Here is a 72,089-nt window from a genome sequence, read left to right as displayed (position 1 = left end):
TGAGATACCATAGACACGTATACAATGTTTCGACCTATCATGTCGACACATCTATATATATTTCGGAACAACCATAGACACTCTATATGTGAATGTCGGAGTTAGCTATACAGGGTTGAGGTTGATTCCAAAATATATATAGTTTCAGTTGTGATCAATACTGAGATACGTATACACTGGGTCGTGGATTGATTCAAGATAATATTTATTGATTTATTTCTGTACATATAACTGTGGACAACTAGTTGTAGGTTACTAACAAGGACAGCTGACTTAATAAACTTAAAACATCAAAATATATTAAAAGTGTCGTAAATATATTTTGAACATACTTTAATATAAATGTATATATTGTTATAGGTTCGTGAATCAACAGTGGCCAAGTCTTACTTCTCGACGAAGTAAAAATCTGTGAAAGTGAGTTATAGTCCCACTTTTAAAATCTAATATTTTTGGGATGAGAATACATGCAGGTTTTATAAATGATTTACAAAATAGACACAAGTACGTGAAACTACATTCTATGGTTGAATTATCGAAATCGAATATGCCCCTTTTTATTAAGTCTGGTAATCTAAGAATTAGGGAACAGACACCCTAATTGACGCGAATCCTAAAGATAGATCTATTGGGCTTAACAAACCCCATCCAAAGTACCGGATGCTTTAGTACTTCGAAATTTATATCATATCCGAAGGGTGTCCCGGAATGATGGGGATATTCTTATATATGCATCTTGTAAATGTCGGTTACCAGGTGTTCACCATATGAATGATTTTTATCTCTATGTATGGGATATGTATTGAAATATGAAATCTTGTGGTCTATTATTATGATTTGATATATATAGGTTAAACCTATAACTCACCAACATTTTTGTTGACGTTTTAAAGCATGTTTATTCTCAGGTGATTATTAAGAGCTTCCGCTGTCGCATACTTAAATAAGGACGAGATTTGGAGTCCATGCTTGTATGATATTGTGTAAAAACTGCATTCAAGAAACTTATTTTGTTGTAACATATTTGTATTGTAAACCATTATGTAATGGTCGTGTGTAAACAGGATATTTTAGATTATCATTATTTGATAATCTACGTAAAACTTTTAAACCTTTATTGATGAAATAAAGGTTATGGTTTGTTTTAAAATGAATGCAGTCTTTGAAAAACGTCTCATATAGAGGTCAAAACCTCGCAACGAAATCAATTAATATGGAACGTTTTTAATCAATAAGAACGGGACATTTCAGTTGGTATCAGAGCGTTGGTCTTAGAGAACCAGAATTTTGCATTAGTGTGTCTTATGTAGTTTGTTAGGATGCATTAGTGAGTCTGGACTTCGACCGTGTTTACTTGAAAAATGATTGCTTAACAAATTTTGTTGGAAACTATATATTTTTAACATGTGAATATTATGTGATATATTAATCTCTTAACGCGTTTGATATTATGTGATAGATGTCTACCTCTAGAACAAGTCCCATTGACTCACCTAATAATAATGAAGAGTCAAATGTAAATTGGAATGATTCGTGGACTGATTCACAAGTTCCCGAAGAGGAACCGGAAGAAGAGTCGGAACCAGAAGAAGAATCGGAACCGGAAGAAGAATCGGAACCGGATGAAGAAATAGAACCGGTGGGGGAAATAATAAAACGGTTAAGTAAAAGAAAATCCTCAACCAACCGACCAAGGTTAATTATGGTCAATGGTGTTTCCGATAAGGAAGCAAAATATTGGGAGGATTACCAATTCTCCGATGAATCGGATTCCGACGAGAATTCCGATGATGTTATAGAAATTACCCCAACTGAATTTAAAAAGGCAAAAGAAAATAATAAGGGAAAGGGCATAAAAATAGAGAAATCTAATTCCAACCCCGTTGAACTTTATATGTATCGTCAACCCCGGAAGTCCTTAAGTTGTAACAATGACCCGGGAACCTCTAAACCACCAGGTTTTTCTAAACCAATGTGGAAAATAACGGCTCGTATTAGGGGAACATCATATATCCCTAGAAACTTGGGAAAACGAACCAAAACCAAAGAAGAAGAAACAAGCGAGTCGGAATAAGATAGTTGTATTCGTGTGGTGTAATATATGTAATATAGTGTGCTTATGCTTTATGATATATGTAAAAATTGCTTGTATTAATAAGTATTTTTTTTATGAATCTAACTCTTGTCTATTTTACAGTATAAAAACACAAAATGGATAGACAACCCAATATTTTAAGAGACCTACCCGGAGACATGATTGATGAAATCTTGTCTAGAGTCGGTCAGAATTCCTCGGCACAACTATTTAAGGCGAGATCAGTTTGTAAGACATTCGAAGAACGTTCCAAGAATGATTTGGTTTATAAAAGGCTTTCGTTCGGAAGATGGGGGATATCACATTGGGAAATCCATAAGTTACGATGTGTTTACTTTGACGCATATATTGCGGGGAACCCAAATGCTATTTTACGCAACGGGTTAAGAAATTATTTTGACTCAGTATATCCAAATATAGGACTTCGTGATTTAGAAAAAGCGGCTAACATGCAACATAAAGAAGCATGTTATGCTTACGGGTTAGTAATGTTCGCTTCTCACCAAAGTGAGAACAAGAACATCGGGCTACAACTATTAAACAAAACGTTCCCTCAAGTGACGGAGTCGGTAATTGGGGTAAGAAATGAGGTTTTTAGGTTATTACGAGACTGTTGGTCATTACGTAACCCTCGTCCCTTTGACGACGTTACAACACGCTGTCTTATCAACGGCCATAACGGTTATGTTCCACAAGACCATGGATAGGAAGTAATCCTAGTAAAACCAGAATGCATGACTTGTTTCTGGACGTATGAATTACGTGTCTTTATTGCCTTTGCTGAACGACTTGTGTACTAGCTAGAATTATCTTCACAACCATCTTGTATCAAATTTGTTGTGTGCTATATTTCATGCTATATGTAAAATAAGCGGTATTGTAAGTTTGTAAAATATTGTGTAAAAGTTTGAACGCGAAATATTATTATAATCAGTTTTTCATATAGAATTGTAGTAGTTGAATTGTATATTAGCTACTAAGTATGAACTTAACGGGTAGGTACTACCCGAATTTAAACTTATAAAACGCTGATATGAAGAAAAAGCTTTTATAAATGAGTTCATATTATGCTACGAAATACTATTAACTACTCTTAATATTCTGTATGATTAACTTGTTCCATTTAACTATTTTGAAGGAAATGGCACCGACTACTCGACACACCGTGAATATGAATGAAGAGGAATTCCGTACTTTTCTAGCTTCAAACATAGCCGCAGTACAGGCTGCGCTACATACCAACAATAACCTTGGATCTAGCAGTACAGGAAATCGTGTAGGATGCACCTACAAAGAATTCACTGCCTGCAAACCTTTGGAATTTGATGGAACCGAAGGACCGATCGAATTGAAACGGTGGACCGAGAAGGTCGAATCGGTGTTTGCCATAAGTAAGTGTACTGAAGAGGACAAAGTAAAGTACGCTACGCATACCTTCACAGGTTCTGCGTTAACATGGTGGAATACCTATCTAGAGCAAGTGGGACAAGACGATGCGTACGCACTACCGTGGTCAGCATTCAAGCACTTGATGAACGAGAAGTACCGTCCCAGAACCGAGGTCAATAAGCTCAAGATAGAACTTAGAGGGTTACGAACCCAAGGATTTGATATTACCACGTACGAAAGACGATTCACAGAATTGTGCCTATTATGTCCGGGAGCATTCGAAGATGAGGAAGAGAAGATCGACGCGTTTGTGAAAGGATTACCGGAAAGAATCCAAGAAGATATAAGTTCACACGAGCCCGCCTCCATACAACAGGCATGTAGAATGGCTCACAAACTAGTGAACCAGATTGAAGAAAGAATTAAAGAACAGACTGCTGAAGAGGCCAATGTGAAACAAGTCAAAAGAAAGTGGGAGGAAAACGGTGATAAGAATCACCAATACAACAACAACAGCAATTACAACAATAATCGCAACAATTATCCCAACAATCGCAACATCAATCGCAACTACAACAAACGGCCCAACAACAACAACAACAACAACAACAGTAACCACAACAATCATCTTAACAACAATAATAACCGCAACAACAACAACAATCAGAAGCAGCTATGCCAAAGGTGTGAAAAGTATCACTCGGGGTTCTGCACCAAATTTTGCAACAAGTGTAAAAGAAATGGTCATAGCGCGGCGAAGTGTGATGTCTACGGACCAGGGGTTAACAGAACGAAAGGAACAAATGGTGTTGGAACAAGTAATGGCGGAGCAAGTAGTATCGGAGCAAGTTATGCCAATGTAGTTTGTTATAAATGTGGAAAACCGGGCCACATTATTAGAAATTGCCCGAACCAGGAGAACACGAATGGACAAGGCCGCGGAAGAGTTTTCAATATTAATGCGGCAGAGGCACAGGAAGACCCGGAGCTTGTTACGGGTACGTTTCTTATTGACAATAAATCTGCTTACGTTTTATTTGATTCGGGTGCGGATAGAAGCTATATGAGTAGAGATTTTTGTGCTAAAATAAGTTGTCCATTGACGCCTTTGGATAGTAAATTTTTACTCGAATTAGCAAATGGTAAATTAATTTCAGCAGATAATATATGTCGGAATCGAGAAATTAAACTGGTTAGCGAAACATTTAAGATTGATTTGATACCAGTAGAGTTAGGGAGTTTTGATGTGATAATCGGTATGGACTGGTTGAAAGAAGTGAAAGCGAAGATCGTTTGTTACAAAAATGCAATTCGCATTATACGAGAAAAAGGAAAACCCTTAATGGTGTACGGAGAAAAGGGCAACACGAAGCTACATCTTATTAGTAATTTGAAGGCACAAAAACTAATAAGAAAAGGTTGCTATGCTGTTCTAGCACACGTCGAGAAAGTACAAACTGAAGAAAAGAGCATCAATGATGTTCCCATTGCAAAAGAATTTCCCGATGTATTTCCGAAAGAATTACCGGGATTACCCCCACAGCGATCCGTTGAATTTCAAATAGATCTTGTACCAGGAGCTGCACCAATAGCTCGTGCTCCTTACAGACTCGCACCCAGCGAGATGAAAGAACTGCAAAGCCAATTACAAGAACTTTTAGAGCGTGGTTTCATTCGACCAAGCACATCACCGTGGGGAGCTCCTGTTTTGTTTGTCAAGAAGAAAGATGGTACATTCAGGTTGTGTATCGACTACCGAGAGTTGAACAAACTTACCATCAAGAACCGCTACCCACTACCGAGAATCGACGACTTATTTGATCAACTACAAGGCTCGTCTGTTTATTCAAAGATTGACTTACGTTCCGGGTATCATCAAATGCGGGTGAAAGAAGATGATATTCCAAAGACTGCTTTCAGAACACGTTACGGTCATTACGAGTTTATGGTCATGCCGTTTGGTTTAACTAATGCACCAGCTGTGTTCATGGACCTTATGAACCGAGTGTGTGGACCATACCTTGACAAGTTTGTCATTGTTTTCATTGATGACATACTTATTTACTCAAAGAATGACCAAGAACACGGTGAACATTTGAGAAAGGTGTTAGAAGTATTGAGGAAGGAAGAATTGTACGCTAAGTTTTCAAAGTGTGCATTTTGGTTGGAAGAAGTTCATTTCCTCGGTCACATAGTGAACAAAGAAGGTATTAAGGTGGATCCGGCAAAGATAGAAACTGTTGAAAAGTGGGAAACCCCGAAAACTCCGAAACACATACGCCAGTTTTTAGGACTAGCTGGTTACTACAGAAGGTTCATCCAAGACTTTTCCAGAATAGCAAAACCCTTGACTGCATTAACGCATAAAGGGAAGAAATTTGAATGGAATGATGAACAAGAGAAAGCGTTTCAATTATTGAAGAAAAAGCTAACTACGGCACCTATATTGTCATTGCCTGAAGGGAATGATGATTTTGTGATTTATTGTGACGCTTCAAAGCAAGGTCTCGGTTGTGTATTAATGCAACGAACGAAGGTGATTGCTTATGCGTCTAGACAATTGAAGATTCACGAACAAAATTATACGATGCATGATTTGGAATTAGGCGCGGTTGTTTTTGCATTAAAGACTTGGAGGCACTACTTATATGGGGTCAAAAGTATTATATATACTGACCACAAAAGTCTTCAACACATATTTAATCAGAAACAACTGAATATGAGGCAGCGTAGGTGGATTGAATTATTGAATGATTACGACTTTGAGATTCGTTACCACCCGGGAAAGGCAAATGTGGTAGCCGATGCCTTGAGCAGGAAGGACAGAGAACCCATTCGAGTAAAATCTATGAATATAATGATTCATAATAACCTTACTACTCAAATAAAGGAGGCGCAACAAGGAGTTTTAAAAGAAGGAAATTTAAAGGATGAAATACCCAAAGGATCGGAGAAGCATCTTAATATTCGGGAAGACGGAACCCGGTATAGGGCTGAAAGGATTTGGGTACCAAAATTTGGAGATATGAGAGAAATGGTACTTAGAGAAGCTCATAAAACCATATACTCAATACATCCTGGAACGGGGAAGATGTACAAGGATCTCAAGAAACATTTTTGGTGGCCGGGTATGAAAGCCGATGTTGCTAAATATGTAGGAGAATGGATGACGTGTTCTAAGGTCAAAGCTGAGCATCAGAAACCATCAGGTCTACTTCAACAACCCGAAATCCCGGAATGGAAATGGGAAAACATTACCATGGATTTCATCACTAAATTGCCAAGGACTGCAAGTGGTTTTGATACTATTTGGGTAATAGTTGATCGTCTCACCAAATCAGCACACTTCCTACCAATAAGAGAAGATGACAAGATGGAGAAGTTAGCACGACTGTATTTGAAGGAAGTCGTCTCCAGACATGGAATACCAATCTCTATTATCTCTGATAGGGATGGCAGATTTATTTCAAGATTCTGGCAGACATTACAGCAAGCATTAGGAACTCGTCTAGACATGAGTACTGCCTATCATCCACAAACTGATGGGCAGAGCGAAAGGACGATACAAACGCTTGAAGACATGCTACGAGCATGTGTTATTGATTTCGGAAACAGTTGGGATCGACATCTACCGTTAGCAGAATTTTCCTACAACAACAGCTACCATTCAAGCATTGAGATGGCGCCGTTTGAAGCACTTTATGGTAGAAAGTGCAGGTCTCCGATTTGTTGGAGTGAAGTGGGGGATAGACAGATTACGGGTCCGGAGATTATACAAGAAACTACCGAGAAGATCATCCAAATTCAACAACGGTTGAAAACCGCCCAAAGTCGACAAAAGAGCTATGCTGACATTAAAAGAAAAGATATAGAATTTGAAATTGGAGAGATGGTCATGCTTAAAGTTGCACCTTGGAAAGGCGTTGTTCGATTTGGTAAACGAGGGAAATTAAATCCAAGGTATATTGGACCATTCAAGATTATTGATCGTGTCGGACCAGTAGCTTACCGACTTGAGTTACCTCAACAACTCGCGGCTGTACATAACACTTTCCACGTCTCGAATTTGAAGAAATGTTTTGCTAAAGAAGATCTCACTATTCCGTTAGATGAAATCCAAGTCAATGAAAAACTCCAATTCATCGAAGAACCCGTCGAAATAATGGATCGTGAGGTTAAAAGACTTAAGCAAAACAAGATACCAATTGTTAAGGTTCGATGGAATGCTCGTAGAGGACCCGAGTTCACCTGGGAGCGTGAAGATCAGATGAAGAAGAAATACCCGCATCTATTTCCAGAAGATTCGTCAACACCTTCAACAGCTTAAAATTTCGGGACGAAATTTATTTAACGGGTAGGTACTGTAGTGACCCGAACTTTTCCATGTTTATATATATTAATTGAGATTGATATTTACATGATTAAATGTTTCCAACATGTTAAGCAATCAAACTTGTTAAGACTTGATTAATTGAAATATGTTTCATATAGACAATTGACCACCCAAGTTGACCGGCGATTCACGAACGTTAAAACTTGTAAAAATGACATGATGATATATATATGGATATACATATGGTTAACATGAGATTATGATAAGTAAGTATCTCCATAAGTATATTAACAATGAGTTATATACATATAAACAAGACTACTAACTTAAGGATTTCGAAACGAGACATATATGTAACGATTATCGTTGTAACGACATTTAAATGTATATATATCATATTAAGATATATTAATATATCATAATATCATGATAATATAATAATTTAACATCTCATTAGATATAATAAACAATGGGTTAACAATATTAATTGAGATCGTTAACTTAAAGGTTTCAAAACAACACTTACATGTAACGACTAACGATGACTTAACGACTCCGTTAAAATGTATATACATGTAGTGTATTTAGATGTATTAAAATACTTTTGGAAGACTTCAAGACATATATCAAAACACTCATACTTAACGAAAATGATTACAGTTACTTTCCCATTCTTTTCTTCATCAAGAATTCTAGTCGTATTCTTACCCGTATTATACACAGCTTCAAAACGTACTTACTATGGGTATATACCAATAGGAACTAGCATGGGATTCCACTCTTGATTATGTCATGTATGACTAATCAATTTTAACTTCTACCATGAGCTAGTCAACTAACTAGAACTCCTTTTAACCCCACTCACCACTCACCAATTAACACTCATCATTCACTCCATTTTACTTCCAAATCTCTTTCTAATTCTCTCTCAACACACCCACACTATTATGAACGTATTTTTCCAGTAGTTAATCATCATCTTCATCAAAAATCACTTCAAGAATCAAGCTATAATCATCATAGGAATAACACTTCAAGAATACTTCAAAAATCCCTTCAAGTTTACTAATTTACTTCCAAGCTTTCTAATCCATTCCAAGTAATCATCTAAGATCAAGAAACCTTTGTTATATACAGTAGGTTATCTTTCTTATTCAAGGTAATATTCATATTCAAACTTTGATTCAATTTCTATAACTATAAACTATCTTAATTCGAGCAAAAATCTTACTTGAACTTGTTTTTGTGTCATGATCCTACTTCAAGAACTTTCAAGCCATCCAAGATCCTTTGAAGCTAGATCATTTCTTGTCACTTCCAGTAGGTTTACCTACTAAACTTGAGGTAGTAATGATGTTCATAACATCATTCGATTCATATATATAAAACTATCTTATTCGAAGGTTTAAACTCGTAATCACTAGAACATAGTTTAGTTAATTCTAAACTTGTTCGCAAATAAAAGTTAATCCTTCTAACTTGACTTTTAAAATTAACTAAACACATGTTCTATATCTATATGATATGCTAACTTAATGATTTAAAACCTGGAAACACGAAAAACACCGTAAAACCGGATTTACGCCGTCGTAGTAACACCGCGGGCTGTTTTGGGTTAGTTAATTAAAAACTATGATAAACTTTGATTTAAAAGTTGTTATTCTGAGAAAATGATTTTTATTATGAACATGAAACCATATCCAAAAATTATGGTTAAACTCAAAGTGGAAGTATGTTTTCTAAAATGGTCATCTAGACGTCGTTCTTTCGACTGAAATGACTACCTTTACAAAAACGACTTGTAACTTATTTTTCCGACTATAAACCTATACTTTTTCTGTTTAGATTCATAAAATACAGTTCAATATGAAACCATAGCAATTTGATTCATTCAAAACGGATTTAAAATGAAGAAGTTATGGGTAAAACAAGATTGGATAATTTTTCTCATTTTAGCTACGTGAAAATTGGTAACAAATCTATTCCAACCATAACTTAATCAACTTGTATTGTATATTATGTAATCTTGAGATACCATAGACACGTATACAATGTTTCGACCTATCATGTCGACACATCTATATATATTTCGGAACAACCATAGACACTCTATATGTGAATGTCGGAGTTAGCTATACAGGGTTGAGGTTGATTCCAAAATATATATAGTTTGAGTTGTGATCAATACTGAGATACGTATACACGGGGTCGTGGATTGATTCAAGATAATATTTATTGATTTATTTCTGTACATCTAACTGTGGATAACTAGTTGTAGGTTACTAACAAGGACAGCTGACTTAATAAACTTAAAACATCAAAATATATTAAAAGTGTCGTAAATATATTTTGAACATACTTTAATATATATGTATATATTGTTATAGGTTCGTGAATCAACAGTGGCCAAGTCTTACTTCTCGACGAAGTAAAAATCTGTGAAAGTGAGTTATAGTCCCACTTTTAAAATCTAATATTTTTGGGATGAGAATACATGCAGGTTTTATAAATGATTTACAAAATAGACACAAGTACGTGAAACTACATTCTATGGTTGAATTATCGAAATCGAATATGCCCCTTTTTATTAAGTCTGGTAATCTAAGAATTAGGGAACAGACACCCTAATTGACGCGAATCCTAAAGATAGATCTATTGGGCTTAACAAACCCCATCCAAAGTACCGGATGCTTTAGTACTTCGAAATTTATATCATATCCGAAGGGTGTCCCGGAATGATGGGGATATTCTTATATATGCATCTTGTAAATGTCGGTTACCAGGTGTTCACCATATGAATGATTTTTATCTCTATGTATGGGATATGTATTGAAATATGAAATCTTGTGGTCTATTATTATGATTTGATATATATAGGTTAAACCTATAACTCACCAACATTTTTGTTGACGTTTTAAAGCATGTTTATTCTCAGGTGATTATTAAGAGCTTCCGCTGTCGCATACTTAAATAAGGACGAGATTTGGAGTCCATGCTTGTATGATATTGTGTAAAAACTGCATTCAAGAAACTTATTTTGTTGTAACATATTTGTATTGTAAACCATTATGTAATGGTCGTGTGTAAACAGGATATTTTAGATTATCATTATTTGATAATCTACGTAAAACTTTTAAACCTTTATTGATGAAATAAAGGTTATGGTTTGTTTTAAAATGAATGCAGTCTTTGAAAAACGTCTCATATAGAGGTCAAAACCTCGCAACGAAATCAATTAATATGGAACGTTTTTAATCAATAAGAACGGGACATTTCACCTTGGACTTAATTTCCCTCGTTTACCAAATCGAACAACGCCTTTCCAAGGCGCAACTTTAAGCATGACCATCTCTCCAATTTCAAATTCTATATCTTTTCTTTTAATGTCAGCGTAGCTCTTTTGTCGACTTTGGGCGGTTTTCAACCGTTGTTGAATTTGGATGATCTTCTCGGTAGTTTCTTGTATAATCTCCGGACCCGTAATCTGTCTATCCCCCACTTCACTCCAACAAATCGGAGACCTGCACTTTCTACCATAAAGTGCTTCAAACGGCGCCATCTCAATGCTTGAATGGTAGCTATTGTTGTAGGAAAATTCTGCTAACGGTAGATGTCGATACCAACTGTTTCCAAAATCAATAACACATGCTCGTAGCATGTCTTCAAGCATTTGTATCGTCCTTCCACTCTGTCCATCAGTTTGTGGATGATAGGCAGTACTCATGTCTAGACGAGTTCCTAATGCTTGCTGTAATGTCTGCCAGAATCTTGAAATAAATCTGCCATCCCTATCAGAGATAATAGAGATTGGTATTCCATGTCTGGAGACGACTTCCTTCAAATACAGTCGTGCTAACTTCTCCATCTTGTCATCTTCTCTTATTGGCAGGAAGTGTGCTGATTTGGTGAGACGATCAACTATTACCCAAATAGTATCAAAACCACTTGCAGTCCTTGGCAATTTAGTGATGAAATCCATGGTAATGTTTTCCCATTTCCATTCCGGGATTTCGGGTTGTTGAAGTAGACCTGATGGTTTCTGATGCTCAGCTTTGACCTTAGAACACGTCAAACATTCTCCTACGTATTTAGCAACATCGGCTTTCATACCCGGCCACCAAAAATGTTTCTTGAGATCCTTGTACATCTTCCCCGTTCTAGGATGTATTGAGTATCTGGTTTTATGAGCTTCTCTAAGTACCATTTCTCTCATATCTCCAAATTTTGGTACCCAAATCCTTTCAGCCCTATATCGGGTTCCGTCTTCCCGAATATTAAGATGCTTATCCGATCCTTTGGGTATTTCATCCTTTAAATTTCCCTCTTTTAAAACTCCTTGTTGCGCCTCCTTTATTTGAGTAGTAAGGTTATTATGAATCATTATATTCATATATTTTACTCGAATGGGTTCTCTGTCCTTTCTGCTCAAGGCATCGGCTACCACATTTGCCTTCCCCGGGTGGTAACAAATCTCAAAGTCGTAATCATTCAATAATTCAATCCACCTACGCTGCCTCATATTCAGTTGTTTCTGATTAAATATGTGTTGAAGACTTTTGTGGTCGGTATATATAATACTTTTGACCCCATATAAGTAGTGCCTCCAAGTCTTTAATGCAAAAACAACCGCGCCTAATTCCAAATCATGCGTCGTATAATTTTGTTCGTGAATCTTCAATTGCCTAGACGCATAAGCAATCACGTTCGTTAGTTGCATTAATACACAACCGAGACCTTTCTTTGATGCGTCACAATAAATCACAAAATCATCATTCCCTTCAGGCAATGACAATATAGGTGCCGTAGTTAGCTTTTTCTTCAATAACCGAAACGCTTTCTCTTGTTCATCATTCCATTCAAATTTCTTCCCTTTATGCGTTAATGTAGTCAAGGGTTTTGCTATTCTGGAAAAGTCTTGGATGAACCTTCTGTAGTAACCAGCTAGTCCTAAAAACTGGCGTATGTATTTCGGAGTTTTCGGGGTTTTCCACTTTTCAACAGTTTCTATCTTTGCCGGATCCACCTTAATACCTTCTTTGTTCACTATGTGACCGAGGAATTGAACTTCTTCCAACCAAAATGCACACTTTGAAAACTTAGCATACAATTCTTCCTTCCTCAATACTTCTAACACCTTTATCAAATGTTCACTGTGTTCTTGGTCATTCTTTGAGTAAATAAGTATGTCATCAATGAAAACAATGACAAACTTGTCAAGGTATGGTCCACACAGTCGGTTCATAAGGTCCATGAACACAGCTGGTGCATTAGTTAAACCAAACGGCATGAACATAAACTCGTAATGACCGTAACGTGTTCTGAAAGCAGTCTTTGGAATATCATGTTATTTCACCCGCATTTGATGATACCCGGAACGTAAGTCAATCTTTGAATAAACAGACGAGCCTTGTAGTTGATCAAATAAGTCGTCGATTCTCGGTAGTGGGTAGCGGTTCTTGATGGTAAGTTTGTTCAACTCTCGGTAGTCGATACACAACCTGAATGTACCATCTTTCTTCTTGACAAACAAAACAGGAGCTCCCCACGGTGATGTGCTTGGTCGAATGAAACCACGCTCTAAAAGTTCTTGTAATTGGCTTTGCAGTTCTTTCATCTCGTTGGGTGCGAGTCTGTAAGGAGCACGAGCTATTGGTGCAGCTCCTGGTATAAGATCTATTTGAAATTCAACAGATCGATGTGGGGGTAATCCCGGTAATTCTTTCGGAAATACATCGGGAAATTCTTTTGCAATGGGAACATCATTGATGCTCTTTTCTTCAGTTTGTACTTTTTCGACGTGTGCTAGAACAGCATAGCAACCTTTTCTTATTAGTTTTTATGCCTTCAAATTACTAATAAGATGTAGCTTCGTGTTGCCCTTTTCTTCTGTACACCATTAAGGGTTTTCCTTTTTCTCGTATAATACGAATTGCATTTTTGTAACAAACGATCTCTGCTTTCACTTCTTTCAACCAGTCCATACCGATTATCACATCAAAACTCCCTAACTCTACTGGTATCAAATCAATCTTAAATGTTTCGCTAACCAGTTTAATTTCTCGATTCCGACATATATTATCTGCTGAAATTAATTTACCATTCGCTAATTCGAGTAAAAATTTACTATCCAAAGGTGTTAATGGACAACTTAATTTAGCACAAAAATCTCTACTCATATAGCTTCTATCCGCACCCGAATCAAATAAAACGTAAGAAGATTTATTGTCAATAAGAAACGTACCCGTAACAAGCTCCGGGTCTTCCTGTGCCTCTGCCACATTAATATTGAAAACTCTTCCGCGGCCTTGTCCATTCGTGTTCTCCTGGTTCGGGCAATTTCTAATAATGTGGCCCGGTTTTCCACATTTATAACAAACTACATTGGCATAACTTGCTCCGACACTACTTGCTCCGCCATTACTCATTCCGACACCATTTGTTCCTTTCGTTCTATTAACCCCTGGTGCGTAGACCTCACACTTCGCCGCTCTATGACCATTTCTTTTACACTTGTTGCAAAATTTGGTGCAGAACCCCGAGTGATACTTTTCACACCTTTGGCATAGCTGCTTCTGATTGTTGTTGTTGTTGCGGTTATTATTGTTGTTGGGATGATTGTTGTAGTTGCTGTTGTTGTTGTTGTTGTTGTTGGGCCGTTTGTTGTCGTTGCGATTGATGTTGCGATTGTTGGGATAATTGTTGTGATTATTGTTTTAATTGCGGTTGTTGTTGTATTGGTGATTCTTATCACCGTTTTCCTCCCACTTTCTTTTGACTTGCTTCAAATTGGCCTCTTCAGCAGTCTGTTCTTTAATTCTTTCTTCAATCTGGTTCACTAGTTTGTCAGCCATTCTACATGCCTGTTATATGGAGGCGGGCTCGTGTGAACTTATATCTTCTTGGATTCTTTCCGGTAATCCTTTCACAAACGCGTCGATCTTCTCTTCCTCATCTTCGAATGCTCCCGGACACAATAGGCACAATTCTGTGAATCGTCTTTCGTACGTGGTAATATCAAATCCTTGGGTTCGTAACCCTCTAAGTTCTGTCTTGAGCTTATTGACCTCGGTTCTGGGACGGTACTTCTCGTTCATCAAGTGCTTGAATGCTGACCACGGTAGTGCGTAAGCATCGTCTTGTCCCACTTGCTCTAGATAGGTATTCCACCATGTTAACGCAGAACCTGTGAAGGTATGCGTAGCGTACTTTACTTTGTCCTCTTCAGTACACTTCCTTATGGCAAACACCGATTCGACCTTCTCGGTCCACCGTTTCAATCCGATCGGTCCTTCGGTTCCATCAAATTCCAAAGGTTTGCAGGCAGTGAATTCTTTTTAGGTGCATCCTACACGATTTCCTGTACTGCTAGATCCAAGGTTATTGTTGGTATGTAGCGCAGCCTGTACTGCGGCTATGTTTGAAGCTAGAAAAGTACGGAATTCCTCTTCATTCATATTCACGGTGTGTCGAGTAGTCGGTGCCATTTCCTTCAAAATAGTCAAATGGAACAAGTTAATCATACAGAATATTAAGAGTAGTTAATAGTATTTCGTAGCATAATATGAACTCATTTATAAAAGCTTTTTCTTCATATTAGCGTTTTATAAGTTTAAATTCGGGTAGTACCTACCCGTTAAGCTCATACTTAGTAGCTAATATACAATTCAACTACTACAATTCTATATGAAAAACTGATTATAATAATATTTCGCGTTCAAACTTTTATACAATATTTTACAAACTTACAATACCGCTTATTTTACATAAAGCATGAAATATAGCACACAATAACTTTGATACAAGATAGTTGTGAAGATAATTCTAGCTAGTACACAAGTCGTTCAGCAAAGGCAATAAAGACACGTAATTCATACGTCCAGAAACAAGTCATGCATTCTGGTTTTACTAGGATTACTTCCCATCCTTGGTCTTGTGGAACATAACCGTTATGGCCGTTGATAAGACAGCGTGTTGTAACGTCGTCAAAGGGACGAGGGTTACGTAATGTCCAACAGTCCCGTAACAATCTAAAAACCTCATTTCTTACCCCAATTACCGACTCCGTCACTTGTGGGAACGTTTTGTTTAATAGTTATAGCCCGATGTTCTTGTTCTCACTTTGGTGAGAAGCGAACATTACTAATCCATAAGCATAACATGCTTCTTTATGTTGCATGTTAGCCGCTTTTTCTAAATCACGAAGTCCAATATTCGGATATATTGAGTCAAAATAATTTCTTAACCCATTGCGTAAAATAGCATTTAGGTTCCCCGCAATATATGCGTCAAAGTAAACACACCGTAACTTATGGATTTCCCAATGTGATATCCCCCATCTTTCGAACGAAAGCCTTTTATAAACCAAGGCATTCTTGGAACGTTCTTCGAATGTCTTACAAACTGATCTCGCCTTAAATAGTTGTGCTGAAGAATTCTGACCGACTCTAGACAAGATTTCATCAATCATGTCTCCGGGTAGGTCTCTTAAAATATTGGGTTGTCTATCCATTTTGTGTTTTTATACTGTAAAATAGACAAGAGTTAGATTCATAAAAAAAATACTTATTAATACAAGCAATTTTTACATATATCATAAAGCATAAGCACACTATATTACATATATTACACCACACGAATACAACTATCTTATTCCGACTCGCTTGTTTCTTCTTCTTCGGTTTTGGTTCGTTTTGCCAAGTTTCTAGGGATATATGATGTTCCCCTAATACGAGTCGTCGTTTTCCTCATTGGTTTAGAAAAACCTGGTGGTTCAGAGGTTCCCGGGTCATTGTTACAACTTAAGGACTTCGGGGGTTGACGATACATATAAAGTTCATCGGGGTTGGAATTAGATTTCTCTATTTTTATGCCCTTTCCCTTATTATTTTCTTTTGCCTTTTTAAATTCAGTTGGGGTAATTTCTATAACATCATCGGAATTCTCGTCGGAATCCAATTCATCGGAGAATTGGTAATCCTCCCAATATTTTGCTTCCTTGGCGGAAACATCATTGACCATAATTAACCTTGGTCGGTTGGTTGAGGATTTTCTTTTACTTAACCGTTTTATTATTTCCCCCACCGGTTCTATTTCTTCATCCGGTTCCGATTCTTCTTCCGGTTCCGATTCTTCTTCCGGTTCCGACTCTTCTTCCGGTTCCTCTTCGGGAACTTGTGAATCAGTCCACGAATCATTCCAATTTACATTTGACTCTTCATTATTATTAGGTGAGTCAATGGGACTTGTTCTAGAGGTAGACATCTATCACATAATATCAAACGCGTTAAGAGATTAATATATCACATAATATTCACATGTTAAAAAATATATAGTTTTCAACAAAATTTGTTAAGCAATCATTTTTCAAGTAAACACGGTCGAAGTCCAGACTCACTAATGCATCCTAACAAACTCGATAAGACACACTAATGCAAAATTATGGTTCTCTAAGACCAACGCTCGGATACCAACTGAAATGTCCCGTTCTTATTGATTAAAAACGTTCCATATTAATTGATTTCGTTGCGAGGTTTTGACCTCTATATGAGACGTTTTTCAAAGACTGCATTCATTTTTTAAACAACCCATAACCTTTATTTCATCAATAAAGGTTTAAAAAGCTTTACATAGATTATCAAATAATGATAATCTAAAATATCCTGTTTACACACGACCATTACATAATGGTTTACAATACAAATATGTTACAACAAAATAAGTTTCTTGAATGCAGTTTTTACACAATATCATACAAGCATGGACTCCAAATCTCATCCTTATTTAAGTATGCGACAGCGGAAGCTCTTAATAATCACCTGAGAATAAACATGCTTAAAACGTCAACAAAAATGTTGGTGAGTTATAGGTTTAACCTATATATATCAAATCATAATAATAGACCACAAGATTTCATATTTCAATACACATCCCATACATAGAGATAAAAATCATTCATATGGTGAACACCTGGTAACCGACATTAACAAGATGCATATATAAGAATATCCCCATCATTCCGGGACACCCTTCGGATATGATATAAATTTCGAAGTACTAAAGCATCCGGTACTTTGGATGGGGTTTGTTAGGCCCAATAGGTCTATCTTTAGGATTCGCGTCAATTAGGGTGTCTTTTCCCTAATTCTTAGATTACCAGACTTAATAAAAAGGGGCATATTCGATTTCGATAATTCAACCATAGAATGTAGTTTTACTGTAACGACCCGCACTTTTTCGATCGTTCTATACTTATGAGATTAATATTTACATAAATTAAACCTTACCAACATGATAAGCAATCCAAATTGTTGAGACTTATGTTTTTGAAAAGAGTTTTACACAACGTTTGACCGTCTAGTTTGACCGATGATATCACGAACTATACAATATATGATAATTATACATACATATTTAACATGATCTAAGGATGTTTTAATATCTCATTTTGTATTAATAACAAAAAGTCATAAGTATATTTTGAAACTACTAACTTAAGTTTTCAAAACAATAACCATACGTAACGTTATTTGACATAAATACTGATGATTTATAATGTTTATACATATATCGTATAAGTAATGTATTTAATCATTTTTAAAGGGCTTTTATACATAAAACAATATAAGTATATTTACAAAAGATAGTTATATTTGAATTCTCGTTCCGTTTCCTCAATAATCCTATACGTATATCTAGGGTACTATACACAGCTTCTAGAAGTATTTACTATTGGTATATACCAATAGAAATCTTCAATTATTGGAATAATATGTCATTCATGACATAATAAATTTTAACTTATCTTAGATATTTTCACTAAAAACCAAATTTTCAAGCCTATAAATAAGCACCATTTCTAACTCATTTTTACACATTCATTTTCCAAATTTTACTTCCAATTTTCACACACACTTGCAAGAACTCTCTCAACTTTTATTTTACTACTTCTTTCCAGCAACTTTACATTTTAAACTTGAGGTAAAAACTCTACTTCAACTCTTTTTCAATTCATATATTTATAGCTATATATATAAGAGTTTATAAACTAGAACATAGTTTGAATGATTTCAAACTTGTTCGCAAACTAAATAGATCCTTCTAACTTAACTTTTAAAATACTTCAAGGCCTGTAATATAACTTAAAAATATGCTAATTTAACAAGGTATAACTTGGTTTTTCAAAAAACACCTTAAAAACTGTTTTTATGACGTCGGAGTGCAACCGGGGGCTGTTTTGGGTTGGATAATTAAAAACCATCTTAAACTTTGAATTGGAGGTTCATTTTCTGGAAAAATTATTTTTACTATGAATATGATAACACATAAAAATTTCATGATTTAACTCAAAGTATAAGTATTTTTAGAAAAATAATCATTTAAGGTTGTTTACATGATGGAAAATGATTAACTTCATAAGTTTCACTAAAGTTTGACCTATGACCTGTGATTTCGAATACAAACTAAGGTATTTACAGTTCATAGTCTTAAAGAGGGACTCGATCCAAGGAAGTGGCAAGTTGAATCAACGAAAACGGAGTTGTAACGAAGAAACTATGACCAAAACGAGATCGGATATCTAAGACTAGTTTGGCTACGAAAATAATTGGAGAAAATTAAATAAATCACATCTTTTTAAAATAACATGATATTTTATATATATGTACTCATAATTTAATTTTATATGGTTCAGGATCACCCGTAAACAATACGAGAAGATTAATCATAAGATCCCATGATTGTACGCAACACGTCATTTGACAACACCGGTACTTTATGTACGCAACACGTCATTTGACAACACCGGTACCATGGGTCAAGATTAATCTCGACCAATACATATACGATGGGGGTTTTTATTTATTTCATTGGGGGTTTATTAAACACCTAAAAATGAACCATTAAAATTGAATTACTAACATCGGACTGCTAACTACGGACTAAGAAATTATTAAAACTATTAAAAGTATAAAAAGTATATATATGTGACGATTGTTTAAAATAGAAATATATTGATAAACTATATATGGATAGGTTCGTGATATCAATCGGAGACCAAGTCGAAATTACATATCTTCAAGACGAAAGTGAGTATATAGTCCCACTTTTAAACTCTAAATATTTCGGGATGAGAATACATGTATTTTATGTTTTACGTTATGGACACAAGTAACTGAAAAATATATTCTACGTTGAGTTGTACCACTGGCATACTTCCCTGTAGCTTGGTAACTGTTATTTACAGCGGTATTGTAAACGCGAATCCTGTTGATAGATCTATCGGGCCTGACAACCCCAACCGGACTGGACGACCAGTATTCAACGGTTGCACAGTACTTCGTTTCGTGACTACACTTGGTACGGTGTAGTAAGATTTCATAATAAAGGGAATATGCGACGTGATTAAATGTTAAGTATGGTTACCAAGTGCTCAACCACTTAGAATATTTTTATTAAACTGTTTATATACGAAATCTTGTGGTCTATATATATATATTGCTGCCGGCACTAAACCTATATCTCACCAACTTTATGTTGACCTTTTAAAACATGTCTATTCTCAGGAGATTACTAAAGCTTCCGCTGCATAATGTTGAATTTGAGCAGGATCTTGCGTACGCATATTTGTGTCAAAAATAAAACTGCATACCCAAGGATTTGTGTTGTAAAATATGCTCGAAATCGTGTTGTTATCATTATATGTAAAGTTTGTAAGTCGAATATTATCGCTAAACGATAATCATCTTTTTATTGTCTAAAGCTTGTAACAAAAATAATGGTTATGGTTTGTAATGTATAATATATGCAGTTTCTCTTTTAAAAATGTCGCATATAGAGGTCAATACCTCGCAATGAAATCATACGTTATCTAACATGTTCTTATGGTTAAGGACGGGTTATGACATGTGGTATCAGAGCGGTGGTCTTAGCGAACCAGGTTTGCATTAGTGTGTCTAACCGATAAGTCGTTAGGATACATTAGTAAGTCTGGACTTTGACCGGGTCTGATTTAAAAACCATTGCTTATCATTGTTGGTTAAAATTTATATGTAAATATTATGTAGTACTAATGGGTTAGTTGTTGTATGATAGATGTCGGGCTCAAAACTTGTTATCACATTCAGCGACTCCGAACCAGAATCTTCAGATGGTGTTCCAGTCATTAACCTATCCGATGACGAAAATAATATCTTTGGGGAAGACTCACAAATTCCGGATGAACCGACTATAGAGAACCCGGAAAGTGAACCCGAGGAGGAAAGTGAACCCGAGGAGGAAAGTGAACCCGAGGAGAAAAGTGAACCCGAGGAGGAAAGTGGACCCGAGGAAGAAATACAGGAAATTACAAAAGACGAGTTCGAACTAGGAAAGAAACGAAAGGCTAATGAATTAGAAAATTCAAATCCCGAGTTTAGTAAGGATGATGTGGCACCAACTCCACTAGACACTACCACCCCTATTCCCGCTATTCCTATTCGTTCTATCCCGGCATCCAGTTCTTCAGCCCCACAGCCAAAATATAGGCAGACAGCCAGGATAAGCGTTAAGCGATTCTTTGAACCTAAACGTCCTAGAAAATAGACCAAACGATGCGCTGCCGTATTAAACCATGGGATCATATAATGTTTTGTATAATATTATTAGTGTGGTTTGCTTAATGTTCGATGTAAGATAAGCATATGTAAAATAGTGAAGTGTGAAATGCAATAATTTTCCATGGTTAAGTATTATTTAGATGGTAGTAATTGATTCTGTACTAAGCTATTAAGTATGGACATTAACGGGTAGGTACTACCCTAGATATAATTATAAAACGCTAATAAGAAGAAAAGGCTTTTATAATAATACCTGGTTCATATTATTAATAAGCTATAATGTACTGTAAATATACACTACATCTATAATATTCCATGTGAATAATTATTTTCTTTTCATTCTTATAGAAGAATATGGCGCGATTGAACCGAATGACGGAACAAGAAATCCAGGAACTCATCAATCAACGAGTGAACGACAGAATGTTATGGGTCGAGGCTGCAAGAGGTGCTGCAGTTAACCCAAATCCTCGTGTGGGGTGCACTTACAAAACTTTTCAAGCTTGCAAGCCCTCATCATTCAGTGGAACAGAAGGACCAATCGGTTTAACCCGGTGGATAGAAAAGATGGAGACTGTGTTTAAAATCAGTGGTTGTGTTGAAAAGGACATGACCAAGTATGCATCGTGCACTTTACAAGATAGTGCACTCACGTGGTGGAAAAATTATGTGAAGGCTGTAGGAGGAGATGTAGCTTATGATACTCCATGGGAAGAATTCAAAACAATGTTAATCAACGAATATTGTCCAAGGAACGAGGTTAGGAAGTTGGAAGATGAGTTACGAAGTCTGAAGGTTATTGGTACTGAAATCACCAACTACAATCAGCGATTCATGGAATTAGTTTTGCTATGTCCTGAATTGGTTCCAACCGAAGAACGGAAGATTGAAATGTACAAAGATGGTTTGCCCAAAAAGGTCAAGGCAAACGTTACAGCATCGAAACCTAAGACAATTCATGAAGCTATAACCATGGCAAACGAGCTAATGGATCAGGTCATCATGGATAAGAAAGCATCCAATACTGATGTGAAGGTATCAGGTAACAAAAGAAAGTGGAATGGAAATTATGATCGAGGTAACCAACAACAATCTTTTAAGAAACAAGAAACCATACAAGGTGCAGGTGGTGGTTCAAGCTTTGGTTACAAAGGACAAAATCCTTTATGCAACCGATGCCACAAACATCACTCTGGCTACTGTAATGTGGTATGCAACAAATGTAATCGAAAGGGTCATCTTGCTGAAGATTGTAGGGCTCTCGTTACAAATACAAATGGTACCAAGACTCCTGCCACCAATGCAAATAGAACTGCTTTGGCTACTATTACTTGTTATGGGTGTGGAAAACAAGGTCACTATAAGAGCCAGTGTCCGAATCCAGAGAAGAATAATGGATCTGCACGTGGAAGAGCATTTGTTATTAATGCTAGAGAGGCGTGTGAAGACCCGGAGCTTGTTACGGGTACGTTTACCATTAATAACTTATCCGCATCTATTATATTTGATACTGGTGCTGATAGAAGTTACGTGTGTAGAGACTTTCACGCTAAATTGAATTGTTCATCATTACCTCTCGATGCTAAGTACATGATTGAGTTAGCTAATGGTAAACTAATTAAAGCCGATAAAATTTGCCGTGATTGTAAAATAAATTTAGCCGGAGAAACGTTTAAAATTGACTTGATACCCGTAGAATTAGGAAGTTTTGATGTAATAGTCGGCATGGACTGGATGTCCAAAATAGGAGCTGAAGTTGTGTGCGCCAAGAAGGCAATTCGCATTCCTCGTAAGGATAAAACGCCAGTAATGATTTATGGAGAGAAGGGTAACTCAAAGCTAAAACTCATTAGTTATTTGAAAGCTCAAAAGTGCTTGAAGAAAGGGTTCTATGCTATCTTAGCACATGTTAATAAAGTCGAAACAAAGGAAAAAGTGAAGAGCATCAATGACGTGCCTGTGGCAAGAGATTTTCCTGAAGTCTTTCCAGAAAAGTTGCCGGGATTACCTCCATTTAGATCTGTAGAATTTCAAATAGATTTAGTACCAGGAGCTGCACCAGTGGCTCGTGCTCCATATAGACTTACACCGTCCGAGTTAAAAGAACTTCAGAGTCAGTTAAAAGAATTACTGGATCATGGATTCATACGACCAAGTACTTCACCGTGGGGAGCTCCGATTCTATTTGTTAAAAAGAAAGATGGATCTTTTAGGATGTGTATAGATTATCGTGAATTAAATAAGTTAACTATCAAGAATCGGTATCCACTACCGAGAATTGACGACTTATTTGATCAACTCCAAGGATCATGTGTGTACTCAAAAATTGACTTAAGGTCGGGCTATCATCAATTACGTGTCAAAGAAGAGGACATTCCGAAAACTGCTTTTCGGACACGTTATGGTCATTACGAATTTTTGGTCATGCCGTTTGGGTTGACAAATGCGCCAGCTGTATTCATGGACCTCATGAATCGAGTTTGTAGTCCATATTTAGATAAGTTTGTTATCTTTTCATTGATGATATTCTTATCTATTCCAAGAGTGAGCAAGAGCATGAGCAGCATTTAAGGTTGATATTAGAGTTGTTGAGAAAAGAACAGCTATATGCTAAATTTTCTAAATGTGCTTTCTGGTTGAAAGAAGTGCAATTTCTTGGCCACGTTGTTAGTAGCAAAGGAATTCAGGTTGATCCAGCAAAAATTGAAGCCATTGAAAAATGGGAGACTCCTAAGACACCAACGCAGATACGTCAATTTTTGGGTTTAGCCGGTTATTATAGAAGGTTTATTCAAGATTTTTCCCCAATAGCTAAGCCGTTGACAGCGTTAACGCAAAAAGGGAAGATATATGAATGGACTTCTGAGCAGGAGAGTGCATTTCAATTACTAAAGAAGAAGTTAACTACGGCGCCTATTTTATCGTTACCAGAAGGGAACGATGATTTTGAAATATATTGTGACGCTTCGCGACAAGGTTTTGGTTGCGTTCTTATGCAACGAAAGAAAGTTATTGCATACGCATCCCGACAATTGAAGATTCATGAGCGGAATTATACGACGCATGATCTAGAACTGGGAGCAGTCGTGTTTGCATTGAAGATATGGAGACACTACTTGTATGGGGTTAAATGCACTGTGTTTACTGATCATAAAAGCCTTCAACATATTTTTGATCAGAAACAGCTGAACATGAGACAACGTAGGTGGGTCGAGTTAATAAACGACTATGATTGTGAAATTCGTTATCATCCCGGGAAGGCTAACGTGGTGGCCGATGCTTTAAGCAGAAAGGAACGAGAACCAATTCGAGTACGAGCGATGAACATAAAAATTCGCATGAATCTCAACTCACAAATCAAAGAAGTTCAACGAGAAGCACTTACTAAAGAAAATATAGGAAATGAAATAATGAAGAAGTATGAGAAGCAACTCGTTATGCGGGAAGATGGAATTCGATATTTTGCAAATCGTATTTGGGTACCGAAGTTGGGTGGATTAAGGAAGTTGATATTAAATGAGGCACATAAGACAAGATACTCGATACATCCTGGAGTTGGAAAGATGTACCAAGATCTTAAGACACATTATTGGTGGCCTAATTTAAAGACAGACGTTGCAACATATGTTGGGGAATGTTTAACTTGTTCCAAAGTCAAAGCTGAACACCAGAAGCCGTCAGGGTTACTTCAACAACCAGAAATCCCAGAATGGAAATGGGATGGTATTACCATGGATTTCATCACGAAGTTACCAAAGACTGCCTGGGGATACGACACCATTTGGGTGATTGTTGATCGTCTCACCAAGTCTGCACACTTCTTGCCTATAAAGGAAACGGATAGAATGGAGAAACTATTACGATTGTATATAAAGGAAGTTGTTTCAAGGCATGGAATACCTATTTCCATTATATCCGATCGTGATAGTAGATTTACATCAAAGTTCTGGCAATCACTACAGGAGGCCCTAGGAACTCGTTTGGATATGAGTACCGCGTATCATCCGCAAACCGACGGGCAGAGTGAAAGAACGATTCAGACTCTTGAAGACATGCTCAGGGCATGTGTGATCGATTTTGGAAACGGATGGGATAAATATCTACCATTAGCAGAATTCTCGTATAATAATAGTTATCATGCGAGCATTAAAGCTGCGCCATTCGAAGCATTGTACGGAAGGAAGTGTAGATCTCCTATTTGTTGGAATGAAGTAGGAGATCGACAATTAACTGGTCCCGAGATCATACACGAAACGACTGAGAAGATAGTACAAATCAAGGAGAGATTGAAAACAGCCCGTAGTCGCCAAAAGAGCTACGCCGATGTTCGAAGGAAACCATTAGAGTTTCAGATCGGTGACATGGTTATGTTAAAGGTGTCACCTTGGAAAGGTGTAATACGTTTTGGAAAAAGGGGTAAACTGAACCCAAGGTATGTAGGCCCGTTCAAGATCATCGAACGCATTGGACCGGTAGCTTATCGACTCGAGTTACCGCAACAACTCGCCAGAGTACATAATACATTTCACGTCTCAAACCTTAAGAAGTGTCTAGCAAAGGAAGATCTCACCATTCCTCTTGAAGAAATCCATGTCGATGAGAAACTACAATTCATCGAAGAACCAATCGAAATCATGGACCGTGAAGTTAAACAGCTCAAGCAGAGCAACATACCGATCGTTAAGGTTCGTTGGAATGCTCGAAGGGGTCCCGAGTTTACGTGGGAACGAGAGGATCAGATGAAACAAAAGTATCCACACTTGTTTCTCAATGACGCAAAATAGGTACAATTTTAAAATTTCGGGACGAAATTTATTTAACGGGTAGGTACTGTAACGACCCGCACTTTTTCGATCGTTCTATACTTATGAGATTAATATTTACATAAATTAAACCTTACCAACATGATAAGCAATCCAAATTGTTGAGACTTATGTTTTTGAAAAGAGTTTTACACAACGTTTGACCGTCTAGTTTGACCGATGATATCACGAACTATACAATATATGATAATTATACATACATATTTAACATGATCTAAGGATGTTTTAATATCTCATTTTGTATTAATAACAAAAAGTCATAAGTATATTTTGAAACTACTAACTTAAGTTTTCAAAACAATAACCATACGTAACGTTATTTGACATAAATACTGATGATTTATAATGTTTATACATATATCGTATAAGTAATGTATTTAATCATTTTTAAAGGGCTTTTATACATAAAACAATATAAGTATATTTACAAAAGATAGTTATATTTGAATTCTCGTTCCGTTTCCTCAATAATCCTATACGTATATCTAGGGTACTATACACAGCTTCTAGAAGTATTTACTATTGGTATATACCAATAGAAATCTTCAATTATTGGAATAATATGTCATTCATGACATAATAAATTTTAACTTATCTTAGATATTTTCACTAAAAACCAAATTTTCAAGCCTATAAATAAGCACCATTTCTAACTCATTTTTACACATTCATTTTCCAAATTTTACTTCCAATTTTCACACACACTTGCAAGAACTCTCTCAACTTTTATTTTACTACTTCTTTCCAGCAACTTTACATTTTAAACTTGAGGTAAAAACTCTACTTCAACTCTTTTTCAATTCATATATTTATAACTATATATATAAGAGTTTATAAACTAGAACATAGTTTGAATGATTTCAAACTTGTTCGCAAACTAAATAGATCCTTCTAACTTAACTTTTAAAATACTTCAAGGCCTGTAATATAACTTAAAAATATGCTAATTTAACAAGGTATAACTTGGTTTTTCAAAAAACACCTTAAAAACTGTTTTTATGACGTCGGAGTGCAACCGGGGGCTGTTTTGGGTTGGATAATTAAAAACCATCTTAAACTTTGAATTGGAGGTTCATTTTCTGGAAAAATTATTTTTACTATGAATATGATAACACATAAAAATTTCATGATTTAACTCAAAGTATAAGTATTTTTAGAAAAATAATCATTTAAGGTTGTTTACATGATGGAAAATGATTAACTTCATAAGTTTCACTAAAGTTTGACCTATGACCTGTGATTTCGAATACAAACTAAGGTATTTACAGTTCATAGTCTTAAAGAGGGACTCGATCCAAGGAAGTGGCAAGTTGAATCAACGAAAACAGAGTTGTAACGAAGAAACTATGACCAAAACGAGATCGGATATCTAAGACTAGTTTGGCTACGAAAATAATTGGAGAAAATTAAATAAATCACATCTTTTTAAAATAACATGATATTTTATATATATGTACTCATAATTTAATTTTATATGGTTCAGGATCACCCGTAAACAATACGAGAAGATTAATCATAAGATCCCATGATTGTACGCAACACGTCATTTGACAACACCGGTACTTTATGTACGCAACACGTCATTTGACAACACCGGTACCATGGGTCAAGATTAATCTCGACCAATACATATACGATGGGGGTTTTTATTTATTTCATTGGGGGTTTATTAAACACCTAAAAATGAACCATTAAAATTGAATTACTAACATCGGACTGCTAACTACGGACTAAGAAATTATTAAAACTATTAAAAGTATAAAAAGTATATATATGTAACGATTGTTTAAAATAGAAATATATTGATAAACTATATATGGATAGGTTCGTGATATCAATCGGAGACCAAGTCGAAATTACATATCTTCAAGACGAAAGTGAGTATATAGTCCCACTTTTAAACTCTAAATATTTCGGGATGAGAATACATGTATTTTATGTTTTACGTTATGGACACAAGTAACTGAAAAATATATTCTACGTTGAGTTGTACCACTGGCATACTTCCCTGTAGCTTGGTAACTGTTATTTACAGCGGTATTGTAAACGCGAATCCTGTTGATAGATCTATCGGGCCTGACAACCCCAACCGGACTGGACGACCAGTATTCAACGGTTGCACAGTACTTCGTTTCGTGACTACACTTGGTACGGTGTAGTAAGATTTCATAATAAAGGGAATATGCGACGTGATTAAATGTTAAGTATGGTTACCAAGTGCTCAACCACTTAGAATATTTTTATTAAACTGTTTATATACGAAATCTTGTGGTCTATATATATATATTGCTGCCGGCACTAAACCTATATCTCACCAACTTTATGTTGACCTTTTAAAACATGTCTATTCTCAGGAGATTACTAAAGCTTCCGCTGCATAATGTTGAATTTGAGCAGGATCTTGCGTACGCATATTTGTGTCAAAAATAAAACTGCATACCCAAGGATTTGTGTTGTAAAATATGCTCGAAATCGTGTTGTTATCATTATATGTAAAGTTTGTAAGTCGAATATTATCGCTAAACGATAATCATCTTTTTATTGTCTAAAGCTTGTAACAAAAATAATGGTTATGGTTTGTAATGTATAATATATGCAGTTTCTCTTTTAAAAATGTCGCATATAGAGGTCAATACCTCGCAATGAAATCATACGTTATCTAACATGTTCTTATGGTTAAGGACGGGTTATGACATTTACGTACTTGTGTCTATTTTGTAAATCATTTATAAAACCTGCATGTATTCTCATCCCAAAAATATTAGATTTTAAAAGTGGGACTATAACTCACTTTCATAGATTTTTACTTCGTCGGGAAGTAAGACTTGGCCACTGGTTGATTCACGAACCTATAACAATATATACATATATATCAAAGTATGTTCAAAATATATTTACAACACTTTTAATATATTTTGATATTTTAAGTTTATTAAGTCAGCTGTCCTCGTTAGTAACCTACAACTAGTTGTCCACAGTTAGATGTACAGAAATAAATCGATAAATATTATCTTGAATCAATCCACGACCCAGTATATACGTATCTCGGTATTGATCACAACTCAAACTATATATATTTTGGAATCAACCTCAACCCTGTATAGCTAACTCCAACATTCACATATAGAGTGTCTATGGTTGTTCCGAAATATATATAGATGTGTCGACATGATAGGTCGAAACATTGTATACGTGTCTATGGTATCTCAAGATTACATAATATACAATACAAGTTGATTAAGTTATGGTTGGAATAGATTTGTTACCAATTTTCACGTAGCTAAAATGAGAAAAATTATCCAATCTTGTTTTACCCATAACTTCTTCATTTTAAATCCGTTTTGAGTGAATCAAATTGCTATGGTTTCATATTGAACTCTATTTTATGAATTGAAACAGAAAAAGTATAGGTTTATAGTCGGAAAAATAAGTTACAAGTCGTTTTTGTAAAGGTAGTCATTTCAGTCAAAAGAACGACGTCTAGATGACCATTTTAGAAAACATACTTCCACTTTGAGTTTAACCATAATTTTTGGATATAGTTTCATGTTCATAATAAAAATCATTTTCTCAGAATAACAATTTCTAAATCAAAGTTTATCATAGTTTTTAATTAACTAACCCAAAACAGCCCGCGGTGTTACTACGACGGCGTAAATCCGGTTTTACGGTGTTTTTCGTGTTTCCAGGTTTTAAATCATTAAGTTAGCATATCATATAGATATAGAACATGTGTTTAGTTGATTTTAAAAGTCAAGTTAGAAGGATTAACTTTTGTTTGCGAACAAGTTTAGAATTAACTAAACTATGTTCTAGTGATTACAAGTTTAAACCTTCGAATAAGATAGCTTTATATGTATGAATCGAATGATGTTATGAACATCATTACTACCTTAAGTTCCTTGGATAAACCTACTGGAAAAGAGAAAAATGGATCTAGCTTCAACGGATCCTTGGATGGCTCGAAGTTCTTGAAGCAGAATCATGACACGAAAACAAGTTCAAGTAAGATCATCACTTGAAATAAGATTGTTATAGTTATAGAAATTGAACCAAAGTTTGAATATGATTATTACCTTGTATTAGAATGATAACCTACTGTAAGAAACAAAGATTTCTTGAGGTTGGATGATCACCTTACAAGATTTGAAGTGAGCTAGCAAACTTGAAAGTATTCTTGATTTTATGTAACTAGAACTTGTAGAATATATGAAGAACACTTAGAACTTGAAGATAGAACTTGAGAGAGATCAATTAGATGAAGAAAACTGAAGAATGAAAGTGTTTGTAGGTGTTTTTGGTCGTTGGTGTATGGATTAGATATAAAGGATATGTAATTTTGTTTTTATGTAAATAAGTCATGAATGATTACTCATATTTTTGTAATTTTATGAGATATTTCATGCTAGTTGCCAAATGATGGTTCCCACATGTGTTAGGTGACTCACATGGGCTGCTAAGAGCTGATCATTGGAGTGTATATACCAATAGTACATACATCTAAAGGCTATGTATTGTACGAGTACGAATACGGGTGCATACGAGTAGAATTGTTGATGAAACTGAACGAGGATGTAATTGTAAGAATTTTTGTTAAGTAGAAGTATTTTGATAAGTGTATTGAAGTCTTTAAAAAGTATATAAATACATATTAAAACACTACATGTATATACATTTTAACTGAGTCGTTAAGTCATCGTTAGTCGTTACATGTAAGTGTTGTTTTGAAACCTTTAGGTTAACGATCTTGTTAAATGTTGTTAACCCAATGTTTATAATATCAAATGAGATTTTAAATTATTATATTATCATGATATTATCATGTATGAATATCTCTTAATATGATATATATACATTAAATGTCTTTACAACGATAATCGTTACATATATGTCTCCTTTAAAAATCATTAAGTTAGTAGTCTTGTTTTTACATATGTAGTTCATTGTTAATATACTTAATGATATGTTTACTTATCATAGTATCATGTTAACTATATATATATCCATATATATGTCATCATATAGTTTTTACAAGTTTTAAGTGAATCACCGGTCAACTTGGGTGGTCAATTGTCTATATGAAACATATTTCAATTAATCAAGTCTTAACAAGTTTGATTGCTTAACATGTTGAAAACATTTAATCATGTAAATATCAATCTCAATTAATATATATAAACATGGAAAAGTTCGGGTCACTACAATCGAAACCCTAATTCATGAGCCTATAAATACATAGCTCATAAACCCTAAAAACATAATCGGTTACTCATACGTAACATAGCATACACATTATCGTGCGAACAAGCTTCATATGATCTCACACTTAAAGACTTTCAGGTATGTCTCAAACTATAAAACCTTCATGTCTTTGGGCCACTCAACCCCGTATGCTGGGTTGTTGGTGGACTCTCAAATCTTGTCGAAATCAAAAGGATACCGATGTGGGTTATCCACGACTAAGTGTCAGAGGTTCGAATATTGTTAGTCCTTAAACCCTTTCATGAACTCAAGCGTAGGTTCACCTTGACCTCGTGAAAATATGCTTGATCATTTGGCGCCATCCGTGGGACTGGTTATATGACCAAATAATATTGGAATTTATGTTATCTTCTTTTCGTAAAACGTTTTTGTTTAATTAATCGGTCACTTTCAGGTTTTCAAGGTTGTCAGCAAGTATGGGTGGAGGAAATAAGAATGCCAAAAATCAGGGGTGATCGGATTCTCCGGTAATTCCAGGGTTTCAAACACCTACTGCAACTATTATGAATACACCACCGACGCCACCTGCGCCAGTTAAAGGCACATCGAAGCCTCCATCAACATCGAACATCAAAAGAGGACCAGTTGCATCAGAAATAGTCCTAAAAGAATCATCTAAGAATTGGTGGCACTCTCCCGATGGAAGCGTGTTAGAAACAAGAACTAGCTTCAAACCATTCGAGGATCTGCCCCTAAAAAATCTGAGCTTCGGTTCTCCAAGAGAAACCGTACCACCAGGTTTCAAAGTTAAAACTACCAGTGTGGGCCCCATAGCAATCATCACTTCGGTTGAACCCGAAACTCCTATCGAAATTGTTAACACTGAGAATGCTCAGGAAAAAATCAGACAGATGGGTCTAAGAAATCCAATGGTTCATATATTACACTGACACTGCAACAAGGGTCAACGACATATGCATCTTCGCAACTAATCCCTAATATCGCGAGCAATCAATATAGCAGGACGCAATATGTCTCGACTCAATCCAACAGCTTTATATCTCAGTTGCAGCAAGTCGCGCTGCCACATTTGGCACCAACTTTCAATGAACCAGCACGAGTACACGAATTTATGAGCAACTAGTTCGCGGTGATGCAAGGACAAAAAGCTAAGCAAATTCTTGAGCTAGCTCCTACAACTGAAAAGTTTGTGGAACATATTGCAAATCATCCCTTCATAGTAGCGCCTGTGTTACCTTTAACATTGGGAAGCTACGATGGATTGTCAGATCCAAATGATTTTTTAGAAAAATTTGAAGCAACTGCAAGAACACACAGCTATGGTGACGCAGTAGCATGCGATATGCTACCAATAGTGCTACAAGGAGCAGCAAGAGAATGGTTCAATAACTTGTCATCCCAAAGCGTTACAGGTTTTGCGGATTTACACTCAAGGTTTCTATTAAATTTTCACAATCTACGCGCTCGCAAAAGAACATATGTCGAATGTCATGACATTAAGCAGAAACCAAAAGAAAGTTTGGGAGAAGTCATGGACAGGTACACCAAGGAGGTGGCCAAAATACAAGACCTACTAGAAAGTCAGAACGTGTCTGGCTTTATACATTGCATAGACACAGAAAGACATCTATCTTTATGGCATCGGTTACGCAGAAGAGTGCCAAATACCTTCCTAGAAGCTATAAAAGAAACACATGATTATATGTGCGCACAAGAAGACATGAAACAAAATTATGAAAATACATCTTCAAGTATGGATATCGATGACGATTATTATCGGGTGCAAGGAAGAAGATCAGAATCTGGCAAGCGCTATGGTAGTAATGGGCCATCCCGAGGTGATAATTACAATAGTGACAAATATCGTAAGTTTAATAATAACAAGGGGGAGGAAGTCAAAGGTTTAAAAATAACCACGCTAATAACGTTGCATTGATAAAAGACCTCACGAAAACACCAAAAGAAATATTGGCTACGGAGGCAGTATGGAAAAGCTTCGATCCACTGATACCTTTGTCAAAATATGGGAATAGAGACAAAAGTAAATTTTGCGATTTTCATGATGATTATGGTCATGAATCTAATGAATGTCGGCATCTAATCGAAAAGATAGTCGCTGAACTCAAAAGAGGAAAATTGTCATCAAGTGAGAAGTCAAAGGGAGAAAAAGAGTATCCATGGCAAAGAAAGAATGATGGAAAGGAAACAGAAAAAACTATTGACATGGTCATCAGCGGACGAGCAAATCAAAGACACAAATTAGAATCACTAGAGGAATGGGAAAACACTCTCATCCTATTTCCGGCCATAGCGCAAGAACCATCAGATGGGCCTATCACAATTAAAGGGCGCGTTAAAGGCTGTGGCTACATCATAAAATGATTACACATAGATACTGGTTGCATCGTTGATATAATGTACGAACATTGTTTCCGGTTGCTGCCTGGAGCGGTACAACCTAAACTAATAGCTCCCATCACCTCATTATCAGGGTTTTCTGGGGAGTCCGCATGGCTAATTGGGATCATCGAGTTAGAATTAGAGCTGGTAGATGATGATAATAAGGAGTTAGTAAGAAGTTCAATATTAGAATTTGCTGTAGTATGGTCTTACTCGAAATATAATGCGCTTTTAGGACGCACAACTCTGCAAAAGTTGGCAGCTATTCCTTCCACGGTGCATGGTCTTACAAAATTCCCAACTTCATTAGGAATCGCGACGATAAGGTTAGAAACACAAGACGAAAGTGTTGCAGCTGTAGAACAAGCCAAAAAATGTCCAAGTAAAGAAGAACATCTACGAAGCTGTATGATCATCGCAAACCCGCGATATCCGGAGCAAAAATTTAAAATCGGCGGAGGATTGTTTGATGAAACAAAGTTTAAGCTTCGTAACATACTAGCTTCTAACACGAATGTCTTTGTATGGAAAGAAGCAGACATGATGGGTTTGCCGAGAGAAATAGCTGAGCATAAGCTTAATGCAAACCCAAGTTTGACGCCAGTACACCAAAAGAAACTCGGTATGGCACCGGAAAGAAGCGATTGGTTGAAGGCAGAAGTCGTCAAGTTGGTTAAAGCAAGTATATTACGAGAAGTGCGGTACCAGACGTGGGTAGCAAACCCGGTGCTGGTGAAAAAACCTGATGGGTCTTGGCGCATGTGCATCGAATTCACAGACATCAACAAGGCCTATCCCAAAGATAATTATCCTCTACCAGAAATAGACTGGAAAGTTGAATCGCTACCTGGCTTCCGGTATAAATGTTTTCTGGATGCGTACAAAGGATACCATCAGATACAGATGACAGCAGACGATGAGGATAAAACTGCCTTTCACACAAGCCAGGGTATCTATTGTTATACAAAGATGTTGTTTGGTTTAAAGAATGCTGGAGCAACATACCAACGCGTAATAGACGAGGCTTTTAAAAGTCAAATTAGGAGAAATTTAGAAGCGTATGTTGACGATTTGGTGATAAAAAGCATAACAGAGCAAGGTTTATTGGATGATATATTAGAAATGTTTGCTTCATTGAGAAAGATAAACATAAAGCTCAATCCGTCAAAGTGTAGCTTTGGAGAAGAAGAAGGAAAGTTTCTTGGTCATATAATCACTGAGCGCCGGATACGCGCAAATCCAAAGAAAATAGAAGCCATCGAAAGTATGCCATCACCTAGAAATAAAAAAGAGGTGCAAAGTTTAACGGGTAATTTGGCCGCGTTAACAAGATTTTTATCAAAATCCGCAGAACGATCGTTGCCCTTTTTTGGGACGTTGAAAAATTGCTTAAAGAAAACGGATTTTCAGTGGACAGAGGAAGCAGAAGTTGCGTTTCAAGAAATGAAAAAGCTGTTAAAGGAATTGCCGACGATGACTGCGCCGATTGCAGGAGAGACGTTAATACTTTACTTAGCAGCATCAAAAGAAGCGATAAGTTGAAACAGGGGGCAGGTATGCGCTATAAACTAAACTATAGTTATTTCTTATTCAATAGAAATTTAAAATTATATGTATTATGTTGTGCGAACAGGTACAAATGCCTGTATATTTTGTTAGTAAAGCTTCAACAGGAAGCGAATTAAATTACCCTGCGATCGAAAAACTAGTTTATGCGCTCGTGCATACGGCCAGACGCTTAAAGAGATATTTTCAAGCGCATCCAATAATGGTCTTAACAGACCAACCAATAAACTAGGTATGGCAAAAAAACAAAATATTGTCAAAAGCTTAAAACTGCTTGAAAAGTTCTTGCAAATTTATATTCGTTGAAAATTGTTGAGAAGATGCTATACAAACCAGAACATTCTGGTCGCATGGCCAAATGGACTATTGAATTAGGTGAGCACGAGATAAGCTTCTCACCAAGAAGAGCGGTAAAAGGGCAAGTCCTAGCAGATTATCTGGCTGAAATAGCCGGAGACATCGAAATCTCGCATGAATCAAAAGAAATACCACATTCGCCCAAACAGCTGTGGGAAATGCACACAGATGGGGCTTGTGGTCCGGAAGGCACAGGGGTAGGAATAATCCTGAAAAGTCCAGAAGGAGAGGAATATACCTTTGTGCTACGCTTTAGCTTCCTTGTAACAAATAATGAAGCTGAGTATGAAGCATTATTATCTGGAATGCGAGTAGCAAAATACTTGGAGGTAAAAGAGTTTTCAGTATATGTTGATTCACAGCTAGTTGCAAATCAATTCAAAGGGATATTCGAAGCACATGATGAATCAATGCAAAAGTATCTAAAACTTGTGCAAGAACTTACGGTATACTTCGATATATTCCAGATAATGCAGGTTTCAAGAACATTGAATAAAAAGGCGGATGCGCTCAGTAAGCTGGCTGCCTTACCATTCAGCCACTTCAAAAAAGAAATTTGGGTCGAGGAAGTGAAAGTTAAATCCATTGATACAAACGGTGTATCTGCCGCAGTCGAAGAAGATGAGCCAGGTTGGATGACACCGATACTGGAATTTTTGAACACTGGTACAGTGCCAATAGATTCAACAGAGGCGAGAAAAATTAAAATGAAATCACCATTGTATTTCCTAGACAAAGGCATTCTATACAGAAAGTCTTTTTTGGGACCTCATTTGCGGTGTCTTAATCCAACTCAAGCAGAATCAATTATATGAGAAGTGCACGAAGGGATGCGCGCTTTGCATTCAGGGCACAAGACAGTTGCATCGAAAAATAATGCGGCTTGGATACTATTGGCCGTCAATGTACAGAGATGCCGCGGAGGTAATACGCAAATATCGGTCATGTTAGCTGCATGCACCGGTAAGCAAAGCTCCGCGACATCCAATGATACCAGTCGCGTCTCCATGGCCATTCTGTAAATGGGCAATTGATATAGTGGGACCATTCCCCATAGGACCAGGAGGGGTAAAGTTTTTGGTTGTGGCCATCGATTATTTTACAAAGTGGGTAGAAGCCAAACCGCTCAAAACCATTTCTGGCAAACAAATCTGAAATTTTGTATGGAAAAACATCGTCTGCCAGTTTGGAATACCAAATGAAATAGTAAGTGACAACAGTACACAATTTGAAGGTAACCCATTCCGCGATTTGTGCCAAGAGCTAAATATAAAGCAAACGTTCACATCAGTTGAACACCCCCAGGCAAACGGCCAGTGTGAAGTAACAAACTGATATATCGTGTTAGGTATCAAAGCAAGACTTGGGTTGTGCCGAAGGGGTTACCTTCAAAAGGCGAGACTAACGAAACACCTTTCAGTTTGGTGTATGGGTCTGAGGCTGTAATAACTGTGAAAATAAATGTGCCAACCATGTGCAAAGCTTCCTTCAATGAAAGTAGCAATAGTGTAGAACTGCGCAAAAATCTAAATTTGGTTGAAGAGCGCAGGGAAATGGCGGCAATAAAAGAAGTAATCAACAAGCAAAGAATCGCAAGCTACTATAACAAGCGCGTACAACCATTATCTTTCCAATTGGATGATTTGGTATGGCGAAAAAATGAAGCAAGCAGAGCGGAGGACACTGGTAAACTTGGTCCTAAATGGGAAGGACCATACAAGGCTATTGTTGTAAGCGATACAGGGGCGTATCGGCTAGCGAGTTTAGATGGAAAAGCAATAAAGCGCACCTGGCATGCGCAAACACTTAAGTGGTGCTACATATAAAAAACAACAAAGGGACTGATCACCCCAAAGCAGCTGTTTAAAATTTTTTATAATGTAATTTTACATTTTCCATTGTAAACATGACAACTAAGTCTTGATCAAAAGAGGTTTTGAATAAATTGAATCATTCAGTTTAAGCCAATAACTTGTGTATTTTTACATTTGTTGATTACATGCCCCTAGGATGCATAGGGACACACTTCGAGTCTCAAGTGGCATAGTTTAGTTTGGTTACTAATAATATTTTTAATGGTGACAGTAGTAAACATTGGATTGTTCAAATGCTTGTACACCACGCAAGACGGAGACTTGCACAGTCTAGACTATAAAATACAAGTTTGGTTTACTTGTTAAAAATAACCTGGACATTGGCGTGTCTGGAAGACTCTTGAATATAGACATTGGTTTGTCTATAATACGGATAAATTACATTGGATTGTATATGCGTAAACACTTATAAATTTTTAATTTTTTTATAGAAGTCTTGAGTATAAATTATAAGCATTGGTATACTTACTTTGTGTATAACATTGGATTGTTAGCACAAGAATAAAAAGATCAGGAAATGATTGAGGGGTCGCTCCCGTCATGAAGTCATGGCATTTATTCTAAATTAGAGTTATTGAGTGTATAAAAATTATAATGAATCGTTATATCTGCCATAATGATTTCATAAAATACAATAATCTAATTGCAGATAACCAATAGATATATTCGATTATAATAAGTCGAACCTAACAATTACAGTTGGGTCAAAAAATATAAAGTCAAACGCTTAGCATAATAGCGTGACTTGTACAAAATATAAACTAGTATATGCTAATATAAAAATAATAAAAGGGGTGGCTTGGCTGGAACATTGCCCTACACTAAGGAGAATATGTCATCCTCGCCCGCAGTGATCAGACGCATACCCTGCTTTAAACAGAAAAGGAAAACATAATATAGGGATGCGAAACCTCCAAGGTTGCAAGGCTCATCCCTCACTAACAAAAAATTGCTACGCAAACATGGACAAATGGCATCCATTTTGGGTAGCCTAACAAGTTCAGTCCAACTTGTCATTCACAATCTCCTGAGTGGAGATGTTGGGATCATTGATCAAAAACTGCAAACGGGGAATGGGGATCTGTTCGAGTCGGGCACAAGCTTGGTCAAATCTTTCTTTTGCTCCATCAACGAGAAGCTCAGCAACATTTGGAGGAATGGAGGGGGGCACATACATCTCCTAACAAATAACATTCCAAAACAGGGTGCGCTAATAAGCACGCGCAACCACCATTGCTGCGCTGAACCGCTGCTCAACCACTTTGCAGTCAAGAGCATGCTGGATGATTATTGATAGACCCTTTTGGAGAATGTCATACTCTGCCTTCATGGCATCGTGTTTTGCGCCCCATGATTCCTGAGCCGCAATCCAATCAATAAAACTTTCGTTCAAAAAGACGACATAGCTCTCCGCCTCTTTCAGCTTTGTAGATAAAGATGCAATCTCAGAATCTATGAATCTCTTTTTAGCAATGTGCTGGTCTTCGTCCTGCTGTCTCTTCAACATCATGACATTTATGCGCTCCTCTGCCTGCACATGTGCGGTTACAGCAACCGCAAGTTGGGCAGTCAGCCTGGCATTGTCCTCTTCTAATGAATTTATTTTGGCTGTTTCTGTCATTGATGATGTTGGTGGATGGGAAAGAGCAGCAGATTTTTGCTGCTCTGCTGCAGACGGTTCAAATCTTTGGTAAAATTAAATAGTGTCGACTGTGTGTCAACATAAAGTTCTTCAGAGGGAGAAAGAGAAGCAAACTTCTGTAATAACTGATGCGGGACATAAGATTGTAGGAATGAAAATTGTTCTGCAAACACTGGAAGTGGCACTTTCATAAACTCATTAACATTAGGGATCAATAGTGAATTGTCAGGATTCACGCATGCACGCTTGGCATAAGAAGAATAGTGGGATACACCACTTGGACCTTCAAATAAGGTACAACGACGTTATAAAAAGTTTAAAGTCCAGTTTAAGAGTAAGTCAGATGGTCAAAATTAATACCTTCGTCAAGTAATCTCTTGTGGTTACCAAGGCTTCTGGCTTCGGGAGCTTTATAAAGTGAAGGTATAGTGTCGGAATGACTAGCCGGAGAATTGGTAAGATTTCTAGAGTTAGCGGCAGGAACAGGTGCATATGATTCCATCTTCATCTACAAAATAAAATAAATGAAAACAAAATATACGTAAGACGTGAGTATGTAACTAAGGTTACATAGTAGAACGCAACAAAGTATAAGAGTGTGAAACACACCTTTTTATGATCAGATAAAAGATTTTGTAGAGAAGATGAAAAGATTAGAATGATTGTAAATGGAAAATATTGTGAGATGAGATATGCCAAAACCCTATTTATAGAGAAAACTCGTAGGTCAAAAAGTAACAAAGGTGTAGTCACAACTGTACACGTCTGTCAATCTTAAGCTAAACACTTTGTTAAGATGCCCGGTGCACGTTAGCATGAACAGGCAGTTGCATAATTACAATAATTACCTTTTCGGTAAACAGTGACAGTTGTCACCTCGGGTGCAGGAAATGCAGCCGAAAAGATAGTTTAGTGACTACACGCATACATTGTAGTTAATGCTAATACAGTGTCCAGTTACGCATATATATTTAAATAATCTTATGCACTATATGGTTACACTGGAAATCCAACTAGGCATTCAAACAAAAATATTAAGCATGTTCATGTGGTTCAAGGAATTTTTATGGTTCATTATGTGTATAAGTTTTCTTACTAGTTCGATATCATACACTCATTAGCATTGTATATGACATCGAACTGGGGGGGGGGGCTTAATGATACGCATATCCGCATGATCATGCGAATTACGCATCCAAAAGTCATGAACCGCAAACTAATTGCCATGTAAGACATATGGCACGGGTATAGTCACACTCTATGCGCCTGTACCATCTCATGTGAGTTTCGTATACTTGCATAAGGGTCTAGTACATTCTAAAAGAATGTACGGTATAATTAATTCAGATTCTTTTCCTTAAATAACGAAAGTTAGTTGGGATAAGATCGCATTTAATTAGAGAAGAGATCCTATCGAAACCCTAATTCATGAGCCTATAAATACATAGCTTATAAACACTAAAAACAAAATCGGTTACTCATACGTAACACAGCATAGACATTATCGTACGAACAAGCTTCGTACGATCTCACACGTAAAAACTTTCAGGTATGTCTTGTAGTGACCCGAACTTTTCCATGTTTATATATATTAAATGAAATTGATATTTACATGATTAAGTGTTTCCAACATGTTAAGCAATTAAACTTTTTAAGACTTGATTAATTGAAATAGGTTTCATATAGACATTTGACCACCCAAGTTGAAATTGGAGAGATGGTTATGCTTAAAGTTGTACCTTGGAAATGCATTGTTCGATTTGGTAAACGAGGGAAATTAAATCCAAGGTATATTGGACCATTCAAGATTATTGATCGTGTCGGACCAGTAGCTTACCGACTTGAGTTACCCCAACAACTCGCGGCTGTACATAACACTTTCCACGTCTCAAATTTGAAGAAATGTTTTGCTAAAGAAGATCTCACTATTCCGTTAGACAAAATCCAAATCAACGAAAAAATTCAATTCATCGAAGAACCCGTCGAAATAATGGATCGTGAGGTTAAAAGACTTAAGCAAAACAAGATACCAATTGTTAAGGTTCGATGGAATGCTCGTAGTGGACCTGAGTTCACCTGGGAATGAGAAGATCAGATGATGAAGAAATACCCGCACTTATTTCCAGAAGATATGTCAACACCACCAACTGTTTAAAATTTTGGGACGAAATTTATTTAACGGGTAGGTACTGTTGTGACCCGAACTTTTCCATGTTTATATATATTAAATGAAATAGATATTTACATGATTTAGTGTTTCCAACATGTTAAGCAATCAAACTTGTTAAGACTTGATTAATTGCAATAGGTTTCGTATAGACATTTGACCACCCAAGTTGACCGGCGATTCACGAACGTTAAAACTTGTAAACTATATGATGACATATATATATATATATATATATATATATATATATATATATATATATATATATATATATATATATATATATATATATATATATATATATAGTTAACATGATATTATGATAAGTAAGTATCTCACTAGGTATATTTAACAATGAGTGATATACATAAAAATGAGTTTATTGAATTAAGAAACTCGAAACGATATATATAACGATTATCTTTATAACAACGTCTTACTAAATACATATGAATCATATTAAGATATTGATACTCTATGTTTAAACATGATAAATGATAAGTAAACATATCATTAGGTGTATTAACATTGAACTACATATGTAAAAACAAGACTACTAACTTAAGGTTTTCAAAACGAGACATCTATGTAACGATTATCGTTGTAATGACAACTAAATGTATATATATCATATTAAGATATATTAATACATCATAATATCATGATAATGTAATAATTTAACATCTCATTAGATATAATAAATAATGGGTTAACAACATTTAACAAGATCGTTAACTTAAAGGTTTCAAAACAACACTTACATATAACGACTAACGATGACTTAATGACTCAGTTAAAATGTATATACATGTAGTGTTTTAATATGTATTCATATGTCACACCCCCAAATTAGGGCCTAGGGTATTTGTGACTAATTATATCAAATCACAGTTGTATAAACGAGAACGACTCTATATGAGACGTTTTGAATAAAACATTTATTAATAAAACAGCGGAAGCATTAAAAGTTTTACATCAAATTTAAACTGAAATAATAATAATAGTCTTAATGCAAAGTAAATGTAATGAAATGAAGACTCCATGTAGCAGCATTCAATTCATCAGGTAGCAATCATGGCAATCATCTTATTCGTCACCTGAGACAAAACATGCTTAAAGTGTCAACCAAAAAGGTTGGTGAGTTCATTATTTTATCAAAATCAATCATTTCCGTTATAATAATAGGCCACAAGATTTCAGTTTCATAAATATCCGTACACTAGCAAGTGTATAAAAGCATTCTATAAGTTGTAGGCACCCGGTAACAAGCCTTAACGTTCATGTTTTACCCTCTGAAGTACACCAGATCAGGTGTGTTTAAAATAACCTCGAAGTACTAAAGCATCCCATAGTCAGGATGGGGTTTGTCAGACCCAATAGATCTATCTTTAGGATTCGTGCCTACCGTACATAGACAAGTAGTTTAATGTTACCAAGCTAAGGGTATATTTCTGGTTTAAACCCACATAGAATTAGTTTTAGTACTTGTGCCTATTTCGTAAAACATTTATAAATCAGCGCATGTATTCTCAGCCCAAAAATATATATAAAAAGAGAGCAAATGAAACTCACCTTAAATAGCAATTGAAGTATTCCACGCAAGAAAGAAAAGTAAAGCAAGTAAGTGACCGAGATATCAACTAGAAGTAGTTCTTTAAGAGAGAAATGAGAGATTAAGGTGTAAGTTTGAAATGAGAAATGTATGTGGTATTTATAGTTGAAAATGTTAGGTAAAAAAAATTAAAATAAAATAAGTAAATCTTAAAAGTTAAAATAAGAAAAATTATTTTGTATTTTTATTAAAAGTAAATCTTAAAAGTTAAAATAAGAAAAAGTAGTTTGTATTTTTATTAAAAGTAAAATCTTAAAAGTTAAAATAAGAAAAAGTAGTTTGTATTTTTATTAAAAGTAAAATCTTAAAAGTTAAAATAAGAAAAAGTATTTTGTATTTTTATTAAAAGTAAATTTTAAAAGTTAAAATAAGAAAAAGTAGTTTGTATTTTTATTAAAAGTAAAATCTTAAAAGTTAAAATAAGAAAAAGTAGTTTGTATTTTTATTAAAAGTAAAATCTTAAAAGTTAAAATAAAAAAAAGTATTTTGTATTTTTATTAAAAGTAAATCTTAAAAGTTAAAATAAGAAAAAGTAGTTTGTATTTTTATTAAAAGTAAAATCATAAAAGTTAAAATAAGAAAAAGTAGTTTGTATTTTTATTAAAAGTAAATCTTAAAAGTTAAAATAATAAAAAGTAGTTTGTATTTTTATTAAAAGCAAATCTTAAAAGTTAAAATAAGAAAAAGTAGTTTGTATTTTTATTAAAAGTAAATCTTAAAATAAAAGTAGTTTGTATTTTTATTAAAAGTAAATCTTAAAAGAAAAAGTAGTTTGTATTTTTGTATTTATTTATTAAAAGTAGATATAGTTTTGATTTTTTTTTGTATAAAATTCTAAAAAAAAAATTTGTTTAATATATTTCTAAGAACATTTAACATTTTATTTCTATATTTGTTTAATTATTAAATACGAATTTTTTATAAAAATTATTATTATATTTAGTTTTTATAAAAATTAAAATTTATGATTATTAATTTATAGTTTTTATTAGTTTTATAAATGTTATAATATTATGTATTATTTAGTTAATTATATATTCTGTTAACTAAATAACAAAAGTAATATAAATATTATATATATATATTCATTGATGTAATTATGTTATATTATATATCATAATCTTATTTATAATATTTATAATTATATTATTTATTTCAAGCGTACGTTTATTCGGTCAACGTTAAATTTATTCGTATATAACAACTCTAGGTATTTTAGTAAAATCGGAAGTCGAAAAGTGAGGGTTGTTATAGTACCTACCCGTTAAAAGAAATTTCGTCCCGAAATTTAGTTTTTGCCATCAATCAGCGTTGTTCATACCTAAACGAGGATATTTACGTTTTATCTGGTCTTCACGTTCCCAGGTAGGTTCGGGGCCTTTCGTGAATTCCAACGGATAGAATATTGTTCTGTTTCTTGCATTTAAATAATACGAACCCTAATTTCTTACAGGTTCTTCTATAAAGTGCATTTTATCATTAATGCGGAGGTTATCTAAAGGATTAATAAGAGTGTCATTTGACTAGGTTATCCTCAAAAGGGATGATGGTGTTATACGAGCATTTTAGTAAACTGAACACATGAAATGTGTTATGAATAGTATTGAGCTTATTTAAAACTTTGAGTGTTTATGTCACAATATTAGGGTAGACAAAACAGATAGTAGTTCATGAAAATTATAGTCATGAAGTTTGATAGAGATCATCATTGTTTACAACAAGAATATTGTAATGATGAATATAAGTTGAAAAAATAAAGTTTTATCACTACTGAATAATATGGATAAAACGATTTGATTATAGGAAGTGTATAAACGAAGCTATTGTAAAAGAGTGAATGAGAAATTAAATGTTCGCCTTAACTTTTGGCGTAGTCACGATTGATTTTTGGAATTCAAGGGATTAAAGGAAATCTTCGTAATCCATAAGATTTGATTCTCCGGTAATTAAGGAATTTGAAATTTTCTTTGATTAAATGAGGTGAATTGCTTCAATTGCTGTGTTTGGAATTTTGCTATAAATTAGCTTCTTCCGTTTCATTATCTTCACCACTTCTATACTTTCTTCCTCAATTCATACTTCCAAAGATTGTGAGAATGCTCCATCCAGTTCTTATCCTGGATATTTTTCTGACTATCATTTCAGTCATTCTTCTTTTTCATTTACCACTAGAGGAATTTGTTTTCTTCTACTATTACCTTCGGGTTATAGTGTTTTTAATTCTCCCATGTCTTTACGTTGCAATACGTATTGATATACACGGTTTGTAATTTCGGTATCGTTATCGGGCTACATATTTTCCCTTATATGTCGGAGCTCTTTGCCTTTTTATTCTCCTCTCGACTCTAAGTAAAGCGAGTAATGGTCCAGAATTTGTAGGTATGAAGTTTCAAATGGACCTACTGTTCTAAGCGTAATATCACGATTTGATTTGGTAAATTACCAGAATTACTGAGGATAGAACTATCAAGAATATATTTGCTTGATATGTTCAGAGATTAAGTAGAATGTAAGAGTCGTGTAACATGGCAAATGATGATTATAAAGTATATGAATCATCATCTTCCATTAAAAATTTAGCATGACTTACTGTAATATAATCACGTTGGCCTGACGTCATTATATTATACTAACTCATGCTTCAATTCTCAACACTACTTCAAATCATTCAAAATTTGAATTTAAATTTTACGGAATATAGAAACTTAAACAGTTTTCCTTTATGATGTAATAAAGATATTGCAAAGAGATAATTAATTGCGAACAAGAATCGTTATGAAGATATCTTTAGAAATATCGAGGATATTTATAACGAAAGATATGATGATATTTTAGAATTTCTAAAATCGATGGATAATGAAGAAATTCTTCTGTAAGGATTTAGAATGCGTAAAAAATCTTCTGTGATTTCCTTCAGAAATCGAATCATCTAGATTCTTTGGTTATAGGTTTAGTCCTTGGGATTTGTCCTTAGTCTCCTTCATGTTTTTCTCAATCCGTCTTTCAATACCAGATATTCTTTTGAGCTTTTCCAACACACAATTCTTTATTATCAAGCTTCTGGTCATTAAGGCCATCTACAGCTTTTGCTGCTTCATCAGCATTCTCAAGGTTAACTGATCTGAATCATTGATTATCAATCTGATATGTTTTCAAGGATTTTGAAGAATGTACAATGTAATATATTAATGTGAATGTTAGATATTTCTTGGGTATTACCTACCCGTTAAAATATTTTCACAATTAACAGTTTGTACAAAAGAATTTTTAAATACAATCTTTATGAAAATATACATACATATATATTTTCTTCAGATGTAATTATGGATTTAATAAGTTAATATAATATTAAACTCATTTGATTTACGGTTGAAACGAGAATAAATAATCTCCAAAACTTTAGAGATTACATAATCGTCGCGGAATATTTCTTTAATGAAGTTATGAATCAATAATTCATCGTTCATTGTTATTAATATACCTCAGTAAATGATGTTGATGCTCGTGGATTTCTTGTGAAATTCATAAGGCACAAATGATGTTTTCGAGAAATTTTCGAGTACATCGAAAAATAGGAGTGTAAAATCACACATGCATTTGAATAATACACTTAGTTTATTATGAAATGGAGTTTATTGTACTGAAGCAGTGATTAATGATTGTTAAGTCATTAACGAAGGATGTACATCATAGCGTATTAGTGATATGAATTAACCAAGTAGTACATACTAGTTAAGATTCACACGTAATAGTTTAGTACGAAAAGATTTATTATTGTTCCAAACCATATATATATAAAGTATACATATATAATTCTTCAGGAAGAATGAGTCAATACATCTTAACTCATTATTACTAATATTCCTTAGTATCTATGGGCGTATGATGTCGATGTTTGAGGTACCGATTATGATGTTGAGACGTGGGATGCTGATGTTGTTGTTGGTGAAGCTGATGCTGTTGGTGGTGATGCTAATAGTACTGGTGGTGCTGGTGCTGGTGCTGGTGCTGCTGTTGGTGCTGCTTGTGGTACTTGGTTAGTAAGTGTGAGCCTAGCTACCAAATCGCGCACTATTTCCTCCAGGGTTTCTACTTTACGCTCGAGTCTATGGATTTGTTCTACCCATTCCTCTGTAAGGTTTGTCAATTCTTGATATTTAGTTCGAAGTCTTCTAACTTCTTCTAATAACCCTTTCTGGTTAGAATTCGAGAGTAGAGGACGAATATTGTCGTTGGTTACATCGAGTCGACCTTCGAGGCGGAAAATCCTTGCGAAAAGAGTGAAAACGGTATTGCGAACAGGTTCGCCAGTAAGAGGATCGAGTACTCCGACGTTTGGTGGTAAGTTTGGCTCGTGATAAGGAGTACCTTCTTCATTTCTCCATAGGGTGAGTATTTCGCGAACCCATCCCCATTTTCTAAAGAAATCACGGTAATTGATCGGTGGGTGTGCTCCTGTCACGCTATCTTTGGAGCTAGAAGAACTTGAGGAATTAGGTGAGAAATCCATATTATGTGTTTGGAATAGGGTTTGATATGAAATGGGTGTTGAATATTGAATGATATATTCATCTCCTTGAATACGTATATATAGCAGAAAGATTTCCGTAATTTACGGAGGAAATTTAGGAAAAGTGTTAGACAAGGTCTATTGGGAATAGATATGCTAAGATATGATTTGTCTATACTCTAATAATGGCAGTATGACGTGTCGAGATTATAAAATGATAAGTATGTAATTTAATAATCTTTCGATTAAAGACTTTCAATTCGTATACTGTGATAACCCAATGGCATTTCCCGGTTCGCAAACCGATGCATAAAGGCATAAGGCATATAGGTTCGTGATATAACAGGGAGTTATATACGTTTGAGTATGAATTATAGGAGTTTCAAAAATCTTGGATAATATTTCATGTAATACATATGTAATACACAAAACCAGGATAGATGACTAGGTGAGTTGTTCTTAATAAGTTCACCACTTATTAAGTGCGTAAGTGACTAAGTATTGTATGATCACTATAGTCAGGTTTGATATTGTGCACCATACCCAAACATCTATGCCACCGCCGAGTCACTTGAATGATCAATTGTTACCGGTTGGCCCAGGAATTCTCGACCAAAATCTAAGTTTGGCATTCGAAATCCACAAGCGTCCCATAGTGGTACCAAGGATCACCCTAGGCCTTAAGTAGCGTTGACGTTCGAGTAATTTCACATTATCGTGTATGTTATAATCTTAAGATTTAAATATAGTTTCTAAGGTATAGTGTAGCATTTATCAATTAAAGGCAACAATTAAAGGCACTATGGTCAAAGAAAGTTGTAGTCCTACATTGCTAAGGTACCTAATTGTATAAGGCACACATAAAATGCAATCCTGGTTCTCTACAACAACCTGCTCTGATACCAATCTGTCACACCCCCAAATTAGGGCCTAGGGTATTTGTGACTAATTATATCAAATCACAGTTGTATAAACGAGAACGACTCTATATGAGACGTTTTGAATAAAACATTTATTAATAAAACAGCGGAAGCATTAAAAGTTTTACATCAAATTTAAACTGAAATAATAATAATAGTCTTAATGCAAAGTAAATGTAATGAAATGAAGACTCCATGTAGCAGCATTCAATTCATCAGGTAGCAATCATGGCAATCATCTTATTCGTCACCTGAGACAAAACATGCTTAAAGTGTCAACCAAAAAGGTTGGTGAGTTCATTAGTTTATCAAAATCAATCATTTCCGTTATAATAATAGGCCACAAGATTTCAGTTTCATAAATATCCGTACACTAGCAAGTGTATAAAAGCATTCTATAAGTTGTAGGCACCCGGTAACAAGCCTTAACGTTCATGTTTTACCCTCTGAAGTACACCAGATCAGGTGTGTTTAAAATAACCTCGAAGTACTAAAGCATCCCATAGTCAGGATGGGGTTTGTCAGACCCAATAGATCTATCTTTAGGATTCGTGCCTACCGTACATAGACAAGTAGTTTAATGTTACCAAGCTAAGGGTATATTTCTGGTTTAAACCCACATAGAATTAGTTTTAGTACTTGTGCCTATTTCGTAAAACATTTATAAATCAGCGCATGTATTCTCAGCCCAAAAATATATATAAAAAGAGAGCAAATGAAACTCACCTTAAATAGCAATTGAAGTATTCCACGCAAGAAAGAAAAGTAAAGCAAGTAAGTGACCGAGATATCAACTAGAAGTAGTTCTTTAAGAGAGAAATGAGAGATTAAGGTGTAAGTTTGAAATGAGAAATGTATGTGGTATTTATAGTTGAAAATGTTAGGTAAAAAAAAATTAAAATAAAATAAGTAAATCTTAAAAGTTAAAATAAGAAAAATTATTTTGTATTTTTATTAAAAGTAAATCTTAAAAGTTAAAATAAGAAAAAGTAGTTTGTATTTTTATTAAAAGTAAAATCTTAAAAGTTAAAATAAGAAAAAGTAGTTTGTATTTTTATTAAAAGTAAAATCTTAAAAGTTAAAATAAGAAAAAGTATTTTTTATTTTTATTAAAAGTAAATTTTAAAAGTTAAAATAAGAAAAAGTAGTTTGTATTTTTATTAAAAGTAAAATCTTAAAAGTTAAAATAAGAAAAAGTAGTTTGTATTTTTATTAAAAGTAAAATCTTAAAAGTTAAAATAAAAAAAAGTATTTTGTATTTTTATTAAAAGTAAATCTTAAAAGTTAAAATAAGAAAAAGTAGTTTGTATTTTTATTAAAAGTAAAATCATAAAAGTTAAAATAAGAAAAAGTAGTTTGTATTTTTATTAAAAGTAAATCTTAAAAGTTAAAATAATAAAAAGTAGTTTGTATTTTTATTAAAAGCAAATCTTAAAAGTTAAAATAAGAAAAAGTAGTTTGTATTTTTATTAAAGGTAAATCTTAAAATAAAAGTAGTTTGTATTTTTATTAAAAGTAAATCTTAAAAGAAAAAGTAGTTTGTATTTTTGTATTTATTTATTAAAAGTAGATATAGTTTTGATTTTTTTTTGTATAAAATTCTAAAAAAAAAATTTGTTTAATATATTTCTAAGAACATTTAACATTTTATTTCTATATTTGTTTAATTATTAAATACGAATTTTTTATAAAAATTATTATTATATTTAGTTTTTATAAAAATTAAAATTTATGATTATTAATTTATAGTTTTTATTAGTTTTATAAATGTTATAATATTATGTATTATTTAGTTAATTATATATTCTGTTAACTAAATAACAAAAGTAATATAAATATTATATATATATATTCATTGATGTAATTATGTTATATTATATATCATAATCTTATTTATAATATTTATAATTATATTATTTATTTCAAGCGTACGTTTATTCGGTCAACGTTAAATTTATTCGTATATAACAACTCTAGGTATTTTAGTAAAATCGGAAGTCGAAAAGTGAGGGTTGTTATATCATACAATTTTAAAGACTTCAAGACACTTATAAAAGTACTTCTACTTAACAAAAATGCTTACAATTACATCCTCATTCATTTTCATCAACAATTCTACTCGTATGCACTCGTATTTGTACTCGTACAATACACAACTTCTAAATGTATTTACTATTAATATATACACTCCAATGATCAGCTCTTAGAAGCCCTTGTGAGTCACCTAACCATGTGGGAACCATCATTTAACATCTAGCATGAAATATCTCACAAAATTACAAACTAATGGAGCCTATATGGAAGCATCAAGTTCACGTGAATTAGCATACTCACAAACACTTTCACTTTGCAATTTTCTTGAATCAAATTACTCTCTCTCAAGTGTTCTTCCTTTGTTCTAAGTGTTCTTCATCATCTTCATCAAAATCTAGCTCAATCTAGTTCATAAATCCATACATAAATCAAATTACAAAACAACTACTCAAGAACACACCAACAACACTTTCAAGTTTGCTTGCTTACTTTCAATCTTGCAAATCCATTTCAAGTGATCATCCAATCTCAAGAAATATTTCTTATTTACAGTAAGATATCTTTCTAATTCAAGGTAATACTCATATTCAAACTTTGATTCAATTTCTATAACTATAACAATCTTATTTCGAGTGGAAATCTTACTTGAACTTGTATTCGTGTCATGATTCTGCTTTAAGAACTTTCAAGCCATCCAAGGATCCTTTGAAGCTAGATCTATTTTTCTCATTTCCAGTAGGTTTATCCACAAAATTTGAGGTATTAATGATGTTCAAAACATCATTCGAATCATATATATAAAAATATCTTATTCGAAGGTTTAAACATGTAATCACTAGAACATAGTTTAGTTAATTCTAAACTTGTTCGCAAACAAAAGTTAATCCTTCTAACTTGACTTTTAAAATCAACTAGAAACATGTTCTATATCTATATGATATGCTAACTTAATGATTTAAAACATGAAAACACGAAAAACACCATAAAACCGGATATACGCCGTCGTAGTAACACCGCGGGCTGTTTTGTGTTAGTTAATTAAAAACTATGATAAACTTTGATTTAAAAGTTGTTCTTCTGGGAAAATGATTTTTCTTATGAACATGAAACTATATCTAAAAATCATGGTTAAACTCAAATGGAAGTATGTTTTTCAAAATGGTCATCAAGACGTCGTTCTTTCGACTGAAATGACTACCTCTTATAATATTGAATTGTAACCTATATTTTTGACTATAAACTTATACTTTTTCCGTTTAGATTCATAAACTTAAGTTCAATATGAAACCATAACAACTTGAATCACTCAAAACGGATTTAAAACGAAGAAGTTATGGGTAAAACAAGATTGGATAATTTTGCTTGTTGTAGCTACGTGAAAATTAGTAACAAATCTATATTAATCATATCCTAGCTAACTTATATTGTATAATACATATATTGTAACATATTATGTAATCTTTGGATACCATAGACACGACTACAATGTTTTGACATATCATATCGACCCATATATATATATATATATATATATATATATATATATATATATATATATATATATATATATATATATATATATATATATATATATATTGGAACAACCATAGACACTCTATGTGTAGTAATGTTTGAGTTAGCTATACAGGATTGAGGTTGATTCTAAAATAATATATACTTTGAGTTGTGATCGAGTATGAGACTTGTAGACATTGGGTCGTGGATTGATTCGAGATAATATTTATTGCTTTATTTCTGTACATCTAACCGTGGACGACTAGTTGTAATAAAAATTTTGTAAATATATTTTGAACATACTTTGATATTTATGTACATATTTGTTATAGGTTCGTGAATCGACCAGTGGCCAAGTCTTACTTCCCGACGAAGTAAAAATCTATGAAAGTGAGTTATAGTCCCACTTTTAAAATCTAATATTTTTGGGATGAGAATACATGCAGTTTTATAAATGTTTTACGAAATAGACACAAGTAATCGAAACTACATTATATGGTTGAATGATCGAAGTCGAATATTCCCCTTTTTCTTAGTAGCCTAAGAATTAGTAAACCGATCTATTAATTGATGTGAATCCTAAAGATAGATCTATTGGACCTAACGAGCCTCATTTAAAGTACTGGATGCTTTAGTACTTCGAATTCATTTTTTTATCATGTCCGATGGATTTTCCGGAATGATAGGGGATATTCTTATATGCATCTTATTAATGTCGGTTACCAGGTGTTCACTATATGAATGATTTTTATCTCTATGTATGGGATGTATATTGAAATATGAAATCTTGTGGTCTATTATTAGGATTTGATAAATATATAGGTTAAACCTATAACTCACCAACATTTTTGTTGACGCTTAAATCATGTTTATTCTCAGGTAATTATTAAGAGCTTTCGCTGTTGCATGCTAAAATATGAACAAGATTCGGTGTCAGCATGATTGTATAATATTGTTTAAAACTGCATTCGAGATTTACTTTATTGTAACATATTAATATTGTAAACCAAAATGTATTGGTAGTGTGTATGTGTGATATTTTTAGATTATCAATTCTTGATAATCTTGGTGGTGTCCTTTTAACCTTGTCGATAAAATAAAGGTTATGGTTTGTTTTAAAAACGAATGCAGTCTTTGAAAAACGTCTCATATAGAGGTCAAAACCTCGTAAAGAGATCAATTAATATGAAACGTTTATAATCGATATGAACGGGACATTTCAGTTGGTATCCGAGCATTGGTCTTAGAGAACCAGAAATTGAATTAGAGTGTCTTATCGAGTTTGTAAGGATACATTAGTGAGTCTGGACTTCGACCGTATTTTTTCTTTAAAAACGATTGCTTAACACTTTTGTTGGAAACTATATATTATTAACATGAAAATATTATGTGATATATTAATCTCTTAACATGTTTGATATTGTGTAATAGATGTCTACCTCTAGTACAAATGCCATCGACTCGCCTAATAATAATGAAGAGTCGAATATATTTTGAGAAGATTCACAAATTTCCGAGGAAGAACTGGAAGAGGAGGAACCGGAAGAGGAGGAACCGGAAGAGGAAGAACCAGAAGAGGAGGAACCGGAAGAAGAGGAGGTTCCGGAGGAAGAAATATTAAAAACTACAGAAAAATGGTTAAATAAAATAAAATCTTCAACCAATGGTCCAAAATTAATAATGGTCAATGGTGTTTCCGCCGAGGAAGCAAAATATTGGGAAGATTACCAATTTTCCGATGAATCGGATCTCGATGAGGATTCCGATGATGTTATAGAAATTACCCCGACCCAATTTGAGAAAGCAAAAGAAAACCGTAAGGGAAAGGTATCAAAATAGAGAAACCTGATTCCAACCCCGATGAACTTTATATGTATCGGTAATATCCGTATTTCCTAAATTGTAACAATAACCTGGGAACCCCTAAACCACCAGGTTTTTCTAAATCATTGTGGAAAACGACAGCTCGTATTAAGAGAGCATCATATATCCGTAGTAAATTAGCAAAACGAACCAAGTTCGAAGAAGAAGAAACGAGTGAGTCGGATTAAAGAGTTTTAATCATGTTGTGTAATATATGTAATATAGTGTGCTTGTGCTTTTATGATAAATATAAAAATTGCTTGTATTATTTGTTAATTATCTTTTATGAATCTAACCCCTGTCTATTTTTACAGTATAAAATCACAAAATGGACGTTAAGGATATACGACCAAATATTTTAGAAGACCTACCAGGGGATATGATCGATGAAATCTTATCTAGAGTCGGTCAGAATTCATCGGCACAATTAGTTATGGCGAAATTAACTTGTCAAACATTTGAAAGACTTTCCAGAAATGCCTTAGTTTATAAAAGGCTTTCCTTTGATAGGTGGGGTATATCACATTGGGGAGACCATAAGTTACGCCGTGTTTTCTTTAAAGCATTAAATGTGGGGAACTCAAATGCAATTTTACGCTACAGGTTAAGAACCTATTTTGACTCAACATATCCCAACATATGATTTCGTGAATTAGAAAAAGCTTTTAACATGCAACATAAAGAAGCATGTTATGCTTACGGGTTAGTGATGTTCGCTTCTCACCAAAGTGAGAAAAAGAACATCGGATTACAACTATTAAATGAAACATTCCCACAAGTGACGGACTCAGTAGTTGGGGTGAGAAACAAGGTTTTTAGATTGTTACCAGGCTGTTGGGCATTACGTAACCCTCGTCCTTTTGACGACATTACAACATGTTGTCTAGCCAACGGTCATAATGGTTACTTCCCACAAGATCAAGGATGGGAAGTCGTCTTAGTAAAACCAGAATGCATGACTTGTTTCTGGACTTATGAATTGCGTGTTTTTATTTCCTTTGCTGAAAAACTTGCGTATTAACTAGATTTATCTTCAAAACTGTCTTGTATCAAAGTGTGCTATATTTGATGTTATATGTAATATAGCGGAATTGTAAGTTTGAAGAATATTTGAATGTGATATATTATTATAATCAGTTTTTTATATGGAATTGTAGTAGTTGAATTGTATATTAGCTACTAAGTATGAACTTAACGGGTAGGTAATACCCAAATTTAAACTTATAAAACGCTAATATGAAGAAAAAGCTTTTATAAATGAGTTCATATTATGCTAAGAAATACTATTGACTACTCTTAATATTCTGTATGATTAACTCGATTCAGTTGGCTATATTGAAGGAAATGGCACCGACTACTCGACACACCATATAATATGAGCGAAGAGGAATGTCGTACCTTTCTTGCTACAAACATAGCTGCAGTACAGGCTGCACTACATACCAAAAATAACTCTGAATCTAGCAATGCAGCTAACGGTGCAAGAAATCGTGTAGGATGCTCCTACAAAGAATTCACTGTCTGCAAACCTTTGGAATTTTATGGAACCGAAGGACGAATTGGATTGAAACGGTAGACCGAGAAGGTCAAATCGGTGTTTGCCATAAGTAAGTGTAATGAAGAGGACAAATTTAAGTACGCTACGCATACCTTCACAGGTACTGCGTTAACGTGGTTGAACACCTATCTTGAACAGGTAGGACAAAATGCTACTTACGCACTACCGTGATCAGCATTCAAGCAATTGATGAACGAGCAGTACCGTCCTAGAAACGAAGTCAATAAGCTCAAGGTAGAGCTTCGAGAGTTATGAACATAAGGGTTCGACATTACCACATATGAAAGACGATTCACAAAGTTGTGCCTATTGTGTCCGGGAGCGTTCGAAGATGAAGAAGAGAAGATCGACGCGTTTGTAAAAGGGTTACCAGCAAGGATTCAAGAAGATGTGAGTTCACACGAGCCCGCTTCCATACAAAAGGCAAGTCGAATGGCTCATAAACTCATAAATCAGATTGAGGGAAGAATTAAAGAGCAGGCGGTCGAAGAAGCCAACAAGAAACAACTCAAGAGGAAGTGGGAGGAAAATGGTGACAAGAGTCACCAGTACAACAACAACAACAACAACAACAACAACAACAATTACAACCACAATCGTAACAACTATCCCAACAACCACAACAACAATCGAAACAATAACCACAATCCTAACAATAACTACAACAAACATCCCAACAACAACAACAACTACAACAACCGTTTCAACAACAATAACAATCCCAACAACAACCTCAATAACAACAACGACAACAAAAACCAAAATCAGCCATGTCATATGTGTCAAGAAAATCACTCGAGGTTTTGCACGGCATTTTGCAACAGGTGTAAAAGAAATGGTCATAGCGCGATAAAGTGTGAGGTCTACGGACCAAGGTTTAACAGAACTAAAGGAACAAATAGTGTCAGAACAAGTAATGTCGGAACGAATAGTGTCGGAGCAAGTAATACTAACGCTGTTTATTATAAAAGTGGAAAACCGGGCCACATTATTAGAAATTGCCCGAATCGGGGGAATAATAATGGGCAGGGCTGTGGAAGAGTTTTCAATATTAATGCGGCAGAAGCACAGGAAGACCCGGAGCTTGTTACGGGTACGTTTCTTATTGACGATAAATCTGCTTATGTTTTAGTTGATTCGGGTGCGGATAGAAGCTATATGAGTAGAGATTTTTATGCTAAATTAAATTGCCCATTGACGCCTTTGGATAATAAATTTTTACTCAAATTAGCAAACAGTAAATTAATTTCAGCATATAATATATGTCGGGATAGAGAAATTAAACTGGGGGATGAAACGTTTAAGATTGATTTAATACCAGTCGAGTTAGGGAGTTTTGATATAATAATTGGCATAGACTGGTTGAAAAAGGTGAGAGCAGAAGTCGTTTGTTACAAAAATGTGATTCGCATTATGCGTGAAAAAGGAAAACCTTTAATGGTGTACGGAGAAAAGAACAACGCGAAATTAAATCTTATTAGTAGTTTGAAGGCACAAAAACTAATAAGAAAAGGTTGTTACGTCATTCTAGCACACATCCAGGAAGTAAAACCTGAAGAAAAGAACATCAGTGATGTTCCCATCGCAAAAGAATTTCCCGTTGTATTTCTAAAAGAATTACTGGGATTACCCCCACATCGATCCGTTGAATTTCAAATAGACCTTATACTAGGAGCTGCACCAATAGCTCATGCTCTATACAGACTCGAACCCAGCGAAATGAAAGAATTACACGTCAGTTACAGGAACTTTTAGAGAGTGGTTTCATTCGACCAAGTACATCACCATGGGGAGCTCATGTTCTGTTTGTCAAGAAGAAAGATGGTACATTCACGTTATGTATCGACTACAAAGAGTTGAACAAACTTACCATCAAGAACCGTTACCCATTACCGAGAATTAACGACTTATTTGATCAACTACAAGGCTCGTCGGTTTATTCAAAGATTGATTTACATTCTGCATATCATCAAATGCGGGTGAAGGAGGATGATATTTCGAAGACTGCTTTTAGGACGCGTTACGGTCATTACGAGTTTATGGTTATGCCGTTTGGATTGACTAACACACCAGCTGTGTTCATGGACCTCATGAACCGAGTGTGTGGGCCATATCTTAACAAGTTTATCGTTGTTTTCATCGATGACATACTTATTTACTCAAAGAATGATCAAGAGTACGAAGAACATTTGAGAAAAGTGTTAGAGTTGCTGAGAAAAGAAAAACTGTACGCTAAGTTTTCAAAGTGTGCATTTTGGTTGTAAGAAGTTCAATTCCTCTGTCACATAGTGAACAAAGAAGGTATTCAGGTGGATCCAGCAAAGATTGAAACTGTTGAAAAGTGGGAAACCCCGAAAACTCCGAAACACATACGCCAATTTTTAGGGATGGCTGGTTATTACAGGAGATTCATCCAAGATTTTTCCAAAATAGCAAAACCCTTAACTGCATTAACGCATAAAGGGAAGAAATTTGAATGGAAGGATGAGCAGGAAAAAGCATATCAATTGTAGAAGAAAAAGTTAACTACGGTACCTATATTGTCATTACCTGAAGGGAATGATGATTTTGTGATATATTGTGACGCCTCAAAGAAAGGTCTCGGTTGTGTATTAATGCAACGAACGAAGGTAATTGCTTATGCATCTAGATAATTGAAGATTCACGAGCAGAATTATACGACGCATGATTTGGAATTAGGCACGGTTGTTTTTGCATTAAAGACTTGGAGGCACTACTTATATGGGGTTAAAAGTATTATATATACCGACCACAAAAGTCTTCAACACATATTTAATCAGAAACAACTGAACATGAGGCAGCGCAGGTGGATTGAATTATTGAATAATTACGACTTTGAGATTCGTTACCACCCGGGGAAGGCAAATGTGGTAGCTGACGCCTTGAGAAGAAAGGACAGAGAACCCATTCAAGTAAAAGCTATGAATATAATGATTCACACTAACCTTACTACTCAAATAAAGGAGGCACAACAAGGAGTTTTAAAAGAGGGAAATTTAAAGGATGAAATACCCAAAGGATCGGAGAAGCATCTTAATATTCGGGAAGACGGAACCCGGTATAGGGCTGAAAGAATTTAGGTACCAAAATTTGGAGATATGAGAGAAATGGTACTTAGAGAAGCTCATAAAACCAGATACTCAATACATCCTGGAGCGGGGAAGATGTACAAGGATCTCAAGAAACATTTTTGGTGGCCGGGTATGAAAGCTGATATTGCTAAATACGTAGAAGAATGTTTGACGTGTTCTAAGGTCAAAGCTGAACATCAGAAACCATCAGGTCTACTTCAACAACCTGAAATCCCAGAATGGAAATGGGAAAACATTACCATGGATTTCATCACTAAATTGCCAAGGACTGCAAGTGGTTTTGATACTATTTGGGTAATAGTTGATCGTCTCACCAAATCAGCACATTTCCTGCCAATAAGAGAAGATGATAAAATGGAGAAGTTAGCACGACTGTATTTGAAGGAAGTCGTCTCCAGACATGGAATACCAATCTCTATTATCTCTGATAGGGATGGCAGATTTATTTCAAGATTCTGGAAGACATTACAGCAAGCATTAGGAACTCGTCTAGACATGAGTACTGCCTATCATCCACAAACTGATGGGCAGAGCAAAAGGACGATACAAACGCTTGAAGACATGCTACGAGCATGTGTTATTGATTTCAGAAACAGTTGGGATCGACACCTACCGTTAGCAGAATTTTCCTTTAACAACAGCTACCATTCAAGCATTGAGATGGCACCGTTTGAAGCACTTTATGGTAGAAAGTATAGGACTCCAATTTGTTGGAGTGAATTGGGAGATAGACAGATTACGGGTCCAGAGATAATACAAGAAACTACCGAGAAGATCATCCAAATTCAACAACGGTTGAAAACCGCCGAAAGTCGACAAAAGAGCTACGCTCACATTAAAAGAAAAGATATAGAATTTGAAAATAGACAGATGGTTATGCTTAAAGTTGCACCTTGGAAAGGCGTTGTTCGATTTGGTAAATGAGGGAAATTAAATCCAAGGTTATTGATCGTGTCAGACCAGTAGCTTACCGACTTGAGTTACCCCAACAACTCGCGACTGTACATAACACTTTCCACGTCTCGAATTTGAAGAAATGTTTTGCTAAAGAAGATCTCACTATTCCATTATACGATATCCAAATCAACGAAAAACTTCAATTCATCGAAGAACCCGTCGAAATAATGGATCGTGAGGTTAAAAGACTTAAGAAAAACAAGATACCAATTGTTAAGGTTCAATGGAATGCTTGTAGAGGACCCGAGTTCACCTGGGAATGAGAAGATCAGATGATGAAGAAATACCCGCACTTATTTCCAGAAGATACGTCAACACCTCCAACTGCTTAAAATTTTGGGACGAAATTTATTTAACGGGCAGGTACTGTAGTAACCTGAACTTTTCCATGTTTATATATATTAAATGAAATTGATATTTACATGATTAAGTGTTTCCAACATGTTAAGCAATCAAAATTTTTAAGACTTGATTAATTGAAATAGGTTTCATATAGACATTTGACAACCCAAGTTGACCGGCGATTCACGAACGTTAAAACTTGTAAACTATATATATATATATATATATATATATATATATATATATATATATATATATATATATATATATATATATATATATATATAGTTAACATGATATTATGATTAGTAAGTATCTCACTAGGTATATTTAACAATGAGTGATATACATAAAAATTAGTCTATTGAATTAAGAAACTCGAAACGATATATATAACGATTATCGTTATAACAACGTCTTACTAAATACATATGAATCATATTAAGATATTGATACTCTATGTTTAAACATGATAAATGATAAGTAAACATATCATTAAGTGTATTAACATTGAACTACATATGTAAAAACAAGACTACTAACTTAAGGTTTTCGAAACGAGACATATATGTAACGATTATCGTTGTAACGACAATTAAATGTATATATATCATATTAAGATACATTAATACATCATAATATCATGATAATGTAATAATTTAACATCTCATTAGATATAATAAACAATGGGTTAACAACATTTAACAAGATCGTTAACTTAAAGGTTTCAAAACAACACTTACATATAACGACTAACGATGACTTAACGACTCAGTTAAAATGTATATATACATGTAGTGTTTTAATATGTTTTCATAGACTTTTGAAAGACTTCAAGACACTTATCAAAGTACTTCTACTTAACAAAAATGCTTACAATTACATCCTCATTCATTTTCATCAACAATTCTACTCGTACGCACTCGTATTTGTACTCGTACAATACACAACTTCTAAATGTATTTACTATTGGTATATACACTCCAATGATCAGCTCTTAGCAGCCCTTGTGAGTCACCTAACCATGTGGGAACCATCATTTAACATCTAGCATGAAATATCTCACAAAATTACAAACTAATGGAGCCTATATGGAAGCATCAAGTTCACGTGAATTAGCATACTCACAAACACTTTCACTTTGCAATTTTATTGAATCAAATTACTCTATCTCAACTCTTCTTCCTTTGTTCTAAGTGTTCTTCATCATCTTCATCAAAATCTAGCTCAATCTAGTTAGTAAATCTATACATAAATCAAGTTACAAAACAACTACTCAAGAACACACCAACAACACTTTCAAGTTTGCTAGCTTACTTTCAATCTTGCAAATCCATTTCAAGTGATCATCCAATCTCAAGAAATATTTTCTTATTTACAGTAATATATCTTTCTAATTTAAGGTATTACTCATATTCAAACTTTGATTCAATTTCTATAACTATAACAATCTTATTTTGAGTGGAAATCTTACTTGAACTTGTTTTCGTGTCATGATTCTGCTTCAAGAACTTTCAAGCCATCCAAAGATCCTTTGAAGCTAGATCTATTTTTCTCATTTCTAGTAGGTTTATCCACAAAACTTGATGTAGTAATGATGTTCATAACATCATTTGAATCATATATATAAAACTATCTTATTCGAAGGTTTAAACTTGTAATCACTAGAACATAGTTTAGATAATTCTAAACTTGTTCGCAAAAAAAAGTTAATCCTTCTAACTTGACTTTTAAAATCAACTAGACACATGTTATATATCTATATGATATGCTAACTTAATGATTTAAAACCTGAAAACATGAAAAACACCATAAAACCGGATATACGCCGTCGTAGTAACACCGCGGGCTGCTTTGGGTTAGTTAATTAAAAACTATGATAAACTTTGATTTAAAAATTGTTCTTCTGCGAAAATTATTTTTCTTATGAACATGAAACTATATCCAAAAATCATAGTTAAACTCAAAGTGGAAGTATGTTTTTCAAAATGGTCATCAAGACGTCGTTCTTTCGACTGAAATGACTACCTCTTATAATATTGAATTGTAACCTGTATTTCCGACTATAAACTTATACTTTTTCTGTTTAGATTCATAAACTTAAGTTCAATAAGAAACCATAGCAACTTTAATCACTCAAAACGGATTTAAAACGAAGAAGTTATGGGTAAAACAAGATTGGATAATTTTGCTTGTTGTAGCTACGTGAAAATTGGTAACAAATCTTTATTAATCATATCCTAGCTAACTTATATTGTATAATACATATATTCTAACATATTATGTAATCTTGGGATACCATAGACATGAATACAATGTTTTGATATATCATATCGACCCATCTATATATATATTTCGGAACAACCATAGACACACTATATACAGTAATGTTTGAGTTAGCTATACATGGTTGAGGTTGATTCCAAAATAATATATACTTTGAGTTTTGATTGAGTCTGAGACTTGTAGACACTGGGTCGTGGTTTGAATCGAGATAATATATATTGCTTTATTTCTGTACATCTAACTATGGACGACTAGTTGTAGGTTACTAACGAGGACTGCTGACTTAACAAACTCATATCATTAAAATATAATAAAAATGTTGTAAATATATTTTGAACATACTTTGATATTTATGTACATATTTGTTATAGGTTCGGGAATCGACCAGTGGCCAAGTCTTACTTCCCGACGAAGTAAAAATCTGTGAAAGTGAGTTATAGTCCCACTTTTAAAATCTAATATTTTTGGGATGAGAATACATGCAGTTTTATATATGTTTTACGAAATAGACACAAGTAATCGAAACTACATTATATGGTTGAATGATCAAAGCTGAATATGCCCCTTTTGCTTGGTAGCCTAAGAATTAGTAAACCGATCTACTAATTGACACGAATCCTAAAGATAGATCTATTGGGCCTAACGAACCCCATCCAAAGTACCAGATGCTTTAGTACTTCGAATTCGTTTTTTATCATGTCCGATGGATTTCCCAGAATGATAGGGGATATTCTTATATGCATCTTGTTAATGTCGGTTAGGATAAGTCTGACCACTTGGTGACCTTGTGTGATGCTGAAGTCCGTGGATTTCCTGCTGATTTTCGTGATGACTTTTCTAGATTTTTCGTCAACCTACAGCTGGTCTGGACGACAACTTCCTGACCTAAATCAAGAAGCGCGTGTCTTTTTCAGAAGCCTTTACTTTCTTTTAATGATGGAATTGATTCATCGTGTAGATCCATCTTTTCTTTCAAATATATTATAAGAAATTGGGTAAAACTGATTAGTTTAGTCTAAAGCGAAAGTATCTTTAATTATTTGTTACAGAAATATGTGATATATGTTTTAAATAACTTGGTAAATTTTTCCCATACTTGGCTTTTATTTTCCTTTCTTTGCCTTTTTATTGTCCTCTATTCCATTTTAAATGAATTCTAACATTTTGGATTGTTTCTCAATTTATGTCCTTTCCGAGGTAACAATAATTTCGGTGTTAACACCTAGTTTTATCATTCATAAATATGTATAAATATGATTTTGAATTCATTTAATTGAAAATTTTAAAATTTTTTACTAGAATTGGGTAGTCAGTATATAAGACTAGGGCTGTTCTTTATTATTAGAGAGCACTAGATTCTAATACAACTACTGCGTTACTAGTATTTTTAATGGTAACCAAGTGTATAAGTCAAAAATTTTAAAAATCTGAAAGAATTTAACCCCTTCCCACACTTAAGATCTTGCAATGCCCTCATTTGCAAGAAATCGGTACAATTTAAATTATTGAGGGTGATTAGCGTAGAAAAATGATTAAATTTTACCAATGTTTCCAAACATATTGGCGTTTGTTTTAAAAGCAAAGATTTTTGATTTTTTTTTAATGTTTTTGGCATACTTTAATTCAATAAGATTAAAAATAATGATAATAAAATTTCTCGTCCCTCCCTCGGGTAAAGCAATTTTGGTTCAACGACCCAGTTTTCAACTCACGACGAATTTTTAAAAATCATATTTTTAACTTAGTAAAAATAAAGTAAATTTTTGTTTTTAAATTCACACCAAACTTAAATTTAAAATGCATAAAATTAAAAATTCATATTATTAAAATTAAAAATTCACAACAAATTTATATTTTTGTTTTTATACATACAAACTTATATTAAAAATATTAATTTTTCAAATATTTACAAACTTAAATATGTTGATTTTAAAAAGTTTACAATAATAATTTAATATTAATTTTAAAAACAAAGTAAAAATAAAAATTAAAAATCTTTTTGGTCTTTTATCCCACTTTAATCAATCAAATATTATCAAAAATATACGCCCCTCTTTTCGGTAAAGTAATTTCGGCTATATTACCTAGTTTTACTCCTGACGAATTTTTGAAATATTTTGGGTTGATTGATTAAAGATATTTATTCCTTAAGAATAAATGGTAAATTTCGCAGTGATGTAATAAATTTTTGCATGATATCAATAATTTCGGTTGCAGAACCTAATTTTATTGAATACCAATTTAATACTTTATAGCGAACGATTCAGCGTTTATTATCAAAAGGTTAAAAGCAATAAAAAATAAAAACTGTACATACTTAGCTGTGAGAAAGAATTCTTAGAGACCTGCTTTAGCCGACTCATAAGATAGTCGGACTAATTGGTTTTCCATAGCTACATAGGCATAACCTCGAGCATTCAATGATTTTTCTTCGAAACATATGAACGGTCCTTCTCTGCATAAAGTAACGAACTCGGTATTAGAATATGTCTGATTCGTCGAGCATTTTCCTTCGTCTGACCATTTTCCGCATTTGTGACATCTTTCAAGGTGTTGTGCTCTTCTTTTCGCTGCGGATTTTGATTTTCCTTTACCAAAATGTAACTTATTATGATCGTTTCTGAGTTCTTTTCTTACTTCGTCCAATTTGGCTCTTATTCCCGATACCAGGTCACTCGGGAGTGTGTCATTATTACGTTTAGTGATCAAAGCGTGTAGCATTAGACCATGGTTTAGTTCACAGGAATTCTTCATCTCGTAAAACCGAAAAAAAAATAAAAATTTAGAATGGGGGGAGAAGACTAGTTCTTTAGGGTCTGCTAGGGAAAGACCATTCGGATTCCATTCTCGAGAACTACCCAAAAACTGAATATCTAACTCTAACAGAAATACATATTACCCTAAAAAGATTCGAACCTCCCCACACTTAGTTAGCTGTGGTGTTGAAATTGTGATTAACTTCATTGTCAACTTCCATCGGACCATGTATGTAATGTTTAACTCTGTGACCATTAACTTTAAATTCAATCCCATTTGAATTTATTAACTCTATTGTTCCGTATAGGAAAACTCTTTTGACTATAAATGGTCCAGACCATCTTGATTTCAATTTTCCAGGAAATAGCTTGATTCGTGAATTGAAAAGAAGAACTCTGTCTCCTTCCTTAAATTCTTTTGAACTTCTTATTCTTTTATCATGCCATTTCTTCGTTCTTTCTTTATAGATTAACGAATTTTCATATGCTTCATGTCTTAAATCTTCTAATTCGTTTAATTGACTTAACCGTAGACGTCCAGCTTCATGTAAATCAAGATTAAATGTCTTCAAAGCCCAAAATGCTTTGTGTTAAATTTCTACTGGAAGATGACATGCTTTTCCGTAAACGAGTTTAAAAGGTGTGGTTCCAATTAGAGTTTTGTAGGATGTTCTAAAAGCCCAGAGTGCATCCTCCAATTTCATGGAGCATTCCTTCGGATTTGATCCTACGGTTTTCTCTAGAATACGTTTTAAAGCACGGTTGGTATTTTTAACTTGTCCACTTGTTTGTGGATGATAAGCAGTGGAGATTTTATGAGTTACTCCATATCTTTTGAGAACTTTCTCAAGTTGATTGTTACAAAAATGAGTACCCCGATCACTTATTAAAGCTTTCGGTGTTCTAAACCTAGCAAAAAGACATTTTAAAAAGTTGACTACAACTCGTGCATCGTTAGTTGGGAGAGCTTGTGCTTTCGCCCATTTAGATACATAATCAATGGCAACGAGAATGTAGAGATTATTATGAGATTTTGGAAATGGACCCATAAAGTCAATACCCCAAACGTCAAATACTTCACATACTTGAATGACATTTTGTGGCATTTCATCACGTTGACTTATTTTTCCGGCCCTTTGACAAGCATCACAGAATTTGCAACGAAGGTGTGCGTCTTTGAAAATTGTAGGCCAATAGAATCCAGCATCAGAAACTTTTCTTGCTTTGAGCTGAGGCCCATAATGCCCTCCTGTTGGTCCTGTGTGACAATGGTTTAAGATTTGACTGGCTTCATCTCCTAATACACATCGGCGTATTATTCCATCGGGACAACTTTTAAACAAATGTGGATCTTCCCAGAAATAGTGTTTTATATCACTAAAGAATTTCTTTCGTTTTTGGTACGACAATCCTTTTTCAAGGAATCCACATACTAAATAGTTTGCATAGTATGTAAACCATGGAATCTCATTATAATCTATCTTCAATAGATATTCATCAGGGAAGGTGTCTTGTATGGCCGATTCATTTAGAACTTCTAATTCGGGATTTTCAAGACGAGAAAGATGATCAGCTGCGAGAGTTTCTGCTCCCTTTTTATCTCGGATTTCAATATCGAACTCTTGTAAGAGTAAGATCTAACGGATTAATCATGGTTTGGCATCTTGTTTCGAAAATAGGTATCTAAGAGCAGAATGGTCGGTATAGACCACCGTTTTAGCTAGAACGAGATATGAACGAAATTTATCAAAAGCAAAGACAATAGCAAGGAGTTCTTTTTCAGTAGTTGTGTAATTCATTTGTGATCCTTGTAACGTTTTACTAGCATAATAAATAGGTTGAAATCGTTTTTCAATTCTTTGTCCTAAAACGGCTCCCATTGCAAAATCACTTGCATCGCACATTAGTTCAAACGGTAGATTCCAATTTGGAGTTATCATGATCGGCGCATTAGTGAGTTTTTCTTTAAGAATATTAAAAGATTTGATCCATTCATCTGAAAATATGAATGGAGCATCCTTTTCAAGGAGTTTGTTCATAGGAGTGGCAATTTTAGAAAAATCTTTTATGAAACGTCGGTAAAAACCGGCATGCCCTAGAAAACTCCTAACTCCTCTAACATTAGTGGGATGTGAAAGCTTAGCAATTACATCTACTTTAGCTCTATCCATTTCAATTCCTTCCTTTGAAATTTTATGACCAAGAACGATGCCTTCTTTAACCATGAAATGGCATTTCTCCCAATTAAGTACTTGATTTTATTGTTCGCATCTAATAAGCATTCGTTCAAGATTAACTAGACATGATTCACATGTATCACCGAAGACTGAAAAGTCATCCATGAAAACTTCCATGCATTCTTCTATCATGTCGTGAAAAATTGCCATCATGCACCTTTGAAAGGTTGCAGGGGCATTGCAACGTCCAAATGGCATGCGTTTATAAGCAAAAGTACCATAAGGGCACGTGAATGTGGTTTTCTCTTAATCCTCGGGTGCTATTGGAATTTGAAAATATCCAGAAAAACCATCAAGAAAACAATAGTAACTATTTCTGGCTAATCTTTCCAACATTTGATCAATGTAAGGTAAGGGAAAGTGATCTTTTCTGGTGGCATCATTTAATTTTCTATAATCAATACAAACACGCCATCCTGTTACAGTCCTAGTAGGAATAAGCTCATTTTTCTCATTTGTGATGACAGTCATGCCACCCTTCTTAGGTACGCATTGAACTGGGCTTACCCATGGACTATCAGAGATTGGATATTTTAAACCTGCATCAAGCACTTTAATAATTTCTTTCTTAACAACATCTTGCATATTCGGATTTAGTCTTCGTTGGCGTTACACATACGTTTTATGACCTTCTTCCATAAGGATTTTATGTGTGCAATACGAAGGACTTATTCCTTTAATATCATGAATCTTCCATGCAATAGCTGGTTTATGAGCTTTTAACACAGAAATGAGTTGAGATTTTTCATTTTCAGTAAGAGAAGACGATATTATTACAGGTAATTCAGATTCACCATGTAGATAAGCGTATTCCAAATGGTTTGGAAGTGGCTTTAACTCTAATTTCGGTGGTTATTCTATCGATATATGTCTTCTTCTTTTAGCATTTGAATTTCTTCTGTTGTTGGTTCATATCCATTAACCATAAGTGTAGCTAACATTCTCCTATTCCTTGTAATTCTGGAAATTCTTCTAACAATTCTGCATGTGAATCTATAGTTTGAATATAATAACATGTATCATCTGCAGATTGCGATAGTTGCATGGCTCTATCAACAGAAAAGGTAACACTCTTGTCCTCTATACTTAGGGTCAGTTTCTTACCGAACACGTCTATTATTGCTTTAGCCATGTTTAAGAATGGTCTTCCTAATATGAGAGGAACTCGAGAATCTTCTTCCATGTCCAAAATAACAAAATCTACTGGAAATACTAAAGTACCAACTTTAACTAGCATGTTTTCCATTATCCCTCTAGGATATTTTACTGATTGATCGGCTAGTTGTATGCTTATTCGTGTTGGTTTCAATTCTCCAAGGTCTAGTTTAGCGTATAGTGAATACGGCATTAGATTTATACTAGCACCTAAGTCTGCCAATGCTTCTATTGAACTAAGACTACCCAGAAAACATGGAATTGCGAAACTTCCTGGATCTGATAATTTTTCTGGTATCTTATGAAACGACCCGTCCTAATCCATCCGGACGAAGTCCATCTCGATTATAAACGATTCATAATAGTTGATTACATCACGAGGTACTTGACCTCTAAATGATACATTTTACAAACATTGCATTCGTTTTTAAAAGACAAACTTTCATTACATCGAAAGTTGACAGGTATGCATACCATTTCATAATATCCAAATTATAAATGACCTAATCTGTCATTTACTTAATAATAATCTCTAATGAACTTCAACGACTCGAATGCAACGTCTTTTGAAATATGTCATGAATGACTCCAAGTAATATCCTTTAAATGAGCTAATGCACAGCGGAAGATTTCTTTCAAACCTGAGAATAAACATGCTTTCAAGTGTCAACCAAAAGGTTGGTGAGTTCATTAGTTTATAGTAATCATTTCATTTTCATCATTTTAATAGACCACAAGATTTTAAATATTATAAAACGTACAGAAGTCCCATTCCAACTGCACAAAAAAATATCTTTCATATGAAGAACACCTGGTGAGGATTCAAAATATAATAGTAACCATCTGTGCCGGTCTTTCACCCCACGGCTGAATACACGTGCCTTCGAAATATAGAACCTCTGTGCCGGTCTTTACACCCCACGGCTGAACAAATGTTTATAAAATATAGGACAACCGGTGCCAAAATGTCATAAATAATAAACCATCCACCCGGCTCGGGAGCTCTCACGCTCTAACAGAAACCGGGGGCTAATGCATGTCATAATAATCAACCCAAATCCTAGAGAATTCTTTCATAGAATACAGTTAAGGTACTTGTGTCTATTGCATCAAACATTTATAAAAGCGCATGTATTCTCAGCCCAAAAATGTAAAGGGTAAAAAGTAAATGAAACTCACCTAATGTATTTTGTAGTAAAAATACATATGGCGACATTGAACAAGTATAGGGTTGGCCTCGGATTCACGAACCTATAACATTTGTATATTTATTAATACATATAATCGTAATTGAATGAATATATATATTAGTTTATTGGTCACACCATTTTTATATTAATAACATATATTTTTAATGCGTATAAACATTCAAAATAATTAATATTTTTATAGTTATATATGTATATATGTTTTGTGTTATATTATAAATACTTAAATTGTTATATATGAATATTTCTAAAATAATTTGTAAATATTTACTTGTAATCTTAATAACGTCGTTAAAACTTTTATTTTCATAGTTTTAATTATTTTAAATAATAATACGTACATTAATTTAGTTAATATTAATAAAAATGATAATAGTTTTAATAATAATAATAATAATACATAATGATAATACTAATAGTTATAGCATGATACCAATACTAATAATTATAAACTAATAATAATTGGTATTATTTTCATAATGACAATACTAATAATAATCATAATCATTAATCATAATAATGATAATAAAACTAAAATGACACAATTTATAATAATCTTACTTATAAAAATATTAATGATAAATAATGTTTCTAATACTTATACTAATGATAACGATAATGATAATACTCGTAATTTGATTAATAATAATGATATTCCTAAATATATCAGGAGTAATAACGATTATTATTATCATAATAATAATAACAATGATGTTAATAATAATATTAGTTAGTTAATGATAGTAGTACTCATAACATTAATATTAGTGATAATAATAATTAACACAATAATAATAACATAATAATAATAATAATAATAATAATAATAATAATAATAATAATAATAATAATAATAATAATAATAATAATAATAATAATAATAATAATAATAATAATAATAATAATAATATTAATATTAACAATATTAATAATGATAAAAGAAAATAAAAGAAAAGAGAACTACCTCTAAAAGATCAAAAAGAAATTAATAAACTGCCCAAGCCAGGACTCGAACTTGCGACCTCTCGATTATCATACACCTCCCAGCCAGTGAACCGCCCACTGGTTATCGATTTAAACTCCATTTTTGATTAATTTTTTTTAAGTCGTTAGTACCTGAAGCCCAAATGCCGAGCCCAACACTCAACCCAAGTTGTAAGTCCACAAGTATAATCCAATCAAGAAGATTCATGGGCTGTCATGGTTGTCTCAAAAATTTCGGCAGGAAAGAACCGGTTCAAAGACAATTTTTGAGATGGCGATAAAATGAATAGCAGTTCGAGTGAAAAGAAAAAAAAATAGAACATGTGGTCCAGCATAGATCATAAGGCTCATAATACAAATCGATTACTTAGACTTGAAAGTAGCAGGCCTTAAAAGTGGAGCCACTATCTCCATCATCGTGGCTTTTATTAATTGTATCATATCATTTCTTAAATTGTAAAGTATCAATAAGAAAAGATGTTGTCTGCCAACAAGATAAAAAGAAACCATAGCTCACTAGCTTTTCATATTAAATAAAATTCATGTGTGTGTGGTCTCAAAATAACTCGGTAGCTTCCTTCTATACCTTTCTTTAAACTTTCAAACCACGTAATGATTATATGGCTTAGTAGCTGTTAACAGATGGGTCGTTGGTTGAGCTAGTGGTTTTGGATAATTGTAAGAGACGGCCACAAAGGAAGAAATGAAACGGGTCAGATTGTTTCTCAACTGGATCAGAGACCAAAGGAAAAAAAATAGTATGTGTTAGTGATTTCATGTCTCGCAAAGAAGAAAGAAGAAAAAGAAAAAAAAAACTGTTGCAGTCGTATTGTTCATAAAAGGAGAAAAATATTGCAGCAATTAAGAATAGTAGGTAAGTTTAATTCAGATGGGTTTCGTTGATCAGGAACTAAAACGTGTGGGGGTTTTTGGGTTTATGGGTTTCGATTGAATGGAAGTAATATTCAAAGATGGGTGGTAGGGTTGGTTTATATCTATCTAATATGTATGTGTATATATACCCATATATTTTGAGAGATTCGAATTTTACTCAATGAAAACTAAACGATCATTAGCTTCATGAATAAGTTTTTATATCATAAAGATTTTCTATTTATGATGGTATAAAATGAGGATGATGATGAGATGAAAATATTCGTAAGGTTTGATCGAGTAATGAATTTTGTCTTGAGAGTTTGAGACGGATTAAGAGATTGTTGTAGGTTTCTATGTTGTCTCGATTTAATATTAACAAATGGGTTCATCATGGGTTAGGGTGGTGGTTTTCTTTTACATTTTTCTTTTATTTGATGGGAGAAGATTGTATCACATATAGATAGTGGACGAATATTTCAAGGAGTAAGGATGACTTGTTTGTATTGAATTGAGACGTGGACGTGTAACAATCTACAGACAGGATCGAATAAGTTAGAGAAAAATGAATAAGCTAAAAATAAAGAGGATTGTGACCTTCAACAGAATTTGATTGCTTCTTGTGATTGAATTTCAAATTGGTATGATTCAGAGGACAGAAGAAAAAATAAAAGAATAAAAAGATGAATGCAAGTTCTAACAGAT

At 34.3% G+C, this 72,089-nt stretch overlaps 1 protein-coding gene across 1 annotated transcript; it reads left to right on the top strand.

Annotated features, from left to right (window-relative positions):
• The first annotated feature begins 35,771 nt into the window (after positions 1–35,771).
• Positions 35,772–37,604, top strand: LOC139859933 (uncharacterized). The gene is made up of 2 exons (XM_071848710.1): positions 35,772–36,499; positions 37,127–37,604. Exons 1-2 carry the CDS (start codon positions 35,772–35,774, stop codon positions 37,602–37,604), a joined length of 1,206 nt encoding a protein of 401 aa, XP_071704811.1.
• Positions 37,605–72,089: the final 34,485 nt, after the last annotated feature.

The sequence above is a fragment of the Rutidosis leptorrhynchoides genome, chromosome 7 (assembly GCF_046630445.1).
Source record: "Rutidosis leptorrhynchoides isolate AG116_Rl617_1_P2 chromosome 7, CSIRO_AGI_Rlap_v1, whole genome shotgun sequence".
In the NCBI taxonomy this organism is placed as follows: domain Eukaryota; kingdom Viridiplantae; phylum Streptophyta; class Magnoliopsida; order Asterales; family Asteraceae; genus Rutidosis; species Rutidosis leptorrhynchoides.
This window is presented reverse-complemented; position numbering and strand designations above follow the sequence as displayed.

Bases quoted from the DNA above. Each gene is read 5' to 3' on its own strand.
- LOC139859933 (XM_071848710.1), top strand. From the start codon at position 35,772: ATGGCCAAATGGACTATTGAATTAGGTGAGCACGAGATAAGCTTCTCA. The intron at 36,500-37,126 runs GTATTTCCTAGA...ATATCGTGTTAG, and splicing joins ATTAAAATGAAATCACCATT to GTATCAAAGCAAGACTTGGG.